The 68,949-nt window shown below is 44.5% G+C and overlaps 5 protein-coding genes across 8 annotated transcripts; 1 reads left to right on the top strand and 4 right to left on the bottom strand.

The window, feature by feature from the left end:
- Positions 1–1,714: 1,714 nt before the first annotated feature.
- LOC114080228 (transmembrane 4 L6 family member 5-like) lies at positions 1,715–8,622 on the bottom strand. The gene is made up of 5 exons (XM_027921807.2): positions 8,452–8,622; positions 2,879–2,959; positions 2,223–2,359; positions 1,809–1,989; positions 1,715–1,729 (listed from the first exon to the last, which is right to left on the bottom strand). The coding sequence occupies exons 1-5, from the start codon at positions 8,620–8,622 to the stop codon at positions 1,715–1,717; spliced, it is 585 nt and encodes a 194-aa protein (XP_027777608.1).
- A 27,290-nt stretch (positions 8,623–35,912) lies between these two features.
- Zmynd15 (zinc finger MYND-type containing 15) lies at positions 35,913–41,625 on the bottom strand. The gene is made up of 13 exons (XM_027921812.2): positions 40,637–41,625; positions 39,740–39,974; positions 39,495–39,650; positions 39,052–39,212; positions 38,364–38,516; positions 37,987–38,067; positions 37,725–37,841; positions 37,548–37,636; positions 37,363–37,461; positions 37,076–37,229; positions 36,926–36,984; positions 36,505–36,665; positions 35,913–36,161 (listed from the first exon to the last, which is right to left on the bottom strand). Exons 1-13 carry the CDS (start codon positions 41,217–41,219, stop codon positions 35,990–35,992), a joined length of 2,220 nt encoding a protein of 739 aa, XP_027777613.1. The 5' UTR covers positions 41,220–41,625; the 3' UTR covers positions 35,913–35,989.
- Positions 41,626–41,965: 340 nt separating this feature from the next.
- On the top strand, positions 41,966–47,265 carry Cxcl16 (C-X-C motif chemokine ligand 16). The gene is made up of 5 exons (XM_027921814.2): positions 41,966–42,533; positions 42,901–43,039; positions 43,317–43,399; positions 46,222–46,641; positions 47,093–47,265. Exons 1-5 carry the CDS (start codon positions 42,467–42,469, stop codon positions 47,131–47,133), a joined length of 750 nt encoding a protein of 249 aa, XP_027777615.1. The 5' UTR covers positions 41,966–42,466; the 3' UTR covers positions 47,134–47,265.
- Positions 47,266–48,980: 1,715 nt separating this feature from the next.
- On the bottom strand, positions 48,981–50,459 carry Med11 (mediator complex subunit 11). Its single transcript, XM_027921805.3, has 3 exons — positions 50,293–50,459; positions 49,950–50,080; positions 48,981–49,514 (listed from the first exon to the last, which is right to left on the bottom strand). Exons 1-3 carry the CDS (start codon positions 50,375–50,377, stop codon positions 49,377–49,379), a joined length of 354 nt encoding a protein of 117 aa, XP_027777606.1. The 5' UTR covers positions 50,378–50,459; the 3' UTR covers positions 48,981–49,376.
- A 7,362-nt stretch (positions 50,460–57,821) lies between these two features.
- Positions 57,822–66,054, bottom strand: Arrb2 (arrestin beta 2). Of its 4 annotated transcripts, XM_027921808.2 has the most exons (15): positions 65,957–66,054; positions 63,254–63,284; positions 62,553–62,613; positions 62,398–62,442; positions 61,995–62,191; positions 61,620–61,679; positions 61,154–61,221; positions 60,887–61,022; positions 60,610–60,694; positions 60,253–60,325; positions 59,843–59,980; positions 58,986–59,069; positions 58,817–58,896; positions 58,663–58,717; positions 57,822–58,377 (listed from the first exon to the last, which is right to left on the bottom strand). In XM_027921808.2, the coding sequence occupies exons 1-15, from the start codon at positions 65,977–65,979 to the stop codon at positions 58,284–58,286; spliced, it is 1,230 nt and encodes a 409-aa protein (XP_027777609.1). In that variant the 5' UTR covers positions 65,980–66,054; the 3' UTR covers positions 57,822–58,283. The 4 variants fall into 4 exon arrangements, with proteins under 4 accessions (XP_027777609.1, XP_027777610.1, XP_027777612.2 ...); XM_027921809.2 differs by lacking the exons at positions 62,553–62,613; positions 63,254–63,284 and having other exon boundaries at positions 65,957–66,042; XM_027921811.2 differs by lacking the exons at positions 61,154–61,221; positions 62,398–62,442; positions 62,553–62,613; positions 63,254–63,284; positions 65,957–66,054 and having other exon boundaries at positions 61,995–62,102.
- Positions 66,055–68,949: the final 2,895 nt, after the last annotated feature.

Below are 68,949 nucleotides of genomic sequence, written 5' to 3'. Positions count from 1 at the left end.
GAAGTAACTGTCTGCATGATCACTCAGCAATTAACTGGATCTTCATTCATGGGAAATATGTCTGTGAGGCAACCTGAGAGAGACATTAGAGAAGGAGTCCCCAAACTAACAAATGTATGAAGGAAGGCAGTGAGTAAATGCCACAAGGCAGTGGAATCGCAAATGATCAGAAAGTGCAACAGGAGAATTGAATAGAGAGGTGCCATTCAGGAAGAGCGCAGGAGGAAGGAGCATGTGGACTGGGAGGCAGAGATGGAGAATCTGGGTCCTGGGGTGTGTGGGTGGGAGGTGAAAATGATGAGAGATAGAGCAGGGTCACCAGAACTAATATTGAACTACAAGAGCAACTGTCCTGTCCTGAATAGTGGGCCTTCCCAATGTAGAACTGAAGAGGGGTCCTGATGGACTAAGAGTGGGCCCTGAGCAGGTCACACATTTGTCTTCAAGTTGATCACTAGTGACTGTAAAAGATGAGACTTCTCTTTTTTTGGATTTGAGGCTTGAACCTAGGGCCACTTAACCACTGAGCCATATTCCCAGACCTTTTTAACTGATACGGGACCTTGTTAAGTTGCTTAGGACCTCATTAAGTTGCTGAGTTTGGACTCAATCTTGCAATCTTCTGTTTCAGCCTCTCTCTGAAGTTTCTGGCATTACAGGCATATGTCACTGCACCTGGCAAGATGGTACTTTGTCTGAGGACAAGGGTCCTCCAAGCCAGGTCTCACTCATACTAGGCAAACACTCTACCACTGAGTCACATCCCCAGCCCAAGATGGTACCCCTTTTGAGGACAAGTAAAGAGAAAAAAAGTTATTCGTGTGTGGGGATGGTGGTCCACAGGTACTCATAATATTATTTTTATGCAACTCAGTGTGAATGAAATGTTAACAATGTTTCAAAACATTATAGGAGTTCTGAAATTTTTTTTCAAAAGAAGGGGAAAACACATCATCCCAAAGACTAAAAGAAAGAGACAGATCTCTGAAGAAATATTTACTGTGGGATTTGGAAGAATTTTTCAGGAAGGTTTTCAGCGACATCACTAGGATTCTGCAAATAAGAGCCAGAAAGAATGGCTGAGATGAAAAGGTGCTGGTAAAGTAGGTCTGGTGATTGATGCATACTGTGTCCCAGCAACTTGGAGGCTGAGGTAGGAGGATCGCCAGTTTGAGCCAGCCTGGCAATTTAGTGAGTCCTTGTCTCAAAATTAAACAAAAAGGGATGGGGGTGTATGTAGCTCAATAGTGTGGTAAAGCACTTGCACGGCATGTGTGAGGCCCTGGGTTCAATTATCTCCAGTAGTGAAAATAAATCAATAATAAAATTAGCAAATAAAATGTAGTAACCATGCAATGGAAATAATCCTTTTCTTTTAAAAATTTCATTTTCCACCCCTGGAATGTCAAGTTTTTTGAGAGCGCAGAAATCATCCGTCTCCTTTACCACTGTATTTCCTGCACAACTTAATAGCTCAGTAACTGTGAAAAAAAAAATAACAGGTTTGTGTGTGGGTGGGGGGTGGGGCTGCAAACAGGGTCAGGAGAACACCATCCTCGGGAGACTCTCACACACTCCTGCTGGCTTAGGGCATTATCTGAGCAGGGAGGATTGGGGTTGGACTCAAAACCATTTATTCTAGGCAAGCCAGGGACTGTGGGGGCCAGGCAGGGGTCCAGGAGCATGTAAGTACAACCAGGCGATCAGTGGAGTCTCAGTGAGCTGAGCTCTGCGGAAAAGAGAAAGTGAGTGAGGACGTAGCCAAGAGCAAGCCGGTCCCTCCACAACTCCACCTCACGCTGTCTCACCTTTTTCCTGCAATCGCCACAAATGACACCAACAGTAGCGTTCACCAGCTGTATGCCACACAGCACGATCTCCAGACACGAGACAACCACCAGCAACGAGAAAAGCGACAAATTCCAGAGAACCACGTTGGGTGGCTCCTCGCACAAATACCATTGAGTACGGTTGAACAAGTAAGCGCCTCTGTGGACAGGTGGGGTCAAGCGAGTAAAGAAGATAACGTGGCGCCCCCTCCTTCCCCCTCCCCCACCCCCATCCCCGTACACGCGCCCATTGGGATTTGCAAAGGGTTAATTAGACCCATGTGGAGGGAAATCAGAAGCTCGGTGGCACCCAGGTTTCCCTGCCCACCTGGGGAGGGCATGGGAAAGGCGAAATGCAGAGACTGGGGGTCACGAACACAAGCTAAGCCTTACCCGGTTTCTTGGAAATGGTAGTCCCACTTGTCATCCACTAAGCATTTGGGTCCAGTTTGGAGGCCAGCTCCTGAAACGCCAAGGCAGTAGATGGCACCAAGCATTCCAATGGCCGAGGAGAAGATAGAACGCAGCATCTGGACCGGGTGTGGAAGGTGGGCTGAATAGGGCCACCCCGTCCCCACTCGTGGCCCCACCGTGCCTAGCTCTGTCACCCCTCTCCCATGGCCAAATTCCTCTGGAGCCAGGTTAAAAAGAGATTCCCAGAGCTGGGGATGCAGTCCTATAAAAGAATGCTTGAAAATACATTTTCCTAAAAACCCAGGACTTGGAGTTAGGCAAAACTAAGGGCTAGCAGAAATTCATGAGGGTAAGGAATTCTACAGAGGATGCTGTGGCCCTGTGAGAGAGAACTAATCCTAAATCCTTCATTTTTCTTGCAAGGAGAAGGGGTACTGGGGATTGAAATCAGGAGTACTCTACCACTGAGCTACATCCCCAGCCCTTCTTATTTCTTATTGAAGAGACAGAATCCAGCTAAATTGCTGAGGCTGTCCTCAAACTTGAGATCCTCCTGCCTCATTCTCCAGAGTCACTGGGATTACAGATGTGCACCACCACACATGGCCCAATTCTCTTTTTAATTTAGATCTCACCCTGCAGCGATTTCCGCAGCAGCCTGTTCCACAACAGCCCTTGCCCCCTGCCCGAACCGCAGCGATTCCTGGACACAGCACCTGTGGGACAAGGATCAGTGTGATAGTGTGAAACCTCCACCCCAGCCCAGATCCTCAAGATCTTCACCTCCTATGGAAGCTGCCTATGGTGTCCTCAACCCTTTGGACTATAGGAAGATCTTATCTCTACCTGTCCTGGAGCGTGCCTATCTTAACAAAACCTTATTTATATGCCTATCTTACTCTGTCCATATTGTAGCTTCCTTGAGGGTTGGGTTCAATATTAAACAGTTCCCATAAATCTTGGCACATAGTAGTTGCCTTTCTTAATGGGAATCAGGAGGCCCTGGGTTGAGGGCCAGGCACACATTATCTCACACTCGTGAACTGATTAGTTTCTTTGGATCTCACTTTTGTCCAATGTAAAATGAATTTGTAAACCTACCTCACTCACAGTGTTGTGCTTAGGATTGAATGAGATAACTGGTGGGCCTGGTGTCAAGACTGCTTTAGAGTAAATGCTCCTTAGCTATAAATGCCTTCAGTAGTGGGAAGAGGTAGTAGTGTTGGAGGGTCTGGTGAGCTAGGATATGGTAGAGTGTGTTCACAAATGCTGTGATGTGGGTTGTGGGATTTCTTAAGATCCAGCCCCTGATCTTTTTCCTTCCTGTGACTTTTCTCACAAAGTCCATCCCCTCCCAGGGAATCAGCTACTCCATCTGCCAATAGTCACCTCCACATGCCTGGAGATCCAAACCCAACTGCCTGAGTTCACTCAAATGTCTTGGTTTTAGCTCAGATTCAGTCTCACAGGTGACCTCAAAGTATTTTCCAAATAAATCTTCCTTTGATTTCCTCATCCTCATGATTGAAAAATATCATCCATCAGGTCACCTATGAAGGAAAACTTTAATCCTTCTGCATCCAGCCAGACCTCAAGTCTTCTTGAGTTTTCCTTCAATGGCTCCTGAATCTATCAGTCCTTTGTCCTTCTTCCCCATTCAGTTCCTAATCAGGTTCCATGAGGAAGATGTTCTCGGCCTCCCTACTAAATTCCCATAGCTCTTGCCCCATGCTGTTGCACACTTCATCTTTCATGCACCACCAGATTAAACTTGATTTTGCTAGGGTGGGGTGGTGCACACTTGTAAACCAGTAGGTCAGGAGGCTGAGGCAGGTGGGTGCAAGTTCAAGGCCAGCCATGGCAACTTATGGAGACCCTATCTCAAAATAGAAAATAAAAGGCTGGAGTTGTAGCTCAGTGGGAAAGGGCTCCTGGGTTTGATCGCCAGGAGCAGGGACTTCTTCAGTTGGTTTTCTTTCTGCTCAAGTCCTTCACAGAGGATCCTATCAATACTGAATCCCAGCAAGTCCTTTGAGGCTCCTCACTCTGCCTTTAGCCTTGTCATTGTCTTCATAGCCCAGGTCAGGTACTTTGTTCATCTCCCATCCCTGGAATTCATTGGCTGTTTTGATCCTTCCTTCCTGTTGGTTTTGTCTGGCATACACCATACAAGGCAGCGTTTTGTCCTTTTGCAGGGAAGGGGCTGAGAATTTTAGTTCTGTTTTATCATTCACAGCAACCACAGAGAAGCACCAATGCATTGATTATTTGCAATGATGAGTAGAACCAAATTTCCACCAGCACTCTCACTGCCCTCCTCCTATGTCCTGGCAGATCCAGGGCCAGTGCTAACCCCCATTTCTTACCCTCTCTGGTGATATCAATTACTGGGAGTTTCCAGGATCCAAAGATACCTAGAATTGTCTCTAGTTTTACTAATGTGTGTGTGTGTGTGTTTTCTGGAAATCGAATCCAGGGCATTGTCATGCTAGGCAAGTGCTCTACCACTGAGTTACAGCCCCAACCCAGATTTACCCATTTCAAATGACCCACCTGTTTGAGAATATTACTTTTGGTTAAAGTATTTGCTTCCTTTGGTGGTCTAAACTTCCCTCTCTTGTTCTCTGCCGTCTAATTGTCTTCATAAAAAGAGAACTATCATCATAAATTCAGGAGGCAACACTGTTTATAGCTCAAATCTGCTCACTTTTCTCTATTACCATGGCCACTGGCCTATTTCAAGATACTGTCATCCCTCCATGACATTAGTCTCATCTTTCTGCATCTATGGCTAAGCTCCCGCTGTCCATTCTCCACACTAATGCCAGAGGGATCTACTTCAATCCAGTGGGGTGTGGAGCAACTAGAACTCTCACACTGTGCTGATAGGAATGAATTGATACAAAAACTCCAGCAAACTATTTGCCAGTTTTAGCACTGGCTATTTGCAAACCTTAAGAGTCAGCAGTGTTACTTCTAAGAGTAACAATGGAAATAAACACATATGTTCACCTAAGGCACTTACAGGACAGATGATATCAACATTATTTGCAAAAAACCCAAACTGGGAACTGTCCAAATGTCCACCAACAGTAGAGTGTAATTTAAATTGAAGTATGTTCACATGACAGAATGCATAAGAAATTAAAAACTAGAGCTACACAAAGTAACATAGATGGCTCTCACAAATATTATGCTAAAGAAGCCAGACACAAAAGAACACATAGTGTATGATTTCATTTCAAATATATTACTGAAGAGGTCAAAGTAGTTTCTGGGGTTAGAAGACAGAATAATGGTTACCCTTGTTGGTGGGGGTAGTACCTGGTGAGAGGCATGTGAAGGATTCTGGTAATAATGACCTGTATTTTTTTAATCACTTGTTTTATGAAATGGGGTTTTGCCATTTTATCCAAGTTGACCTGGAACTCCTAGTCTCAGCCTCAAGATCCTCCTGCTTTAGCCTCCTGGGTAGCTGGGACTATAGGTGCGTGAATTAACAGTTTTTTGATCTGGGTGCTGGGTATGTGGATATGTCCGCTTAGTAAAAATTCACTGAGCTGGGGTTGGGGATGTAGGGCATGTACTTAGCATTCACAACCCCTGAGTTCAATCCCCAGTGATTGTGGGTCCCCCACAAATAACCGCCCCCCCCCCCACAAAAATCACCCAAAACAAAAATCCCCAACTTCTTCCCTAGGAGCTCTTAATGATAACTTGCTTTTCCTTCCTTCCTTCCTTCCTTCCTTCCTTCCTTCCTTCCTTCCTTCCTTCCATCCTTCCTTCCTTCCTTCCTTCCTTCCTTCCTTCCTTCCTTCCTTCCTTCCTTCTTTTCCTTCCTTCCTTCCAACAACCCAGGGCACTGTGCCACTGAGCTACATCCACAGCACGGCATGCACTGTGCACTCTCTCTTTCTTTCTCCGTGTGTGTGTGTGTGTGTGTGTAGAGAGAAAATTTCGAATATATATATGATTATATATATATATATATATGATTATATATATATGATTATATATATATGAATATATATATATATATATATATATATATATATATATATATTCGACCATATATATCAGGGCAGGGTAATAATAGGTATGAGGGGTACATACCTCATACCTTTTCCAGGATGGACTCAAACTTATGATTTCTTCTTCTTCTCCTCCTCCTCCTCCTCCTCCTCCTCCTCCTCCTCCTCCTCCTCCTCCTCCTTCTTCTTCTTCTCTCTCTCTCTCTCTCTCTCTCTCTCTCTCTCTCTCTTCTTGTGGTACTGGCAATTGTACCCAATGATACTCTCCACTGAGGTTTATCCCAGTCCTTTTTAAATTTTTTTATTGCCCAGGTTGGTCTCAAACTTGTGATCCTCCTGCCTCAGCCTCCTGAGTATCTGGGATTACAGGCATGTGTCACTGCACCTGGCATTACCTTCCTTCTGAGTAAGTGGTATTATAGGCATGTCTTCCATGCCTGTTAGCTTGTGGTCTCCTCTCTGTTTCTCTCTCTGTGTGTATGTGTGTATTTTCTCTCCCTCTCTGACTCCCTCCCTCTGTCTTGCTCTCTCTTCTTTGCAGTAGTGCTGGGGATCAAACCCAGTGACTCACACATGCTAAGTAAGTGCTCTACCTCTGAGCTACACCTCCAGCCCTATGTATTTTTATTTTTGATGGCACCCACTCCTGTCTGAAATCATCTTGCAGACTACTTCCTTCATTCAGTGACTATTAACACAGTTCCTGTTAGGTGAAGGCACTGGTCTAGGCACCAGGCACACAGCAACCAACAGAACAGGCAGCCCTTGCTCTCATGGGGCTTCTGGTCTTGCTTCCTTCATACCATCTGACCCACAAAGGAACAGAAGCTTCAAGGGGAGTAGGGATCTTGTCTGTGTCCCTGTGGCATCATGTGGTACTTCCTGGGAGAAACTTATTCCCAGTGCATGCTCCCCCACCCCCCCAAAAAAAGAAAAGCAAAACACAGAAATCCCCAACTTCTTCCCTAGGAACTCTTTATGATAGCTTGCTTTTCCTCCCTCCCTCCCTCCCTCCCTTCCTTCCTTCCTTCCTTCCTTCCTTCCTTCCAACAACCCAGGGCAGCTGTGAATGAGACTATTGGAAGCACATCCTTGGAGATCACCCCTGAAGAAGAGTAGTTAGGCTGGGTGGAAAAGTGGGGGGTAGTTTAGGTGGAGAAGGGACATGATGTGACACTGAGCAAGTATGTAGACCTGGGGGAGTGTGACATCTCAGAGAAAGTTCAGATCAGAGAGCTGGAGTAGAGTCCATCAGCCATAAATCCATGCAACAGATGGGGAGTAGAAGAGACCTCAGAAAGTAAGAGGGAGTTGCTAGGTAAAGGAGAGGTATCCCACTTAGCTAATAGAGGTGTGACCTGGAAAAGGGATGAGGTGAGACCCCTTCTAGAGAAAGTTGTCAGTCAGCTGTCCTGAAAAGAGGGAACCTATGCTGGGTAGATGTCTCATCTTTACCCCACAAAAATATGACACTAGTTGACCATCTAAAACTTCCTCTAAATGAGGAAAGAGAGGAGTAGATCCAGGAAATCTGTGTCCCCTCTTCCTCCACTTCTCCCTGCGGGTCCTCATCTCCAGGAAGCCTTGGGGGCAACTTCTCTGCCCTACTGACCTGCTTCTGAGTTTACCCTTAGTACCCAGCACAGAGTGGGCATCCAGAATGTGGGCTGAGAGAGAGTGGATGTGGAGGAGGGAAGGGCAACACTGAGCTGATAGGTATTGTGACTGATGGGTGACATCACTGCCTGACTCCAGACCTTTTTGCTGTACCCCTCATACCTATTATTACCCTGTCCTGATAACCTCCCACACAACTAGCTGCTCCTTCTTGTTCTACCCTTGTGGTGAGAGGTCCCCAACATCTGCTCAGCCGCAGAGGCTGGGAGGGTCAGGTGGGACATGTTTGACCCAGAAGGGAAGCTCTTTAGAGACTTGAGTCTCCCCTCCCTGCCTTCCCATTCCCTTCAGGCATTTAGCTCAGGTCTTTGGGGGCTCCTCTAGGGCTATCTACAGAGTGCTGAGTGTGTAGGGGAAGGACTGGGCACATTCCTTGTCCCCACCAAGCACTTGCCATCCCCTCTGAAGCACCATCCTTTTTCCTCTCCCCTTGATTCCCACTCAGAACCCCTTACAGTGGTGCCCAGGCCCCTGGCCACTGGCTTATGCTTTATTCTCACCATCAATCCCCCGCCGATGAAGCCGGCCATGAGCAAGACTTGCAAGCTGAGTTGGTTAGTGCTCCAGGTCTTCCCATCAGGCACCAATAGGAGAGCATTGGCCACAATACAGACTAGGGAAAGAGATATTAGAGAGAGCCCCACACAGCGGGAACACTTCCCCGTGCACATGGCGGGCAGTGAGTGAAAGTGAGCCGGAGGTTCCTGGGTCCAAAGGAAAACAGGCTGGAGTGTGAGCAAAGGTCAGAGAAGAGGTGTGGTAGAAACTGGCAGGATTAGGATGATAAGGGAGAGAGGCCCCGAGGTGGTGGAGGCTTTGGGGCTGCAGCTGGTGAGATGACGGGGAGAAGGCAGTGATGGAGCAGTTGGGGGAAGTAGTCACACCTTTGGAAGTTGCCTGGCATCAGTTTCTTCTATTTCTGAGCACACCTCTCCATAGTCCTTTCTTTGATTCCTTAACCTGTTTGAAGACTTGACCAAGCCATCTCATGTCTTTAAGTCACAATTGCCTCATCTCTATAAAGGGTAGAGTGATATACCACTTTTCTCCTGAGCAGGCTGTAAGGATTCCTTAGGACAAGGGAGGTATTTTGTAAACTAGGCAGCACAAGAAGGTGTACAGTGGCCTCATCATTTCCATCTGTCACACGGTCAGTGTTCCTCCTAGAAAGAAATGAAAAAGATGATAGGCTTCAGTTGTCTTTTTATTTCATATTTTTTACATTTGTTTTTTGATCCTGTCTCCTTTTGCGACTACTACCTATTTCTCAGGTGAACTTGATATTGAGGCCTGATTTGTTAGTGTTGCAGGAAACAGACTGATGGAGAAGCAGCAAGCAGCACTGGGAGTCAAGGAGAACTCCAAACTTTTTTTTTACGCCAGTGCACCCAGAGGAAAACAAATTCTGAGCCCTGGTCCAGAGGTTTTTTGTTTTTGTTTTTGTTTTTGTTTTGATCCACAGTTTTGTTTTTTTTTTTTTTTAAACAACATTATTATTCTGGTTATTCGGCATCATTTTAGACCCCTCCTATCTTTGGGACTTTTTTCCTCTTTTAAAAAACATTCCTTGGGGCTGGGGATGTGGCTCAAGCGGTAGTGCGCTCGCCTGGCACACACGGGGTACTGGGTTCGATCCTCAGCACCACATAAAAATAAAATAAAGATGTTGTGTCCACCGAAAACTAAAAAATAAGTATTAAAAAAACTCTCTCTCTCTCTCTCTCTCTCTCTCTCTCTCTCTCTCTCTTAAAACAAAAACAAAAACAAAAAACAAAAAATTCCTAATCTATGTGGCTGAAGGCGTGTACAGGGTCTCTAACATCAAGCATGGTTACAGAAACAGATTAGAAGAAATGGCTCTTTTCACAGGTATCTGCTATATTTCAAGAGGAAGTAGTAGGACTTCCAGGACAATTATTTACAATCCAAAAGGTTTTGGCCCCTGGTTAATTAGGCTTCCTGGAGAAATGCTGAGAGAGGGGAGAGGAACTGACCCTTTCCCCAGGCATTGGTTTCTGACCGTAATGTTTTCATAATCTCATTTCACAACCAGGTCTGGTTTTGCCATCACATTAGAATATTCCATCCTCTGGCCTCAACGTTTGACTCAATGATTGCTGTACAATCCAAGCCAGTTCTGTGAAGAATCCATCTTTAAATTTATTTGTGGTGGTGTTCAAAGAAATTGTTTTTTTTTTGTTGTTGTTGTTGTTGTGGTTTTTTTGAGGCACTAAGGTTGCTGGTGGCCTGTTTTCACCATGAGGAAGGGCCTGCCTGTTTGCACAGGAAATCAATCCAGAGGAGAGAACAATTGAGAGGTAGAGTGAGGTGTAATCACTTCATTTGAATCTGCAGACCAGCCATGTCTGAAGCCTGATCACTCCTTGAAACCATTTTTTTTTCCTTTTTTCTTTTTGTACTGGGGATTGAACTAAGGGGTGCTTAACCACTGAACCACATCTCTAGTCCTTTTTTTTTTTTAGTTATACATGAACATAATATCTTTATTTTGTTTATTTATTTTTATGTGGTGCTGAGGATAGAACCCAGGGTCTCACACTTGCAAAACGAGTGCTCTACCGCTGAGCCACAACCCCAGCCCACCCCCCCTTTTTTGTATTTTATTTAGAGATAGCATCTTCCCGAGTTGCTTATAGCCTAGCTAAGTTGCAAAGGCTGACTTTGAACTCACCATCCTCATGCCTGAGCCACTGGAATTATAGGCGTGAGCCACTGTGCCTGGCAGTCCTTGGAACCTTTTGATGATGTGAACCGGTTTGGGTTGTGTTTATGTCAGCTACAATGTAAAGAATAGTTTTTTTTTTTTAAAATATTTATTTATTTAAGTTCTCGGCAGACACAACATCTTTGTTTGTATGTGGTGCTGAGGATCGAACCCGGGCCGCACGCATGCCAGGCGAGCGTGCTACCGCTTGAGCCACATCCCCAGCCCCAAGAATAGTTTTTGATACAGAGATTTAATTCATCAAACCTTGGATTCATTCAGGCCTGTGGTAGACATATGGGGATTCTCAGTTTAGGACCGAGACCCAGCTTAGTCTCAGACACAAATAGGAATGTGCAGCCCCCACAGAATTAGCCTACACCTAAGTAGGAAATGGTAGTGCCCATGGAAAAAATGAGCATAGCATTAAGCACCACAGAACTTCATAGGGCATGCATTAAAAAGCGGTACCACAAGGAAAGTGGGAGCCAGTTGGGGACTTTTGATATAGCTTCTCCCAAAGGCCCACTCAAAACACTAGAGAGACATGAATGGTGGAGAAACTTACTGCTAACCTGTATACCAGAATCTAAGGGGAATCCTTGCTGTTTGTAAGACAGAGAAGCTGGGTGGGGGGGAAAAGCTATGAAGAATTGTCCTCTTGAATGAGAGGATGCCTGAAAAAAGAAAATACTTTGAACTTTCCCCAACAGGTTGCCTCTGACTCATAGGCAATTATTGTGGTAACTGATATTTGGATTTGCTTATGTTGGCTTGTTTAATGCTTTTAAAATATTTCCATGCTGCTTCTGATATCTTCTGTTCTATTTCTTTAAAGTTTTTACTTTCTCCTGTGTTTTAGAAGACCTATTTAAAATCTGAATAGCAGTTATTTTTATTTATTATTATTATCTCTTGTGAGTGTGTGTATGTGTATGTGTGTGTATGTGTATGTGTGTGTGTGTGTGTGTGTGTGTTGCTGAGGATTGAACCCAGCTAGGTAAGTGCTCTACTACGGAGCTATATCCCCAGCCCCAGTGGTTACTTTTAAATATTGCAAACAGTGTCCTTTAACTTGCCTCTCCCTGAGAAACTTCAGACTCTCATTCCACAGCCTCCTTTGAGGGGTTCTATACAGATGTTTCACCATGCCTAGAGCCATATGATCATGTGATCTATAGTAAAAATGGAACTGTTCATTGCAAGTCCTCCAACTTCCCTGTATCCATGTCCTTTGCTAAAAAATTTAGTTGTTCCCCTGCCCACTGTCAACTCAGAAAGAGGAAGAATATACCTCCCGCCATATGGGCAGAAAGTAGAGTAGGCATAATCAACAAGATACTGGTTTTGAGCCTAGGCCTGAAGAGGTATTATGTGTTGCCACTTGCCACTATCATGGCCATGAGAAGAACATACCTGAGTTAACCCACTGATAAAAACAAAGTGCAAGATTCAAGGAAAGGTCCAGGTTGGATCCCAGCCAAGATCAGCCCACCTCCAACCAATCCATGCACAGGTAAGTGAAATAAATGCTTATATTTGTATGCTACTAAGACCTGGGAGTTTTCTTTATACAGCAATAGCTGCCTAGCACAAACCTGATTATACAGGCCACAGCTGACTGCATCACAAACTAATAGCTGATCCACAGACAGGCAAGCATGTAGCCAGAGACTTATGAGATTGCTGAAGGTGAGAGCCCTGCTGAACAGAGGTACCCTGTCTGCATGATCACGAGTACGTGTGGACCATCCTGCCAAATGCAATTAATTTTTTCTCTCATTACTTGTCCTCAAGCAGACCCTATTATGGTCTAACTAACTAAATGGATCTTCACTCATGGGAAATATGTCTGTGAGACAACCTGAGAGAGACAGAGAAGAGGGAGTCCCCAAAACTGAAAAATGTATGAAGGAAGGCAGTGAGAAGAAGCCATGAGGCAACAGAAACCACAAATGATCAGAAGGTGCAGCAAGAGAATTGAGTAGAGAGGTGCTATTCAGGAAGAGTGCGGGAGGAAGGAGCTTGAGGACCGGGAGGCAGAGATGGAGAATCTGGGTCTGGGGCAGCGGGTGGTAGTGATGATGCTGAAGGTAGAGCAGGGTCACCAGAACTAAGGTCGAACTACTAGAGCAACTGTCCTGTCCTGAATAGTGGGCTTTCCCAATATAGACCTGAAAAGGGGATTCGGCCTTTGGACCTGATGGACTAAGAGTGGGCCATGAGCAGGCAACTTATTTGCAATCAACACACAAGTTGATCACTAATGAGTCTGAGAGAGGTACTTTTTTATGTATTTTTTTTGAGTTGATGATTGAAGTGTAGGACCAATTAACCACTGAGCTTTTTGTTTCCCCCCGCTAGAACTTTAAAAAAAATTTTTTTTGAGATCAAGGTCTTCTAAAGTTGCTTAAAGCCTCACTAAGTTGCTGAGGTCTCAAACTTGCAATCCTCCTGTCTCAGCCTCCTTCCCAAGTTGCTGGGATTTCAGATGTGCATCACCATACCTGGCAATATGGTAGGACAAGGGTCCTTAAAGTCAGGGTCTCATACATATTAGGCAAGCCCTCTACCACTGAGCCATATCCCCCAGCCCAAGTTGGTACTTCTTTTGAGGACAAGTAATGAGAGAAAAAAAATTAATTTTGTTTGGCAGGATGATCCACACGTACTCATTGTATTATTTTTATGCAACTCTGGATGGATGAAATAATGTGAATAATGTTTCAAGACATTATAGGAGGTCTGAAATTTTTTCTTCAAAACAAGGGGAGAGCACATCATCCCAAAGACTGAAAGGAAGAGACAGATCTCTGAAAAAATATTTACTGTGGCATTTGGAAAATTTTCAGGAAGGTTTTCAATGACATCATTAGGATTCTTCCAGTAAGAGCCAGAAAGAATGACTAAGATGAAAAGGTGCTACTAAACTAGGTGTGGTGGTGCACACTTGTAGTCCAGCTACTTGGGAAGCTGAGGCAGGAGGTTTACAAATTTGAGGCCAGCCTCAACAATTTAGCAAGACCCTGTCTCAATATAAAAAATAAAATGGACCAGAGGACATAGCTCAGTGTTAGAGCACTTGCCAAGCATACATGAGGCCCTGGGTTTGATCTTCAGTACCACAAAATAAGTTAATAAATAAAATTTTTAAAATAAATAAAAGGGCTAGGGATATAACTCAGTAGTAAAGTACCCCTAGTTTCAACCTTCAGTACAATAAAAACAACAACAAAAAAAGACAAAAGTTGGTCTGACCAGAGATTTCTCTGTAATGCCAAATGTCACAAGACCAAGGAGTGTTATCTATAGCTATGTCAAAAACAAAAAAGTCATGACTCAATTAGTATGTACATGTCCAAATTTATGCCTAGCATCATATGATCATGTGGCTCTTTGCGTAAAGGACAACAGAACTGCATTTCTGAGAATGTCTGGATTTGGAAATATCACTGTATCTCCTTCTCCTTTTGTGGGAAATTATTTTAACTCACCAGGAGATGAAGTAAAATCAAAACTCCCAAATGGGGAAGTCTAAATCATTTATATAAATCTGATTGCAGACTTGGATATGTTTCCCTCAAAAAGTTCTTTTAAAGACAGAATATATAATCTCAATTCTAAAAAATGATATTAAGAGTGTCCAGATGTCAATCATTTCTTGCCTGCCATGACCTGAGTCTATTTTAAGAAACTACCACTTAACAGGAAACCCATCTCTCTGTTGGGTTGGGTGGTAAAGTGCTTTCCTAGCATGTGAGAAGCCCCAGAGGGATTCAATTCAGTCCTAAAAACAAACAAACAAACAAACAACCCCACACTGAAACAAAAGGGGAACTTACTGGTTTGGATAATCAAAACATCTAAAGGTAGGTCTAACATGATTGCAGTCTGATCCAGAAATTCAAGGTGTCATCACATTACACCACCAGCAGCCAGGGAATTTCTTCTTGGCTTTCTCTAAAGACAAAGGGAGTTTTTTCTGTTGCCCAGAAAACTTCTCCTTTGCTTGGTTCAGATTCAGTGCCTGTCTCTGACCCAGCACTGTGAACAGGTAACATGCTGAAGTCAACATGCTAATTGACATAAGTCACTCAGGGACCACTCTACAGCAGGAGGAATTCTTCACCACTAAGATAGGAAATTAGGGGAACTATTAGGAAGGAAGAAGTATGGAATGGATAGTGGGGAGGCACAATAAATGTGTCTTCCCAGGGAATCTATCTAAAATTCATGATCCTATATCCCTGGTCATAGCTGAGTAGACCACATACCTGCCCCAGTATATGACAGAGGTGGTGAGTCAGCACCATTCTTATGTTTCTTTGTTTCAAGATGGGGGTCTGGCTGTGTTGCCCAGTCTGACCTTGAACTCCTGAGCTCTAGGGATGCCCCTGCCCCAGCCTCCCAGTAGTTGGGTCTACAAGTGCATGCCACCACACCCAGCTCCATTCTTTTGTTTTTATGTAGTGATATAGACTTTTTAGCTAGGCACATGATTGTTTGGCTAAAGATTATATTTGCCAGATTCCCATGCAGCTAACTGGGGCTTTGTGACCACAGTTGTGGTCTACAGGAAGGGGTAGAAATGGTGTGTTCGACTTTGGTGCTACACTCTAGGAATTAAGCAGGCCTTCACATTTTCCTTCTTCTTGGCTAGAATACAGGTGTGAAGTTGAGCCTTTTGAACCATGTGGATGAAGGGAGCCTCTGGAGATGGTGAAAGAACACTATCCGAGAAGCCTGGATACCTGAATGACCTTGAGGAACACAAGCATTGTTATAACTGTGGTCCACTTGCCTCTTTACTGTTTTGTGAGCAAGAAATAAACTCCTATCTTATTTGAGATGTTGTTAATTTGGGTATCTGTTATAAGCAGCCAAAGTTACATCCTAACTAATGTACAGAGGCAATCCATAAACTGTGTGGCAGGTTGAAAGACACAATTAGATTTGCTTTCATATAGGATGTAAACTGACAATAAAAAATGGGAAATGTGTTAGTTATTTTGGACCTACACTTGGTTACAAGGATGCCATCAGATTGAGTCAGTGCCAGTATTGATTCCTTAAATGTTAACCATATCATGCATTTTTGTACATTTTAATACCTCTGACATGAGGATATATCATACAATGGATTGTGTCTTGTAAACATTGTATATTTTGCCTACATTTGTGAGAATTTGATCATAGTTGTTTGTGTTCTTATCAATGCAACTGAATTATGCATCCTATTGATTTTGTACTTCTTGAGTTAAGATGCTGTTTGAAATGGTCTTCAAGAGGCACAATACCATTTACATTAGCTCTACTGTTAAAAAAATTAAGTGTATGTATATATTTTTGCTTTGTTTTGTTTTGAAATGTGGTCTTGATACATTGCATAAACTGGCCTGGAACTCCTGGGCTCAAGTGTTCTTCCTGCCTCAGCCTCCTGAATAGCTGGGACTATAGCCATATACCACCATGGCTCCAACTAAATGTGTATGTGTGTGGTTTTTTTTTTTTTTTGTGTGTGTGTGTGTACATTCCTAGCACATTAGACAGTGAAATACAATCACATGTCACTTAAACATGGGCTATGTTCTAATAAATGCATTGCTAAATGATTTTGTCATTAGAAGAACAGCATAGGATGTATTTTTTGCACAAACTAAAATGACTGTGACATCACTAGGCAATAAAATCTTATGGGACCACCATCATAGATGCTATCTATCATTGACTGAAACATTGTTATGTGGTATTTGACTGTAATTAGATATAAATATGATCTAACAAAATATGTATAATATCTATAAGAAGAAGCCTCCAGAACTCCAAAGAAAGAAATCGAAGAACTTTTCTTTTTTTCTTTTGGTACCAGGGATTGAACCCAGGGGTGCTTAACCATTGAGCCACATCCCCAGTCCTTTTTTATTTTCTTATTTTGAGACAGGGTCTCATTAAATTGTTTAGAGCCTCACTATGTTGCTGAAGCTGGCTTTGAATTTGCAATCCTCCTGCCTCAGTCTTCTGAGCTGCTGGGATAACAGGTGTGTGCCACTGTGCCCAGCAGAAATCGAAGATCTAAGTAAACAGAAATATTTCAGGTTCATGGATAGGAGGGCTCAATCTTATTGAAATAACAGTTCTTTTAACTTAATCTATGTATTCAATACAATCCCAATCAAAACTCAACAAGTTTTTTGAGGGTACTGACAAACTGATTCTAGTTTATGGAGAGGCAAAAGACCTAGAATAAACAACACAAGACTGAAAAAGAAGAACAAACTGACTTCAAAACTTACTGTAGAGGGTTGGGGATGTAGCTAAGTGGTAGAGTGCTTGCCTAGCATGTGTGAGGACCTGGGTTCAATTCCCAGTACTGGGGGGAAGAAAAGAAATGAACCATAAAGCCATAAAAAGACATGGAGGGACCTTCAATACTGAGTGAAAGAAGCCAATCTGAAAAGGCTGCATACTGTATGGCTCTAACTATATGATCTTTCAGAAGATACAAAACTATGGAGGAAGTGAAAAGGTGAGTATTGCCAGGGATTATGGGGGGATGGGATGGAAGAATAGACGGAACACAGAGGATTATTTTAGGGAACTGAAATTACTCTATATGACATATATAATGGTGGATTCGTCATATATTTGTCCAAGTCATAGAATGTACAACTCCCAGGAATGAACTCTAATGCAAACTATGGACTTTGGCTGATAATGATGTTATTATAGGTCCACTGATTGTAACAAATGTTCCACTGTGGTATAGTATGTTGATCATGGAGAAGGTTGTGCATGAGTGAGGGCATAATATATGTGGGAACTCTGTACTTTCTGCAATTTTTCCTTTGAACTTAAAACTGCTCTAAAAAGGGAAGTATATGCATATTTTTTTTTGTTTTTTGAGTTGGAGTCTCACTATATTGCATAGGTTGACCTTGAACTCATGGTCTCAAGTATAGCCTCCTGAGTAGCTGGGATTACATGCATATACCACTGTGTCTCTTACTGAAGTGTGTGTGTGTGTGTGTGTGTGTGTGTGTGTGTAATTACAGGCATGCACCACAGTGCTCAGAATATTATGTTTTAAAATAGGAACAAAAAGCTAATGATGTATTTAGAAAAGAATGGAAACAAAGTAGAGATAAAAATCTGATATTAATAGCCAGACCTGGCAATGTATGCCTGTAATACCAGCAACTCAGAAGTGGAGATAGAAGAACTGTAAGTTTGCTGTCAGCCTTGACAATTTAGGGATACCTTGTCTCAAAACAAAACAAAAAAGGATGAAAGAGAGTGTATGTAGTTTAGTGGTAAAGTGTCCCTGGGTTCAAACCCTAGTACACACACACACACACAAAAAGATATTAGTGAAGTTGTCAAAAATTTTATTTTCAGTATTGGGGATTGAACCCTGGGGCATTTTACCACCGAGTTACATCCCCAGCCCTTTTTATTTTTGAAACAGGGTCTCCCAGTTGTCGTGACTAGACTCAAACTTGCAACTCTCCTGCCTCAGCCTCCTGAGTTACTAAGATTACCAGATATGCTACCACACCTGGCTTGAAGGTTTCAATTTTTCAATTCTGTGCACACTATTGGTAAGACAAGAACATGCCAGCAACTTGGAAGAACATTCTTGAGAAATGCTGGAGCTGGGTGGGATGGCACACACTTGTAATTCTAGTGAGTCAGTAGGTTTACAAGTGTGAGGCCAACTTCGGCAAGTTGAGTTCAATCCTCAGTATTAAAAAAAAAAATGGAGGAAGGAAAAAAGGAAGTAAAAAAAAACAAAACGGTAAAGAATCACTGGGCTGGAGGTATAGCACAGGTAGAATACTCTGGTTCAATCCCAGCATCAAACAAACAAAAATGCTGTTTGGCCTTTTCTTTCCTTCTTTTACTTTTTTTTTTTTTTTTTTTTTTTTTTTTGAGATACTGGGGATTGAACCCAGGGCTTCATGCATGCTAGGCCAGTGCTCTACCACTGAGCCACATCCACAGCCCCTGGCCAATGTTTTTTTTTTTTTTTTCAGGAGTAAGCAGGTTCTGGGGATTTAATTCAGGGGCATTTTACCACTAAGCTACATCCCCCAGCCCTTTTTTATTCTTTATTTTGAGAAAGGGTCTCACTAAGTTGCTTAGAGCCTTGCTATGTGGCTGAGGCTGGCTTTGAACTTGTGATCCTCCTGAGTCACTGGGACTATAGGCGTGCACCTCTGCACCCAGCCCTGGTCAATGTTCTTGCAGGCACAGAGAACAATATTTGTGTGGAAAAAATTGTATGCACCAGATGTTTTTTTAATGGCCTGAAAGAGTTTTAATTGGCATTAAGATTTAAAAATTTAAATATTAAGAAATAGGGCTGGGGTTGTGACTCAGTGGTAGAGTGCTCACCTAGCATGCACAAGGCATTGGATTCGATCCTCAGCAACATATAAATGTAAAATAAAGATAATGTGTCCACCTAAAACTAAAAAATAAATATATATAAAAAAGAAATAATTGTGTTGTAGTTTAACTGGCAGCATTTTTTTTCCCCCAGGGGTACATAGAATAATGGTGTGTTACAATTGAAGGTATCTTAGATACAGTAAAATTCAGTATCAAGCACATTCTCTGTACAGGCCAAATTCAGATACAGCACTTGTTTTGACATACTATAATTTGGGGAGACAGACAATAAACTAGAAATGAGAGACTATGCTAAATTATATGAAGGAAGTAAACAGGATGTTAAGATAAAGGGTGACTGGGGTATGGCTACTCTATTTGGTGGTCAGAGAATCAGAACTACACTTGGACTTGAGCGAGAAGGGCCCCTACCTAACTGCTTAGTTCAAACTTTAACTTGATATACATCTCTGGGGGATTTTGTTGAAATGCAGATGATGCTGATTCAGTAGATTTTGGGTGGAACTAGACAGCCTGCATTGCTAACACGTTCCCAGATGATGCTGATGCTGCTGTTCCAAGGACCACATTGTGGGTAGTAAGAATGTAGAAGGCTCTGCATATCACAAATACTAAAACACAAAGACCCACCTCCTCCAGTCCTGTTTTTGGCCCTGGGACAAAGGTTTTGAAAGTTCAGAAACCAAATGAATCCATGAAATTATGGGAAAGAAATATATGCATTGAAGTAGACCTGAAGCTTAGTCTGTAGGTGTGTGTAGTGGTTGGTGGGTTCCTAGAGCCAGCTTCTGCCTACTCTGTGCCTGCAATTCTGGATTACTCTTGGACTTCTACTGGTATAGAAAAGAGTGTGGCTCCTTCAGCCTCTGAATTGTGAGGACAATTCCACATAAGCAGTGTGGAAATAGTTTGATGTATATTTTCTTGATATGTGGGCCTCTATTTGTGCTGCTGTCCTGGGCTTTATAAACATTTTCAATGGGGCTGGGGATGTGGCTCAAGCGGTAGCGCGCTCGCCTGGCATGCGTGCGGCCCGGGTTCAATCCTCAGCACCACATACAAAGATGTTGTGTCTGCCAAATACTAAAAAATAAATATTAAAATTCTTTCTCTCTCTCACTCTCTCTTTAAAAAAATTTTTTTTCAATGGACTTGCAGGATATAATAATAACTAACATAATAATGGTTGACCAGTAAGCCAGGCAGAGTCTGTCCTAATTATCTTACATGTATTAATTCCCATAATTCTCATAAGAAACCTATGAGAGAAATTGGAGTTATTATCATTGTTCTCATTTTGTCAATAAAGAAATTGGGAAGGTCTGGAGTCTGAGCCAGGCAGCTTGGCTCCAGGGTTGATACCCTTCACCACAATGCTGTCACCTCCACTCAGGGAAGGGAACTTAGTGGGAAAGAACTCGCCATGCGGAACCAAAAGTGACTGAACTTTGAAAACATTAGAATCTTGTGATTCTAATCAAAAGAAGGAAGAAGGATCCAAGATGAAATCAGAGAGACAGGCAGGGGCTGATTCCCATATAGAGCCTTGTGAGAAGGTTAGAAGTCTTTGGAGGGTTTTAAATAGGTTTAAATAGTGTCAACCTGCCCTACCAGAATGTGGCAAGTGCCTGGGCTGCTTTGGCCTTGAGAATCATTCACACACCATCCAGATCTGCAAAGTCTTTGGTGGGCAGAAAGCCCAAGTTGTGGATGCAGAGCTGGCCTGTCGGGAGCCCCATGTCTTCATCTTAGACAAGCCAACCAATAACTTGAACATAGAGTCTTTTGGTGCTCTAAGGGAGGCCATCAATGAGTACAAGGGTGCTGTGATTGTCATCAGCCATGATACCTGACTCATCACAGAAACCAACTGCCAACTTTGGGTGGTGGAGGTGCAAATTGTTAGCCAAATTGATGGGGGACTTTGAGGACTCTAAGTGAGAGGTATTGGAGGCCCTGGGTAAAGTCATGTTCAACTGACCCCAAGAATGAGCTTTCCCTCCTGGAAGTCTCCTGAGAGGCTTACATGGCCTACAAGTACCCATTGTTTCCTGTCCTTGGAAGCCTCCACCAACCACTGACTCAGCAACCACTTGGGCACATAAAGGTGGAGCTGTAACCCTGATATGCTTTGATTGCTTCCTTTGAAAGACTTGTGTGTTCCACTTTTGTTCAGACAACTGAGCTGACTTACTCTCAACAGCCCTCTATACAAACAGAGGTGGCCATCATTATTGTGGAGCTCCATCCAGCCAAGCTTAGGTGGCCTCTTGTCTTGAGACTCATTACTCAGAAGCCTGCCTCTGGTCTACCCAAAAGCTTCAGGTCTAGCTGCCCCCCACCCCCGGTCTTGAGTGGTGCTTTTCTTTTTAATGCTGACTTACTGATATAAATATCCATTTGGACCTCAGAACTGGAGGCAAGTGTCTGAGGTCTGTGCTGTTAAGCCTTAGATTTGGTGTCTGTGGTCACTTGTTTGGTTGGAGACTTGAGGGCAGAAAAGGATAGCTGCAGAACTTGAATTTCCTTTCATAAGGGGAAGAAATAAAGGAAAAAAGTTGTTGCGCCTAAAATAAATAAATAGAGCTGTGAAATGATTTTATTTATTTACTCGCTTATTTGTTTATTGAAGCTGGGGGTTGTACCCAGGGCCTGTGTAAGCTAGGTATCCACTCTACCACTGAGTTACATTCTAGGCCTTATTTATTTATTTTTGGTACCAGAGATTGAACCCAGGGGCACTCAATCACTGAACCGCATCCCCAGCCCTTTTTTTATATTTTATTTATGGGTCTTGCTAAGTTGTTTAGTGCCTCACTAAGTTGCTGAGTCTGGCTTTTAATTTGTGATCCTCCTGCCTTAGCCTCCCCAGCTGCTTGGATTATAAGCATATGCCACTACACTTGGTCCTTGTTTTTTTTTTTTTTTTTTGTTTTTTTAAGACTATTTTGGTGGTATCTAGAGAACAGATTGTGAAAAGGAAGAGCAGGAGTTGGGAGACCAGGTGTGATAGGAGGCTATTACATGGGTCTGGGATTGTAGCTCAGTGGTGGAGTGTTTGCCTAGCATGTGTGAGGCACTGGGTTTGATCTGCAGCACCATATAAAAATAAATAAATAAATAAAGGTATTATGTCCATCTACAACTAAAAAAAAAAAAAGCTATTATAGCAGTGTAGGTGAGAAGGATGTAGATGTGGACCAGAAAGATGCATAGGGAGAGCATGGATCACTGATGGGTTAAAGCTGGAGGTGGGAAGAGAAAAGGATGTCAAAGATGTCTCTAAACTTGGGATTTGAACAACCCATAGTTGTTTAGTGTTTTTGTTTCCTGAAGTGGGGGAGTTAAAACCATGAAAGCGAAGAAAATGAAGGTAGACTCAAGAATGAAAGTGATACTATTCAGAGGACCCAAGGATTCCCATCTAGAATGTTTTGTAATGTGATTTGGCTGGGGATGGGAACTGAATGTTCTCTGAGCATGGCAAGACCTGGGTCACCAGTTCCTGAGAACTAATATCCACGTGAGGATCAGATGGAGTCTTTAGAAGGGAGATAATTTATATTACAATGTTCAAAATGGTAAAGCCTTCAAATTCAGATTTTCAGTGGAAACCCAGCACACAGCCCCTCAGTGTTTCTTTCTTCTTCCCTCCCACAACTGAGACTTTCAGAGACCAGGGAATCAGAGCTCACCATCCACTCTCTTCCTTCACTATTATTTCTAGTGAGTAGACTCTGAGATACCAGGAAAAAAAAAAAACACCACATATTTGACTGTAATATTTGCAAGACCAAAGAGGGTATGGGGAATAGATTCTAAAGGAAGGATGGCATTTTGAGAAAAGTCCTCAACTCAGCAGGGATTAGGAACAGTGGACAGAGATGGAGCATTAGGGATCTGCTAGCTATGACTCATCTGCAAGTGGATCTTCATCTTAGCGGATCCCCATCTTGGGTGCAGTTCCAGGAACAAAGTCACTAAAGTAGAACTCCATGCAGTGTCTTCTCCTTACTGGCAAGAGAAATCGTGGAAATGATGCAGTCAAGTCTGCTTAAATCCTTAGACATAGTATATATTCACTTCAGGGAAGGCAATATTTACTTACAGGCATTGCAACATCTTCATTAGGAACCACTGAGCGACAAGGAAGAGCTGCTAGCAGATGGCAGCACAGATGGGAACACATTATGCTCTGTCCCCTCCCCCCTCTTTAGATTCCTCCCTAGAGGGTCATTGGGGGTATTCCCTGTGAGAAGACCACATAGGTCCCCCTTGTCTTTGAGTTATTTTGGAAAGTATATTAGTTTGAGAGGGCTGCTGTTACAAAGTACCATGGCCTGAGTGATGTAACAGAAATTTATTTTCTCACAGTTCTGGAGGCTGGAAGTCTGGGATCAAGGAGTCAGCAGGCTTCCTTTGAGGCTCCCCACCTTGATTTGTAGGTGGCTGGTTTCCTTGTCCCTTCACATGGTCTTCCCTAGTATATATTTGTATCCAGATATCTTCTTTTTATAAGGATGACAGCCATATTGGATTAGGGTCAATAAAGTAGAAGATAAAACATCAAGGAAAAATAAAAAGCAGAAAGCATAAAATAAGATGATAAATTATAGCAAGGATATGGGCCAAATACTTTAAGTTCCTATATGAAAAAGTAAAAATTTTAAATTGATTGACATATGATATATTATTTGTACTAAGAAATAACTTGACCCCAAATACCTTTTGTTTGCTTAGGGATTTTTTTTGTTTGAAAATTGAAGGTATTTTTGTCATAATTGTAAACAGAATTATCATGTTAAAACATATTCTTGAGTATTCTATTTGAATATCTTTTACATCCTTAAAATTTGAAGGTTAATCCAAAACTGGCATGTTTTAGAATATTCAAGAAAAGAAATAACTACTTTTAATATCAATGCTTTAAATTTCATTAAGATTTTGGTAGGAATAATAGTATATACTAAAAGCACTGACAATACTTTGAAAATTTCTTTCTGTAAAGTATAAAATGCTCAGTATCAAAATCCAAGTGTCGGATATCAGTGTTAATTTTGGATGTTTCGTGTTTTATATTTATATTACAATGTTTAAAATGCAAATATAACATCCAATACTGGTCATGCTTTAACAAAAGAAAATCCTAAATTACTAAAAAAAAAATTAAATGTTTTTAAATTGAGCTAATCAGCAAAATTCTATTGCAGTGTTGTCTCACGGGAAGGGGAATTAGGTGATCGGAGAAGAGAGAAGAGGGAAGATTACTTTTCACTTTTGTACCTTTTGAATTTTATTATTATATATTGCTTATTCAAAATAATAAATGCATAATAATATTAAACTATATCTTTTTAAAATTTATATTTAGTTTTAGTTGTAGATGGACACAATACCTTTATTTTATACATTTATTTATTTATATGTGGTGCTGAAGATCGAACCCAGTGCCTCACGTATGCTAGGCAAATGCTTTACCACTGAGCTACACCTCCAGCCCTAAACCATATCTTATAGATAGTGTTTTGTTAAGTAGACATTTTATACTGATATGGGATATATTTATTATCTGAGTGATTATATAATGATCATAAACCTTCAGAAACTAAATCATATTGTATCAAACTATTTAAAGCCAAAATAAAAATAGACTGGAAACTGTTAGAAATATAATGGTAGCAGGAAACTAACCTATGTCACCAGTCTTTGGCATGCAAAGTAAGAAAAATATACTATGGTACAAAGGTTTAGAGAATCCAAATGATAATAAAGTTGATTAGTTAACCACACATTCAACAAATATTTATTGAATACCTATGATGGACGTCAGGCCCTTTGCTTGATATCAGTAATACATCAGCAGTAAATACATTAGCAGTGAACATAAAGTTTGCATCCTCTCAGAGTTTTCACTCAAGCAATATTTATTGAACTTTTAATCTCATAAATGGAGAACGTATCTTTTTCAATGCCAATAAAACATTTATAAATATTGGTCAAACATTAGGCTCTGATGGAAGTACAAAAGTCCCCAAACCCAAACTTGTACTAGCTGCATTCTCCAACCACAAAGTTAGAAGGCAGGGATTAATTAATTAATTTAGCTACTGGGGATTGAACCCAGGGCTTCAGCTATTCTAGGCAAGTAGTCTACCACTGAGTTATCCCCAGCTTCTGTGTGTGTGTGTGGTTGTAGATGGACATAATGCTTTATTTTGTTTTATTTTTATGTGGTACTAAGGATCAAATTCAGTGCCTCACATGTGCTGGGCAAGTGCTCTGCCACTCAGCTACAGTCCCAGTCCCATTCCCAGCTCCTTTAAAAAAAAAAAGTATATCTATATCTATATCTATATCTCCCTAAGATTTGGATCCAGTGATAAGTGGTACCACTTTAAACACAAGAAAGCAGGAGGTAGACAGACAGGCAGGGCACAGTAGGGGAATGAACACACTCAGAGAGAAGAGCTTAGGGGACAGACACACTGGCAGGAGAAGCCAGCAAGAGGACCCACTGGCCAGGTAGGAGGAAAACCGAGAGCATGTGAGGTCTTGGAAGATTTCAAGGAAGGACACAATTCTGTGAAGTGGTCCTAAGTACTGACCACCGGATTTGGCAAGATTGTTAACAAGGGGGTTTTCATTGAAGTGGTCAAGATGTGAATGGACTTAGCAAGGCCCTAAGCAACTTAGTGAGACCCTGTCTCAAAATTTAAAAAAAAAAAATTTAATGGACTTGGGATGTGACTCAGTGGTTAAGTGCCACTGGGTTCAATCCCTAGTACCAAAACAAAACAAAAAGATGTGAATGAAGAAGAAAGCATTATCTAACATTTGAAGATTGCATTCAACAGAGACTGAAAAAGAAAAAGAAAATCTACAGAGAAAAAAACAGGAACATGCAGGCAAGAGACACAATAGAAAGCACTGGTGGAAAGAGGAGGAAGTTCTGGTTGCTTCTCTTTTCTGTGTGCATTAAAAATTAAGTTCACCCGCTGAGGATGGGGAGGTGTGGTCATTTGTGGAGAGATGGGGTATTCAGTCATTATTTCAGAGGGTAGAAGAGAGAACTGAAAAGGGAAACCAAGTACAATTGTTGGGCAGTGCTGAGAGCCTACCTATGATTTGTGATTATAAACTCAAAGTGAAATCAGTCACCACAGTTATTTCTCTCCAGTCATGTAGTTTAGAAAAAGTCTCATCATTGATGGAATGTGGTTTAACCAAACTTGCAATTTTGCAAGCAAGTGAGATGGAGCGAGAAGGACACGGGAATTAAGAGTGTATGTAGAATCAGGTGCGGTGGCACTCACCTGTAATCCCAGCAGCTCAGAGGCTATGGCAGAAAGATTGTGAGTTTAAAGCCAGCCTCAACAGCTTAGCGAGCCCCTAAGTAATTCAGTGAGTCCCTGTCTCTAAGTAAAATACACACAAAAAAAGGACTGGGGATGTAGCTCAGTGGTTGAACACCCCTGGGTTCAGTCCCAGAACCAAAACAGGAAAAAATAAATACATAAAGAAGAAGAAAAATGTATGCAGAGCCTGGTAAAGCAGTACATGCCTGTAACCACAGTGCCTTGGGAGGCTGAGGCAGGAGGATCACATGTTTGAGGTCAATCTCAGCAACTTAGTGAGATCTTATCTCAAAATAAAGTAAAAAGGGCTGGGAATGTAGCTCAATGGTAATTCTTGGTTAGCATGCATGAGATCATGGGTTCAATATCCAGCAGCAATTTTTTTTTTCAAAACAAAGAGTGCATGAAAAGGAATGATTGTAGCAATGGACAGTTGGATCTAAACTTGGTGAAGTGAGATGCAAAGACGTGAAGAAAGTGATAGTGAAAACATGGCATGATTAATGGACTAAGGACTCTGAAGGACTGAGGGATTGCTGGTGTGAGGGTACCAGAGAAGGGGCTAGAAAGATGGATACTGGTAGAATACTTGTAATAGGGAGACTGGAAATGCTGCAGTTACTGATAATGACAGGGTTGGGGGTTTGACCAAGGGAGGTGTGGCTGAGGTGGCAGGGAGGAAAAGTTGGTAATAGAATGCAAAGGGAAAGGAACCGCAAATTTAAAGTGTCAGATTACCTAGGTGGATTTGAAGCCCCATCAACGAGGACATGATTAATGGTGGAAAAGTTATTGTAAGCTAACTATCTTTGGAGAAGTTGGTAGATGTGGGCAGATGACCACAACAGGGACGGATCATGAGTGGTATAGTCTGTTTCCATGTGCTTCAAAGATGCTTTGGTTTTGGAAGGAGTAGAAAGGTTTTGGAGGCAAGAAGAAGAGGAAGCAAGAAAGATACCTGCCTCACCTCCAGGTATGTGGAGCATGACAGAAAAACAAAAGAGCTACTACTACTTTGGAGTGTTGCAAGGGAGTAGCATCTCTGAGGGAGCGTCAAATGTCTATGAGAGCAAGATGGCAAAGGGAAAATGGGGATGATGACTTGGGGAATTTTGTTGATGATTTAGCTTAAGATCCAGATAGAGTCCAATGAAGGATTTAAGGGTGGGGAGAAGGTAGAAAATTGTATTGAAGAGAGGATGAAGAGTTGTTTGGAGATCAATCTAAGTGATAGTGGATGCCCTGGCAAGTGTGGACTTCTGTACCTATAGTTAATAGGGATTTAAAGAAAGGTGTTTTCTTTGCCAAATGTGGGAAATTAGTTCTAGTTGTAGGCTCTGTCTTAGAGTTGGTCTCTTAGTTTGCAATAAAAACAAATGCAACAAAATATCATATGAGGGCTGGGGTTGTGGCTCAGTGGTAAAGCGCTTGCCTAGTATGTGTGAAGCACTGGGTTCGATTCTCAACACCACATAAAAATAAAGGTATTGTGTGTTCGTCTACAACTAAAAAAAAAGGTATAAAAAAAAATCATATGACACTTATTGTTTGGATACCTACTATCTTGAGGGCTCTTCTAAGCACTTACATTTATTAATTTCCTTGGAAATTAATAAATGTTAATTCATTTATTAACTCTATAGAGTAGGTACTGTTGCTAGCCCTATATTATGGTGAAGAGGTAAACACAGAGGAGCTGGTAATTTGCCCAAGGTCGTTGTGATAATCAGTTTTCTGTCGCTATCACAAAACACTAAGATAATTAACTTAAAAAAGAAAAGTTTTATATTGGTTCAGAGTTTGGATGTTTCAGACCAAGATCAGGCAGACCCATTGTTTTTCAGGCTGAGGACAAGGTGACACATTATGGCAGAAGCATATAGGGAGCAAAACTGCTCACCTCATGGCCCGGAAAATAAAAGAAAATGTAGAGGGGATTGGGACTCACAAACTCCTTTGTGGGTATGTTTCATTGATCTCAAGACCTCTTACTAGCCCCTGCTTTCTAAGGGTTCCACCACCTTGCAATAGCACCACCTGGAGACCAAACCTTCAATACCCTGGATTTGGGGAGATATTCAAGATCCAAACTGTAGCAAATTGTGTCATTCTCCATGAAGCGGTATGACGGAGACGTTAAAGCTCATATCTGGAGCCATATTGCCTAAGTTTGTTCCCAGGCTACCCTATTTGACTTGATTAAGTTACCAAACCTCCTTGTGCTTCAATTTCCTCATCTCTAAAATGAAGACAATACCATCTGATGTAGCTTTTTTTGTGAAGATTAAATTGATGTATGAAAGTGCTTAGCACAGCCAGGTGTGGCAGCATATGCCTGTAATCCCAGTAACTAGAGAGGCTTAGGATCCCAAGTTTGAGGCCAGCCTCAGCAATTTAAAGAGACCTTGTTTTAAAATAAAAAAATAAAAAGGGCTGGGCATGTGGCTCAGTGGTCAAGCATCCCTGGGGGAGGAAAGAATGCTTAGAACATAGTGTGGCACAGACTAGAATATTTGCTATTTGTATTTTCCAGGCTAGGCCAGCAGAGTTCAGATCTCAGAAGAATTTCCCTTGGGAATCTAATTCTGAATCTCTCCATACCTACCCAGCTAGTAACTACTGAAACCTGGGATCAAACAAGTTTTGCTTAAATTCATAATCCGTGGCATACCTGTCAGCCACGGATTGAGCAATGAGACCCAAACTGACAAGGAAACAGAGGAATTCAACAACGCCCTCAAACAACAGGATGCAATCAGTACTGAAAGATCACCCCACCCAATAATAGAAGAATACACATTCTTTTCACGTACTCATGGAACATGTACAAAGATAGACCATCTATCGTGGGCCATAAACTCAACATTAACCAGTTTTAAAAAATGGAAATCATACAGAGAATGTTCTCTGATCAAAATGGACTCACACTACAAATCAACATAATATCAGGAAAAACCTCCAAACATTTAGAAACTAAACAAAGTGCTCCCCCACCCCAGCATGTGGGTACCAACTGGGGCTATTCATGATAACCATCTATATAGCTTGCTGTTTCTTGTCTCACCAATGCTTCCAGTGAGAAGGCCAATGTTTCCAAATTTGTCAGTTGTCTGTGTGCCCGAGCCACTCTTTTGGATTCCTTAGGCTTGTCAGTGCCTGTTGAAACCACACTGTGTTCCCCAAGAAGGAGAAGGACATTCCTGTCTTTACAGGAGTTTTTAAAAATACCTCCTCCAGCCTCTGCCCATGGTTCCTCCCTTGTAGGGCTCAGATCTAACTAAACCCAAGAGGCTGAGTTGGGACGAGCATCCCCCTCTGACCCATGATGCCCTCCCCATCTCCGTCCCACACTTTTAACCTACAAACTTCCTTCTTTCATCCTTGACCAGAAACTCCATGTAGAGCATCTCAGGCAAATCAACTCTTCACCCATCAAGCAGGCCACACCATATATGGTCCCTGTTAAGTTGCAAACTGGGCCACTTTCTACTTCCTTTTTCATTTAATATTAAGCCAAATTAGGAACTGTCTGAATCTCCAAAAGTAGGGCTGGTTAGCGAGTATACAACTATCCATGAGAATAGACTGCCTAATGACATAAAAAATTGTTCATAACATATTGTTATGTCATAAAAGCAAGTTAGCATCCAGGTGTGGTGGCACACTCTTTTAATTCCAGTGACTCAGAAGGCTAAGGCAGGAGGATATTAAGTTTGAGACCAGCCTCTACAATTTAGTGAGGCCACAATTTAGCAAAACCCTGTCCCTCAAAATAAAAAGTTAAAAGGGCTGGGAATTTTGTTGAGAGGTAAAGTACACCTGGGTTCAATAATCCCCAGGACAAAAAAAAATTAGCAATTTAGCATTATGTATATCACTATTAAAATTTTGTAGAAATTTCTGCATTCTGATTAAGAGTATGTAAATACACCAAGTTGACAACAGTGATTATCTTTGGGTGTTAGAATTAAGTGTCATTTAAATGTTCTTTGGGGATGGTTAATGGGCACAGGAGTACACTGGATAAGAGGAATAATTTCTAACGTTCTGTAGCATACATAGTACAGTAACTGTAACTGACAACAACTGTATATTTTAAAATATCTGAGCTGGTTTCGGTGGCTCATGACTGTAATCCCAGCAACTCAGGAGGCTGAGGCAGAAGGATGGCAAGTTCAAAATCAGACTCAATAACTCAGCAAGGCCCTAAGCAACTTAGTGGGACCCTGTCTCCAAATAAAAAATAAAAAGGGATAAGAATATGGTTGAGTGGTTAAGCATCCCTCAGTTCAATTCCTGGCACAAAAAAGGAGTGTGTGTGTGTGTGTGGGGGGGGGGGGTTAGGTATGTAGCTCAGTGGTAGAACACCCCTGGGTTCAATCCCCAGTACCTCAAAACAAAACAAAACAAACAAATCAGACTTCCAGAATCTTACCAGGATATCCTACAAGCATTTCAAACTTTAAAAGTTCCACCCAAATTCATTATGTTTCTTTCTAAACTCCTTCCAATTACTCCAACTCTGTACCTCTTGTGTCCCTACTGTGAACAGATGGCACTTTCTTCTATCCAGTTCCCCTAGCTAGGAACCAGTGAGCTATCATTTATTACTTCCCCCTTCTCCCTGCCCTTTCCTTCTCTCTAATGTCTATCCATTGATGATGACCTGTTGTTTCTATCTCCTCATTAGCTTTAGGGTCTCTCTTCTTCTCTCCAACATCAAAACACCATCATCTCTTGCCTGTGAAGGGCCTGTTAGTAGATATTTTAGACTTTTTGAGCCATAGGATTTCTGTTCCAATATTAGCACCATTTGTATCCTAAAAGTGGTTACAGACAAAATGTAAAGACACCGTTGCAGTTGTTTTAATATATATTTGTTAACACTACAACTTGAATTTCATATAATTTTCACATCATGAAATATTATTCTTTTGATCTCTTCTCAAAGTCATACAAAAACATCTGGGTGAGGTGGCACACGCCAATAATCCCAGCACCTTGGGAGTCTGAGGCAGGAAAATTTTGCGTTCAAAGCCAGCACTCAGGGAGACCTTAGGGAGGCCCTAAGAAACTCAGTGAGACCCTGTCTCTAAAATCAGAAAAGGGTTGGGGATATGGAACAATGGTTAAGTGCCCCTGGGTTTAATCTCCAGTACCAAAAAAAAAAAAAAAAAAAAAAGTCATACAAAAACAGACGGTTGGCTGATTTTGGCTAGAGGCCACGATTTACTAACACAGATTATAATCTTCTTGGAAGCAGGGATCATTATCTGTCTTTTTTCCCCATTAGATATCTAAGGACCAACACAAAGCCTTCTGTGCACTCAATCAATATTTGGTAAATTTGGGGTGCAATGGTGCATGCATCCTAAATCATAATCCCAGTGATTTAGGAGGCTGAGGCAGAAGAATCACAAGTTTGAGGTCAGTTTGGACAATTTAGTGAGACTCTGTCTTAATGGCTAGGGATGTAGCTCAGTTCCTGAGTTCTATCCCCAGTAGGGGAGTGCGGGTGTGTGTGTGTATGTGTGTGCCTGTGTGTGTGTGGAATAAAGTTGGTAAATGAATTATTAAAGGAGTAATTTGTACATAAACATTTTTTATTACAAAAGGACTTTGTGTTAATAGATAAAAAAATGAGCATATCCACACAAAAATGAATACGCAAATCTTTAGCAATCCCACCACTCAGAGATAGCCATCTTTTTATACTTTTGTGCAGTAGATGGTAAAAATTTAGAAAAAGTTTTTTTTTTTTTCCATGAATACAGAGTCTCACTAAATTGCTGAGGCTGGGCTTGAATTTGCAATCTTCCTGCCTCAGTCTCCTGGGTACTTGGAATTACAGGTGTATACCACCACGCCTGTCTGGCTAGGAAAAGATTGTTTTCTGGCCAAGGGAGTGGTGAAAAGTTGTTTCCCTTCAAACCGCAAGGGAGCTAGGCTTCCCCTTTCTGGCTGTAGGGGCTGAAGCTGGAGAAGAAAGATAAGGAGGAAGGATGGAAATGGTGCATGCATCCTAAATCATAATCCCAGTGATTATGGGGGGAAAGTAATTAGACAAGCAATTAACGATCTCCTACCACATGCAAAGCCAGACCCTGAAGGATAGATGTAGCACTCATGCTTTCTGTGTTTACAATTGAAAAGGTAGATAAGGAATTATAAGAGTGAGAACGATGAAATACGAGGGGGGGAAATTCACGGTGCTGTGAGAGTTTGAGGTAGGGGGTTTGTCTAATCTCAAGTGTGGGTTAGGCAATGCCTCCTTTCCTAAGGAAAGAAGACTGTCTAGTAATTAGTTGGACAAGACAATGGGAAGTTCCATAATGAGAGAGCGGGGCATCTTTATTTAGAGGTGTTTGGCTGGAGGGCAGAGAGGAGCAAGAATTAGCACGAGATCAGGTTGGCAAGGACCACATCAAAAGAAGCTTGTCATCTAGATCTAACTACCACTTTGTGGAAACTAAAGAAGACTAGTGAACAAATTAAAAAACACCTGGAGGAGAAAGTAATCAGTTAGCTCCAGAATGAAGAACAATTTATGGGACAAATGATCTGGGTTCCCAGTGGCATGAAAATGGGAAAGAAAGAAAAAGGAGGGTGATCTGTTACAGAATAAGAGGTTCTGCTGGCTCCATGGTGCATGTTCTATAATCCCAGTAACTAGAGGGGCTGAAGCAAGAGGATTCTAAATTCAAGATCAGACTCAGCAATTTAACAAGCCTTTCAGCAACTTAGGGAGACCCATCTCAAAATAAAAAATAAATAAATAAATAAATAAAAAGGACTGGGGATATGGATGTGACTCAGAAGTAAAGTGCTTCTGGGTTCAATCCCCAGTACTAAAATACAAAATAAAACAAACAAAAACCAAAACAACAGCAACCAAAACAAACAACAACAACCTCAAAAACAAAAGGAAGAAGACCTAAGAAACATAACTACCAGAAGTCATGTGTGGCTCTGATTTATTTCATTATTGGAACAAACCAACTATGAAAGGCACCTTTGAGATAACTGAAGAAATTTTAATATGAACTGGGCATTATAAGATACTAAGGAATCACTGTATATGGTGGTTACATTTTTTAAAAAGCCATTATTAGTTATGCATATAAATGAGACGACTAGTGTCTGGTGTATGCTCTAAAATATTCTGGAAAAAAGCTGGAGGTAGGAATAATAAAATGGGGAAAATGTTGATAATTCTTAAAGCTAGGTAATGGTTATACAGATATTTATTATTATCAGACTCTGGGCTTTGTGTATATTAGGAAACTTAGAGAATACTTAATAGGAAGAGAGCATCTTATATGCAATATTAAAGAACTTCACTTTTTAACTTTCTATTTTTGAAATGATTTTAGGTAAATAGATGGATCGCAAAGAGAATGTTTCCATAAGCCCTTCACCACCTTCCTCTAATATTTTATCTTACACAACTATGGCATGTTAATCGAGATTAAGAAATCAGAATTGATACAACACTGTTAGCTGAACTACAGACTTTATTCAGTTTCTATGATTTTTCCACCAAGGTCCTTTTTTTCTGCTTCAGGATCCAATCCAATGTCACATCTTTTTAGTCTCTTCTAATCTCGGTAACAGTGTTTTGGCCTTCCTTGCCTTTCATGGCTTTAACACTTTTGAAGAACGGTGTCAAGTATTTTGTAGACTGTTCACAATTTGGATTTGTTGGATGTGTGCCATGATTAGCCTGAAATTGTGGATTTGAGGAAGAATACTGCAGAGGTGAGGTGGCTTTCACATCACATCATGTCAGGAGGCACATAGTGTCAACAGGACTTACTAAAAATTTTTTCTTTCTTTTTTTATATTTATTTCTTACATACATGACAACAGTGGGGTGCATTACATTATCCATTCACAGCACAATTTTTGTAACTCTGTAAAAAAAAATCTTAGTCATTTGGTTAAGGTGGTGTCTGCCAGGTTCGTTATCTTTTCTTTTCTATATTCAGTAGCTTGAAAATCATTACTGCCTACAGTCAAGGAACTCCTTGGCCACAGGGTATTAAACTCAGGAGCACTCAACCACTGAGCCACATCCCCAGCCCTTTTTTGTATTTTATTTAGAGACAGGGTTTCACTGAGTTGCTTAGGGCCTTGGTAAATTACTGAGGCTGTCTTTGAATTTAAGTTCCTCCTGCCTCAGCCTCCCTGTCTGGGATTACAGGCATGCACTACCATGCTGGGCCTCCATCTTGATTTTAAGAATGAGGGAAGTCACTGAAGGGACTTAGGAGAGGACTAAATTCAAATGTGTTTTATTTTTGTGGTGCTGGGAATTGAACCCAGGGCCTTACATATGCTTGGCAAGTGCTCTGTCATTATCATTTTTTTACACCTCCAGGCCCTCAAATATGTGTGTGTGGTTTTCCTTTTTTTTTGGTACCAGGGCTTGAACCCAGGGGCACTTAACCATTGAGCCACATCCCTAGCCCTTTTTATTTTGAGACAGAGTACGGCTAAATTGCTTAGGGCCTCACTAAATTGCTGAGGTTGAACTAAATTGCTGGCTTTGAACTTGCGATCCACCTGCTTCTGCCTCCCAGGCAGAGGGGATTATAGGCATGCACCAGCCTCAAATGAGTTTTTCTTTTTTAATATATATATATTTAGTTGTAGATGGACACAATACTTTAATTTCATTTATTTATGTTTATATGATGCTGAGGACTGAACCCGGCGCTTTACATATGCTAGGCAAAAGCTTTACCACTAAGCCACAACGGCAGCCCCTCAATTTTTAATTTTTTTTTTTTTGTAGTTGTAAACAGACTGAATGCCTTTGTTTATTTTTATGTGGTGCTGAGGATCAAACCCAGTGCCTCACACACGCTAGGCAAGCGCTCTGCCACTGAGCTACAGCCCCAACCCTCAAATGTGTTTTAAAAAGAATACTTTGGCAGTAATGTGGAAATGACATATGATGAAGCTTGCAGTGGAACTGGTTGTAAGTAGATGGATTTGAGTGATTTTAGGAGATCAACAGAGCAAAAATTGATATTATTAGATGTACAGGAAATGAAGGATGAGAGAAGGTGGAGCTGGGTGGCTAGGGTCTTTCACTAAATCCAAACCAAAGGGTCTGTGTGTCCCTAAAATGTTGTCTGCTTCCCTATCCACCAAAGAGAACCCAATTTCTGCTTCTTGGTCTTTCCTTGCTTTCAGGGCAGGTCCCTGAAGGTTATCCCGGCTGGAAAACGATTTACCTACATAAAAATTGGGAGAGGTTTGGGATTGTCAAGGAAGATCAGCATTCCCAAAGCTGAATTTGAGATCAGACAAGTGAAAAGGTTTGGGACAAAATCAGTCATTTCCAAATCCTTCTCTCCTTTCCTAGTTTAATGGCCCAATTAAAAACATGTAATCAAAGGGTCTGTGACTCAGTGATTTCAAACAAGTAATTTTATTTACCTTTTCAGGTTCGGCCAACCAATCCTCCCCTTTGTATTTTTGTTTTCTTCTAGGATGTGTGTTTGGGAAGGGGGGAGTTGACTGCTACCATCTTTGCACTCATCTCCGCCGGCGGACTCCGCGTCCAGCCTTCTTTTCTCTTCGACGCCTACGGGCGGGGGCAGGAGGAGCTACCGGAGTTGGGGCTGGGGGCGCGGGGTAGGGCGCCGAGCAGGCCCCGCCGCCTTGGGGTGGCTTGTAGATCAGGTGGAAGATGAAGGCGTTGCAGTACCTGCGGGAGGCGCGTGGGCGCTGTCAGGGGCGGGGCCTGGGCTCTTAGGGGCGGGACTTATGGGCCCGGCGTTCAGGGAGCTGGGCTAAATAGGGCTCAGCTCGCTAAAGGGCGAGCAGGGCCTTTTGCATCGTAGGAAAAGGAGTTGGGGAGAGTTCGTGAACTGGATCCAAAGGGGTGTATTGGAGATTATCTGGAACAGCGGGGATGGGGTGGTGGTGACTAGTGGGGACAGAAAAGGGGGGCTATAGGGCTGAGGAGAGTAAGGTTCCAGGAGAACCGAGACCTTTTAGGTGCAGAGAGTAAGAGAGGTTATGGGTCCAGAGGGAAAGTGGGCCCTTACCAAGGCATGCAGTTGTCGGCGGCTCTGAGGCGAAAGGGGGAGCGGAAGGGGTTGGGCTGTGGAGGACTGGTGCCCCCTCCCGTGGCCACTGCCATGGTCTGGTCGTCCATCACACAGCCATACTCGCTGCTCTCAGTGAAGAAAGCAGGCACTCGGAGAGACTGAGGTGGGGGCAGAGCCTTAGAGACTCCCTGAGAGGCTCCTCCCTCCAGATACATCCCAAGCCCCCAGGATGACAGTTGAAAACTGAGACCCTATGACACACCAGGATGCAACAGAGGCAGGAGGCAGTCACAGAGCTCAGAGGGTCCAGGACCCGTGGGTGCTCTCCACGTTTGGGGAGCAGTTGATGTGGGAGAAGAGAGTACAGAGGCTTTCAGAAAAGGAAGGAGGGGTTTGGGAAGAAAGTGAGATACCCCACCTGTAACCTGGGCAGAGAGCTCAGCCACGTGTCCTTGAGACCAAAGCCGGAATTAAATCCTGCCCAGGGAGAGCAGAGAGATGCTGGCTTCCATGGTCTCCTTCTCTCCTCCCTTCCCCATACTTCTCTCCCTTAGCCCCAGGCTCTTACCAATAACAAGGTCAGGCTTGGGCCCCTGGAGTAGATGATAGGGTCTGGCTGACACCTTGATCTGCAGGTCCCTGCGACCCCCTTTCTCTTTAGTCCCAGAGTTGAGCCGTGCTGATACTCCAGAATTAGGACGGACAGATACCTCAGGGCCATCCTGTGGAGCCAAGGGTAGGGCAGAGAAGCCACCAGAATTCAGGTGGATGCACCAGTTAAGACAGAAGAATGGGGAGAGGAAGACAAACATCGGGAGGCCAATAGAAGGATCAGGGCCTCCTTCAAGCCCTCACCCTTTGCAGGGTAAAATGTTGCTGGTCATTCTCAGGTGGCAAGGCATCACCCACAAACTGCAGCTCCAGGGCCACATGGGGAAGTAAGACCAAAAGCTCCTGAAGAACAAAGATAAGACAGGTCTAGCTCCCATCCTGTGTCCACCCCACAGCCAATGCCAGTCTCCAGGCCAGGAAAGACTTACCCAAAACACCATTACAAGGTCAAACTCTTTCCCTGCCTCTACCACATGGATCTTCAGCGACTGCTTGTTCTGTATATTGAGCTCAGGGACTAAGGAGAGGCCAGTTTTTAAGGATATGGTCTTTCTCAATGACCCCTCCTGCCCCTACATCCCCCCATCCTACCCTGTACTCCTTACAGGACTGGGGCACTAGGTGGGTGATGACATAGTACACGGTCAGCGGGTAGGTGAGAAGCACAGCCATGGGGGAGTCGAGGCTGAGGCCCCGCCATGTGTAGTAATCCTGCCACGAGCCTGGGGGAGAGTGGATTACTGGAGGACCCAGCTCCAAGCCTGAACCCCAACCTTTCTGGTCTAATAGCTCCCTTTTTCTCAGACACCCAGGCCTTTAGCCTTCCGTGTCCCCACCTCTGGATCCTTCAGGGCCCTTCCTGCTCACCAAAGAGGGCCTTGGGTGGATCTGAGGGCACTGGAGGCATCAGGGCAGGACCATCCCCCTGGAGAAGCTGGTAGGGATCTCCTGAGAGGATGAAAAGAAGAGGGAACCTTCACCTGACCCAACTTCTATTGCTTCCAGAAGAGCTGCATCCTCTGAAAGAGGGCCTAGAACTGTACTAGGAGGGATGAGAGCCTTTTTTAGGGTCAAGGCTACTGAATGGGATAGGCAGGGAGACCCCTTTGAAGGCTTCAGAGAGGGTTGAAATGGCACTGTTGGTGTTGGTAGGGGTTTGGTGTGTATATGAAGGAATTATCTGGGACCTGGTCAACTTTTTCTTCCCAATCCTTCCCTCTAGGCTGAGGACAGTCCCCACGCACCACTGAGAAGAAGGCCAAGGGATGGTGTGCTGCCCCGGGGGTGCCTCGGGGTGCCAGGTCCTGGAATCAGCATGCTGAGGTGAGTCCAGTAGCCGCGAGTGAGTCCCCGGGAGGCCAGGAAGGCTTCCTTGTTAAAGGTTTCGCTGGTCACCTCTGGAGAAGGAGGGGAAGTATTGAGGGCCTGGAGTTGAGGCCCCAAGACTTTAGCTCTGCTCAACTTCCCCCAAGGAATCAGGGTCTGAGTCTGCTTCTAGTCAAGGAGGGAACTATCATTTCTGAGAGTCTACAGTATACCAGGCACAGAGCCTACACCATCCTTGTAACAATTCTGTGGGATTTTACATTTGTTAGTATTCCTCTTTTACAGATAAGGAAACTAAGCTTCCAAGAAGTAACATGATATGTTTAAGGTTGCATTGACAGTTGGTGGTGGAGCTGAGAAGCAAGCATTTGAAACCTACCCGAAAGTCCCCTGAGCTCTCACTGGGACCCAGGCACCTGGTTTTCCATTTCAGAGATCCTTTCTCTAGCCCCAAATACCCAGTACCCAAACTTTATTCCAGGGATCTAGACTTTAATCAAAGGCACTTAGTTTTCTGTTCCAGAACCTTGTTTCCAGGTACTCAGGCCCTATCTCAAAGACCTGGTCCCAGTGTTCACCCAGCCCACTCTGAACTCCTTATGGTACCTGCAGTGTAGGTGAAAGGCAGAGTTGCCAGTTCCCCTGCCCGCTCCATGAAAGCTGCAAGCCTTGGGCACCAAAATCGGTGGCTCACATCATCTGGACATCGCCGCCAATCAGCCCGGAGACAAATCTCTCCACAGTACAATACGGCACTGCACTGGGGACTGGTGGACATGGGGTGGTAGGCACCTAGTGTTAATCTCTCTAAGTCCTGTCTGCTGGCCGTCTGCCCCGCAGCTGCCCATATGTCATTTGGCCTTTTTGTCTTATACCCTCTAATTTACCTGTAATTCCTGTTTGTTTTTTCCATCTCTGTCTTTGTAATTCCCTGACCCTCCCTGTCTGTCGGCTGTCTCCAACTGACCTGGCTTGCGGGGGGGTGGGGGGGGGGTGGGGGTTCCCTGTTAAGAGTCTTTTTTCAGACTCCATCTTTGTGGGCTACTCACCAGGGTGACAACTTCACTTCAAAGCTGTGCCTGTGACAAACATGGCAGGTTCGAGCCCGAAGGGAGGCAAAGGTGAAGCCTGGCCGAGGACCCCATGTCCGCATTGGGGTCTTTGCTAACTTCACACCCAGCCTTGGGACCAGGTTCTCCAGTTCTCTGAAGTGGAGATGGCATCAGGATGGGGTAAGGGGCCTCCAGTGTCCAGGCCCTAGACCTCCCCATCCTCTAATACCAGATTTCTGTACCTATGCAGCTGAGCATCTCCCACTGTAAGCTGTCGGGGCTTTCGGGGGTCCCCAGAGCCCATGGGGCAGGCCATGCTGTGGCAGAGAAGAACATAGGCCCGAGGAGCTAGGTTCTCAGTTCCTGAACCCCTGCCTGCATTCCCTTGGACTCCATCCACTAGCAGATCAATGCCCAAGATGGTGCCATGCTCATCCGTCACCAGTAAGAGGCAGGAAAGGTGCAGAGGGGCAGTCTCTGGGGAAAGAGAGAAAATTTGGGAGAGACAATAGGGAACAAAGATGTACAGGGACAGGAGTATCAAACTCAAATGCTGTGGGGGTTAGGCAAGTAACTTCAGTGAGTAAAGGAGCCTAGGTAGAGAGGCCCTGCCTCATTTAAGGCAACTGTTACTACACAGTACCAGAATTTGCCACATGCAGAAATGTAGGCACACTGTCAGAATTTTAGATTTTTCTTAAGGAAGTATAAATCTAGACTTCTGGGGATTTGGGGTTTTCTTCTTTTTTGGTAATGGGGATCAAACATAGGGTGCTTTACTACTGAGATACATATTCAGCCCTTTTTATTTTTTATTTTGAGACAGGACCTCATTAAGATGCTGACACCCTCAAACTTGCAGTCCTCCTGCCTCAGCCTCCCGAGTTGCTGGAATTATAGGCATGCACCCTGGTGCCCAGGTCATACTTTTGGATTTTCATCACTTTCAATGTTTAAATGTTGATTTGAAAAACAAAACAAAACAAAAAACACTGTGGTTGATGAAAACACTTTTTTGGGCCAGATGATCCAAAGGCCACCAGTTTGTGACCCCTAGCTGAGTCTGAGTGAGAGGGGATGGCCTCATAAGGGGAGGATGGCTGGGCAGGACATAGGGCAGGCTGGCCCTGGGTTCTTACCACTCCTGCGTTCCTTTCTCTTCTCAGGTCCCATTTCATCCTCCACTTTATAATCTCGGCAGCCATCCTCACCACATGCCTCCTGTTCAGCCTCCTCTGGCTCCCCTGGAGGCTTGGCTTCCTGAGGGGATTCCCTACTGGTAGTGGCCGGTTCCCCATCCTCCTGTGGTTCCACCTTCTCTGTGCCTGCACCCTCCTCCTCCTCTCCATTCTCTTCATCTTCTTCCCCCTCCTCTTCCCCTTCCTCCCCATCCTCTAGGCTGACAAAGCTGACATAGGGGCTCAGGTCTTGAAGGTGGAGTGGAAGCTCATCTCCCAGGAGCCGGGCAGCCCCCAGGCCTGGTCCAGGGCCTGGCTCTGCCCCTTGCCCCAGGCTGATGCCCACACTACGGTTGGGCAAGACATGGAGCACCCAAAGGGCGGGGTCCTGGGGCAGCCTTCTGATTTGAGCCTCCAGCTGTCGCCAGCGGCCCTCAAGGCTGGCCCCTACAGCCCCCCGTTCTGCCACAAACTTGCGGAACCAGCCAAAGAGGAGAGCAGCGAAATCAAGGAACTCATCGCGGTATCCAGACACAAACTCCATGTCTTCAGGGGCACAGGGCCTGGTCCCAGACTAAGCATAGGAAGTAATAGGGTAGTATTGAGAAAGTTTGGGGCAGGGTCACTAAATGGGCGAGAATGGGGTTTTGAAGGTCACTTAGGGTGGATCTATGGATGAATATTAGGAGCTGAGAGTAGGGTTTTGGGGAATGAGGATGGGAGATTGGGGTGAGAATGGTGGAGGAGGAGCGGGATTGGAAAGTGAGCTATTAGCGTTGAAGATGAGTACTCAGGGATGAGATGGTATTTTGAGCTCAAAATTTGGGTACTCAAATTCTCTAAAGTAAGGTTTTAATTAGAGGTAGAGATGAGGTAGAGTTAATCCTATAGGGAAGGGCTTGTGAGGAAGGAAGACCCACTGATCTATGGGGTATGGGAAGAGGGAATAGGAGCTGAGGCATCCCTTGGACTTTGGCGTGAGCCCCAGTAGACCTAGCCCTACCCGGTCGCCCTACTCCTCCGGTACCTGCAGCCGCCACTACTTTTCGAAGGTAAATACCTCGGGTGGGGGGCGGTCGTGACGTCAGGGCTGCCCGAGCCCACGGCCAGTCCCTCGGGTGGCCACGCCCCCCCACGAACTGGGTGTCTTGGCGGGTGGCTGCCCTAGCCAGTGCGTGCGCTGCTGAGCCTGAGTCCTCTGACCGCTTCACCTCTGCGCACCGCAGAGTGGATCCCGCCGCGACGGAGCTGAGGAGCCGGGGAAGTGAAAGCATGCTGGAGCAGGTGGGAGTCTAGCCGTTCATCCATTTCACAGGTCCGCGGACTGGCCTGTGGCGGCCAGAGGGGCTGGCATCCCTGAACCGAACTCGATCATCCCGTATAGTAACTGCCCGCCTACCCAGACTCGTCTCACCCCGAAGTCTGAGTTTTCTTTCGGTTTCGTCGGACATTCCTGACCGCCCCCTCACTCCACTCTGGGTTAGGCACGAGGCTAAGGAGCTCCGCTTTGGGGATTTCCTTGTCGCGGGTAGCAGACGCGGCACGGGCTCGGAAATACTGACCAAAGGTCGGTTAGGGACGGCGCGAGCGCTGGGCGGAAGGCCGCCTCCGCCTCGCGCCCTCTCCCCAGCCGAGACTTGGCACCTACGGCCCCCCGCAGTCTTCTCCAGAACCTGAGGCGGGCGGGGGAAGGAAGCGAAAGCCATCGAGCAATTAGCTGGACGTCACACTCTCCGATCCGGAGTCAGGGAGAGGCAGCCCTATGAGCTAAACTCCCCCCCGAACCCGGAGATGAGACCGAGCTCGGGACTCCTGCTCCCCGAGCTCCTATTTCTGCTAGTGCTGCTGATTCTGCCAGGTTAGTCTGGAGCGGGTTCGTAGTCCGGAGCCTGGAGTCCCGGGAAGAGAATGCGCTAGGGAAGGGGACATTAGGGCCGCGGTGTTGAGTGCAGAACTGGGGCGCTGCAGGGTTCCCAAGGCAATTGGGACATGGGGAAGTTGCTTGGGATTGGGAACGGAGGCTGGAGACAATGGGGTCCTGGTGGGATTATGGACGTTTTGGACGGGTGCGGTGTGTGATGTGTGGGTTGAGGCTGCGGGTCAGACCCCCGAGGCCTAGGGGGAGAGGCTGCATGGGACAATGAGTTGGAGACTAAGTAGATTAAGTACCAGCGGTGGGAGATTCTTGGCCTGAGAACAGGTACGATCGCCTCTATCCCGTTCAGGAGATGGCAACGAAGGCAGCGTCGCTGGAAGCTGTCCCTGTGATGAAAGAATTTCTTTTAATAACCCAATACCCTTGCAAACCATGAATCGTTACCGAAGAAACCTGAGAGCCTACCGTGACTGTCGAACCCACATCTGGTAATCTCCCTCACCCAGCTGGCAGCGCCTAACTGTCCGTCCCTGCCAGTTGTCTCCAGGAATCCTCTCAGGTCAAACGCGAACCCCCTCGGGGTGAATCCTGCCCCATCTCCGAGTTCTGTTCCTTCTAACTCTCTGCACCATCTTTTTTTCTGTTTCACTTCACTGGGGATTTCCAGTCTCCGCAGAAACAACTTTCTTTGGGTGACGTTATGTCTTTGGAATGAGGGAAGGTGGGGAAGGTGCTGCTGCTGAGACCAGGTTCTGTTTCTTGCAGGTTTGAGCTAATTAGACAGAACGTATGTGGGAGCATCAAAGACCCAAGGGTTCGTGAATTAATGAGCTGCTTTGATCGCGGAGGTGAGAACTTTGCCTTTCCTCCTCAACTTTGGGCATGGCAGCTTTCCACCTTATAAATTCCTTCGCCTCTGCCCTTAAGCCGAGACACTACATCCTTGAAGCTTCTGATTCTGGCCAAAGTACTTTCGCTTAAGTCCACACCTACCAAACATCATTTATCAGCTCCTTCATGATTTTTTTTTTGCCAATTCTACCTCATGTGATATTTTGTACTTAATATTTTTCTTGAAATCACTATCATATAAAACGTTTTTATATTTAAAATAATCACTGTTGTATTTTCCTTGAAATCACTTGAAGGCACTATTTTCATTTTCCAATATTTAATTATGAAAATTTAGACATATATAAAAATTTAAAGAATTGTACAATGAACAATGATATGTTCACCTAGACTGCAATATTTGATTTATATATACTATATCTCACATATAAAGCAAATATTTACCATATGTGATATTCACAATATTGAGATTACATCATTTTACTGTATTAGCTTATTGCATATCCTTCTCTATCATTAACCCATCTTATTTTTTAAAAATTTTGTTCTACATTTTTATTGGTGCATTATAGTTGTACATAATGGTGGGGGATTTGTTGTTACATATTCATACATGTACATAATATAATAATATAATTTGGCCAGTTTCACTGCCCAGTGTTTCCCCTTGCCCTTCCCTTCTCCATCCCCCTGGTCCCTTTCTTCTGTTGTACTGATCTTCCTTTGATTTTTATGAGACCCCCCCCCCTTCATTCCCTTTTTCCTCTTCCACTTATGACAGAAAACATGGCCCTTGACCTTTTTAGTTTTGCTTAACATAATGTTCTCAAGTCTTCCATCCATTTTCCTACAATTTCATTTTTCTTTAGATCCATCTTATTTTTTGATGCCTGCCTGCCTGCCTTTCTCTCTGTATTTCTTTCTTGAACCCAGGGGCACTTCCTCATTTTTCTTTAGATCCATCTTATTTTTTGATGGATTTCTTTTCTCTGTCTCTCTCTTTTTTTGGTACTGGGGATTGAACCCAGGGCACTACCACTGAGCTACATCCCTAGTCCTTTTTATTTTTTATTTTGGGACAGGGTCTCCCTAAGTTGCTGAGAGTCTTGCTAAATTGCTGAGTTTGATCTTGAACTTGTGATCCTGCCTCAATTTGTGTCTCACAGCGGCTGACTTTGTGATGCACTTCAACCTAAGTTGTAGGCATGGTTATATTTCATCCCAAAATGTTTAAGCTTGTATATTATTAAGTAGAGTTCAAAATTTCACTGCTGTTTTTTGGGGGTATATTTTGCATATAGAAGTGAATAAATCATAAATGTACACAAGTTGGTTTTGCAAAAAAAAGTTATTTAACAATTTATCCTAAAAAATGTCACCTGTGAAGTCACTATATATTTTTATTTATTTATTTTGGTACCACAGATTGAACCTAGGGGTGCTTAACCACTGAGCCACATCCCCAGCCCTTTTAAAAATATTTTATTTAGAGACAGGGTCTCAATGAGTTGCTAAATGCCTCCTAAATTGCTGAGGCTGGCTTTGAAATCATGATCCTCCTGCCTAAGCCTCCTGAATTGCTGGGATTATAGGTGTGCACCACTGCACCTGACTGAAGTCACATATTTGATGTGCTGATTGTATTTTGCTCTTGAAATAAATACACAACTATTTAAATATGAAATGTTCTTTGATGTCCTACCTAAAATTGTGAAGTATAATCCTTCAGGCTACATAGACCTGTTATTTCTTTAATCCTCCCAGCTACCCTGGCCCTTGGTACTACAATTATACTCATTTGACAGATGAAAGAAGTTAGTCCCAGAGAGTTTAGAGATGAGGGGCAAGGTCAAACAGCTGTTTTGTGGCACAGCTCAGTGTACAACCCAAGCCTCCTGATTCTCCAGTTCAGAACATTCACTTGTCTCAGTTGTTCTATCTTGGGGTTTGCGAACTTCCTTGTCCCCTGCCTTTCCCAGCTGTTGCTGTCTCCCTCCCTCTCTTGGCCTTCAGTTGTCCCCTTGATGTTGTCCTTGACCTACTATCCTTCCCTTTGTTGAGGCTTGGGACACCATACCCCAAACCATGGCCCCTTAACAATTGAGAAACTGCCAAAGCAAGCTCACTCTGACCTTCCACCATCTTTCTGTGTTCCCTAAAGGAATTCTATGACCTACCTCATCTGAAAATAAGTCATAATATTCTCCTTCCATAGCGGTCCTGCCCTATACTGGGAGGCCAAGAAGAATTGGAATAGGCAAGCTTTGCTAGTCTCCTCCAACCCCATTTATCACCACTAGATCATACCCTTTTTGTACATACTTCTACATAACTGTCCATTCTTCATTCAATCTAAGGACAAAAATATTTTTTCCTGAATCTGGGTCTTCTTTCTGAAGGCTCCCATGCCCTGTAAAACTGATTAAATACATTTGTTATGCTTTTCTCTTGTTAATATCTAATTTCTTTGGGGGATACATTGGGGTTAAACTCAGGAGTGCTCTCTCATTGAGATACATCCCCAGTTCTTTTAATTTTTTATGTTAAGACATGGTCTCCCTAAGTCTCTGAGGGTTGCTAAATTGCTGATGCTGGTCTCAAATTTGTAATCCTCCTTCCTCAGCCTCCTGTGTTGCTGGGATGGCAGGTGTATGCCATCACACCCAGCTTTAATCTTTTTTTTTTGTTTGTTTTTATAGGGGTGTCAGCCATGATTTGGGGGATGAATGAGGAAATTTACCACTTTTTCTTTCCTGTACCTCTGTCTGCTTTTCACCTATTCCCTGATATCCCTGCTCCTCACTTCTTTCCTCTTCAGAGTGTGGATATGAACATTGGAAGAGTCGGGTCAACCAGGAGCACTTACTTTTTCCCAGCATTCCAATTCCTGAGCCCACAGAGTTGGCACCTCCAGATACAAGCACTCCTACCCAGATGTACCTGCCACCTACTCAGCAGTCTACCCAGCAATTCAAGTTTCCATCAGGAGTGCTGCCTTTGGACAAAGAGTTCACTCACCTAAAGGAAACCACCACTTTCACTGTGGGTTATAATCTGGGAATTGGGTTTAAGGATGGAGAGAAACAGAGGCAGAAGGAAGAAATGGAAGGCACTGCAATTAACAAATCAGTCATGGTGGCAGTGCCGTCCCTCCTGGCCATTGTCTTCGTTCTCACTGGAGTCCTCCTTTATGTGTTGTGCAAGAGGAGGAGGGAACAGTCTCTGCAGTGCTCTCCAGGTAAACTGGGCTTGTGAATCCCTCCCCCAGGGATCCAGGATTCCTTCCTGGCAGGACTCTTGCCCCTGGTAGTTCTCAGGTAGCTAGAAACCTGACCCTGGCACACAAATATTAACATTTCCTGTGCTACAGAACACAGGAAGAGTCAGCCAGAGACTATGGAGTAGAGAGGGAGGGAAGTCACCATGGGCCCAGGGACCAATACTTGGACTTTAAAGTCAGGCAATGCTTGGAGCAACATCAAGGAGATGGCAGCTGGACTAGGCTAGTGGGAAATGAACTTGTGGAAAAGGGTGAGGACCATTCAATAATTTCACAAATCCTCTATTGAGTACTTACTATATACCAGGCCCTAGATGTCTTAGAGTCTGACTCCCCAGTTCAAATTATTATCCACTTCTCCAACTCCCTTTGATCTCAGAGCTCATCTCTATTTCTTTATCCTTTTCAGGTTTGCATTATACACCTGTGGCAACAGTCTTCAATGCCTAAGCCAAGAAATGAAGCTCGTGTGGTCTGGGGTTGTAGCTCAGTGGTAAAGTACCTCCCTAGCCTGTGTGAGGCTCTAGGTTTAATCCTCAGCACATAAAAATAAATAAAATGAAAGTATGTGTCCATCTACAACTTGTGAGCCTAAAGTTGGTTTGTTTTTATATTTTATTAATTAATACAACTTCTGACACATATAAGGTACTATATTCAATGTTTAATATGACTAACCAATCAATGAACTTTCTTAGCCTCCTACCCTCATACTGGGGACTGAACCCAGGGCTTCAAAATGCTAGGCAAGTGCTCTACCACTGAGCTACATCCCCAGCATTTTTTTATTTTTGAGTCAGGGACTCTGTAAATTGGCTGGCCTCGAACTTGGATCCTCCTGCCTCAGCCTCTGAGCAACTTGGACTAGAGGCATGTTGTTCCCTACCCCCCCTTTTTTTGGGGGGGATTGAACCTAGGGGTGCTTAACCAATGAGCCACATTCCCTGCCCTTTTAAACTTTACATACAGACAGGGTCTCACTAAGTTGCTTAGGGCCTTGCTAAATTGCTGACACTGGCTTTGAACTTGTGATCCTCCTGTCTCAGCCTTCTAAACTGCTGGGATTACAGGTGTGCGCCATTGTACCAGGCAAAATTTGTCCCCCTTAAAAAAAATCAATATTATAAAATCTGGGTGCTGAGGATGTACCTCAGTGGTAGAGTGCTTGCTTAGCATGTGTGAGTCCTTGGTTTAAATCCCTATCTATGCCAAAAAAATCTAAAAGAAAATAAAATCTGCCTTTTATCCTACATAATGATAGCTTAGACAAAATCTATATGTGCTTCTTAACTATTAAAAATTATTTTTAGCATATTATAATGATGTGCCACATCAATGTTTATAGTAGCTCAATTCACAGTAGCTAAGCTCTGGAACCAACCTAGGTACCCTTCAACAGATAAATGGACAAAAAATAAAAGTATTGTGATACACACACACACACACACACACACACACACAAGAATATTATTCAGCCATAAAGACTGAAATGTTTGCTGGCAAATGGATGAATCTAGAAATGATCATGCTAAATGAAATAAGCCAATTCCGAAAAACCAAAAGCTGAATGTTGTCTCTTATATATGGATGCTAATACACAATAAGGGGCATGGGGAGGGAAGAATAGAAGTAATTTGGATTAGACAAAGACAGTAGAATGAATCAGATATTACTTCCCTATGTTTTATATGAATACATGACCAGTGTAACTCCATATCATGTACAACTGAAAGAATGCACGTATAATATGTCAAAATAAATTCTATTGTCATATATAACTAAAAAGAACAAATTTAAAAAGAAATATAAAAAAAATAAATAAATAAAAATTATTTTTAGGATCTGGGTGGTGGTGCACACCTATAATCCCAGTGATTTGGGAAGGTGAGACAGGAGGATCTTAAATTTGATGGCAGTCTGGACAACTAAACAAGACCCCGTCTCTAAATAAAATAAAAAGGACTGGGGAGATAGCTCAGTGGTAGAATATTCCTGGGTCAATCCCTAGCACTGAAATTTTTTTTTTTTTTTTTTAGAATTGTTGACTCTTTTCTCTATAGACATTTGCTTTAGGCCCTTGCCCCTTACCGTGACACCTGTCTTCAGTTTTGCTGCTGATGGTTCCTCCTAGTCACAAGTATCCTGCACACTATACCAGTGGTTCCTCTCCAACCCCTCACCAAAGGTCTGGGCTCTCCCACTTTCCATCCTCAGTGGCTTTGTGCTGATGCAGTTCAGGCCAGGTTTACTTCTTCAATCCCTCACATCACTCAAATATACCCCAATTAAGAATCTGATTTCCTTTAAAAAATTGTTATTGCTTTTATTAATAAAATCCTTAGTTCTTGTTTAGTATCTTCCAATGAGGAAGAACATATCTTCATTAGGCTGTTTTTGGGAGCCTGGGGCAGGGGCATGATGGACATGAGGAAATGGATTGGGCAACTGAATGTCCATCTCCTGAACTTGCTAAATCCAAAGCAGGAACACCCTGCTGGAGGAGTCAAGCCACAGCTGTGGGTAAGATGGGGTTTTAGTTTTCTCCATTTCCAACTTCTGGTCCTTGTCTTAAGTCTTCTTTGACCAGCAGGGCATGTATGTTTCAGTTCCTGCTTCCCATCCTGCATGCTTCTAAGTTCTGACCCAAAGTGCAGGTCATAATCTCCCTCCACACTCTGGATCCACTCCTTGGCTTAGTTCTCCAGCATCTGCTCACAGGTTCGGGCCACATCACTGAGCTTGAGACGGGCATAGTCTACTCGCTTCAGAGCCATTTGACAGTCTTTCCTTGAAGAGTAGCTGGAGCCCTCATGGGGCTGCCCAGTGGCCACCTACAGGACAGATAAGACTGATCAGTGTAGCCCTACCTCCCTTACCTAACCCCCAACCAAGTATCAGGTTTCTTGTCTCATTTCTTTCCTGAGTTTGGTCTGCTAAGCAGCCTGGTAGGTGGGTGACAAATCACTTAACTTCTGTTAAGTTCATCCGTGAAATGGTGGTGAAAATAACTACTTTTTAGAGTTGTCGTATTATAAGATAATAATGAATGCCTGACACACATAAACGTTAGGAAATGGTGATAGCGGTCATAAGGAACCCCCTTAATTCTTTTCTCTTAGAGGAGGAAACAAGTCCTGGAAAGAAGGTGTCAACTCGCCAGTTTGGGAGGCCTGATTTTGCCCAGCTAATGCTCTACTAGAGGATCCCTACGGCTAAGGCTAAGGCGGAGAAGGGGTAGGTGCACAACACATCCCAGACATACTTACCTGGGTGAGGTAGCGGATCTGAGCCGACAGCTCCGCCTCCACGTGCTGCACCGAAGCGGTGAAGGCTGCCGCCTGCCGGTCTAGAAGCCGCTCATTGGTTTTTTCCTTGGACAGTTCCAGGATCACCGTCCCTGTCGGGGCGGGGAGAGGGCGGGGCTCACTGGAATGGGTTCGGCTAATCGGAGACTGGCACTATAGCCCCGCCCTAAGGACGTTCCCACCCTATTTACCGCGCAGGCGCTTAGAATCCCACCCCACCACGCGCCGATGCTCCGGTCCGCGCATGTGTGCGCAGCTCCGGTTCGCTTTAGGCTCTCTGCCTTTTGCTCGTCGCGTTCCGAACCTGCATTCTGGAGGATGGCGCCGATTTCCCGTTCGATGTCTTCCAGGGCGCGTAATCGCTCGTTCGCCAGGCTGTAGGTAGCCATCGTGCCTCTGGGAAACCTCCACGGGATTCCGTCCTTCTGCTTAGTGCAACGCTTAGGGCTCGGAAGTGGCTGTCGGCTTGCGCCTGCGTAGAGAGAACTCTGTAGCGAACACTACAATTCCCAGGATTCCCAGCGCGCACTCGGTCCATCTGGGAACTAGTGTCACTCTCAGGGCGTCCAGCGTCTGGCCGCGTCTGCGCCTTCACCGCGGACCACCTGTGTAAGGGGTAATGTCGAAATAGGTCCTGGTCTGAGAACATTCAGACCTGTCCACCTTCATGCCACTGTTTTGCTGAGCATACTTAATTGTAAAATAAGAATTTATTAACCGTCTCCTGGGTGCTAGGTGATTGGATTTCTAGGGTATTCCTTCAGACTGGATGGCCATGGGCCCTTTGTCTGCCAACCACGCCCGAGGAAAACTTGACTTGGTGAGTGTTACATTATTCTCCCCAGGGCTTTTCTCTGACTGTGAGTCCAGCCGCAATACAGACTATTGAAGTATTTATTCTCTGTTGCGGGCACCTTCCAGCTTTTTTCTTTTTGCTTTTCTGGTTACCTATGTTGTAGGATCAGGGGAGTTAAAGAAGAATGAGGCGGACTGTCATGTGACAGTTGGATAGATGTTTTGTTAGAGATATGCCCAGGGTGTATCACAAGGAGTCCAAGAGGAAATGCTGCTTGAACTGAATCCCGAAGGGCTAACTAGATGAGAAGTGGGAGTGGAAAAGGGAAACACCGTAGGCAAAAGCATGTGAAAAGGCCTAGCACATTTGAAATCCGGCAAGGGGTTTGAGTGGAGTGTGGTGGTGGTTAGGTGTGACATTGGGGAGACAGGATCCGGGAGCCAGGTTAGGAAAAGACTTGTAAGCTAAGTAATTTGGACTTTATTCTGAAAACATATGGGGACCTTTGAAGGAATTTTAGTAAGTGTTTTATGACCAGATTTACCTTTTTTGGAAAGATCATTCTCTACAGCTTGCAGAAGATCATCAAGAATGAAACTAAGGTGGTAATTACCGGTAATTTCAGGGACTATGGAGGCTGAGGCAGGAGGATTGCAAGTTTGAGGCTAGCCTGAGTAACTTAGACTCTTGTCTCAAGATAAAAAATTTTTAAAAAGGCTGGAGATGTAGTTCAATGGTAGATCACCCTTGGGTTCTATCTCCTGTACTGGGGAAGGGGGAGGGATCCAGTGACTGCATTTTTTCCCATGACTCAGCACACTTAATTTTTTTCCTCATAAAATAGTTGGGTATGGATAATTCAGTGCTCCACAAATCATACAGGACCAAGGCTTTCAGTGTACCTGGGCCATCTTTAGGGTCTTATCCTCAAAAGTGTGGTCTTCAGTCCAGCCTCATTGGCATAACCTAGAAACTTGTTAGAAATACAGAATCTCAATCCCCAACCCAGACCTGCTGAATCAACTTTGTGGGGTTTTTTTTGGGTGTGTGTGCGCGCATGCGCGCATTTGGTGCCAGGGATTGAACCCAGGGGCACCTAACCACTGAGCCACATCCTCAGCCCTTTTTTATATTTTATTTAGATACAGGGTCTTGCTGAGTTGCATAGGGCCTTGCTGAGTTGCTGAGGGCAGCTTTGAACTTATGATCCTCCTGCCTCAGCCTCCTGAGCTGCTGGTATTGCAGGCCTGTTTCACTGCACCTAGCCAGTGTTTCTTTTATGATCCCCTGGTGATTTGTACGCGTAGAAAATTTGAGAAATACACTCTAGAGCATGTGTTGTTTGCATTGTCAAAATAGTTGTTTCCATTCCTGGGTTGCAGCTGGCAGAAGCCGGGAGAGAAAATGCAGAGGAGGCTCACCTGTCTCAGGGAAGTAACTCATATCACTGCTACTCACATCCATTGAAGAAAACTTAGTCAGATGGTCTCTGAGGTTCAGGGAAATCAGTTCTTACCTAGGTGGCCAGCAATTGTTCCATTGATATGAAATAATAGATTTTTAGAGAATAGACTCACAAAGTCAAATTCTCAATTACACAGGCAGAATAAAGGCATTTTGATATGCACAAGCTCTCAAAATTTTTCTCCTATATGCATCCTTTCTCAGGAAATTATTATTTTTTAAAAAATTATTTTTTAGTTGTAGTTGGACACAACACCTTTATTTATTTTTATAGGGTGCTGAGGATTGAACCCAGGGCCCTGCACGTGCTATGTGAGTGCTCTACCACTGAGCCACAACCCCAATCCCTCTCAGGAAGTTATTAGAGTTAAACCAGAAGGGGAAGATCTAGGATCCAGGAAGTAAGCCTTAATTTTTGAGAGGTAAATGGGAACCCCTGGGCTCAGGAAGGCAGCTATGCTCACCACTATACCACCAACACAAGGGCTACAGCCCAGGCAATTCCAGGACAGCAGGTGGAAAGAACAGCTAGTTCATCAGAAGGATCCTGGAGAGATTGCTTCAAGGAGATGAAAGAGATGAATTTTGGAATTGTTCAAAATGTAGACTTTTTTTGGAAGTGTATACTGCTGAATTAGTGATAAATTCTGATAATAAGCAAATTTCAAAATGTCAGTTATTTAGGGGAAATAGTTGCATAAGAACAGAAAGGTAATCATAATATACCACATTACTCAACCATAAATAACCTTTGCATAGCCATAATTAAATATAGAATATTGGTCTGATCCAAACTGAGGATATAATTCCCTTGAGAGAATTGGAGTTGGGGCAAGATGAAAGTTGTTCCCTGGTGATTGGGTTCAGTCTTTATCTTCTATGGTTGGAAGCCATAAATGCTTAAAAAAAAAAAATCAAGAAGTCAAAAGTATTTGGAGATGTGGAGATAAATGTCAACAGAAACATCTAAAGATAGTGAAAGTAGTTGTCTCTGAGGACAACTCAGAGACAAGCTGGGCATGGTAGTGCATACCTGTAATCCCAGGGACTAGGTAGGTTGAGGTAGGAGAATTACAAGTTCAAAGCTGCCCTCAGCAACTTAGTGAGTCCCCAAGCAACTTAGCAAGACCCTGTCTCTAAAATATTAAAAAAGGACTGGGGATGTGGCTCAGTGGTTAAGCACCCCTGGATTCAATCCCAGGTACAAAAAAAAAAAATAAGTTTAAAAAAAAATGAGAGAGAAAATAGAGATGTACTTTACTGTGAAAAAGAGCTAAGCGTGGAGGAGTTTGTTTTCTTCCCTCCCTCCTTTCTCTTTCTCCTTTCTTCTTCCCTTCAGTGGAAAGAATTGTGTGGGTTTATTTACTGTGAAGGAAGAGCTAGTAAAGGGGGTTGAAGAGAAGGGTTGGTTCAATGAATTAAGGTCTCTGAGGAGGAGGGAAGTGAGAGCTGTGAGCACAGGTGGAATGATTAGCTTTGAACCAAAAAAGCATCTTAACCTTGGTGGTGTAGGAGAGTTGGTGTAGATGTCAGTGTTTGTAGAGTGGGAAGTTGAAGTCATTCATCCTCACTGCCTAATGTCTGTGAAAAGCAGAAATCCTTATAAGGAAGGTAGAGAATAGTTGGATGGGAGCAGGAGAGGGAGGTGACCAGGGACAAGGAGAAGGGACAAAGGGTATCAGGTATCAAGATCTCAGCTTAGATTAGAGACCATAAATTTATAGTGGCCCTAAATTTATACCTGGGGCCTAGCATAGTGTTGGCACCTAGGAGGTATTCAAAAATATTTGTTGAATGATAAGTGTGGTTATATGATTTCTCTCCATTTAGTGCCTATCAGCTCCCTGTTAGTGCAAAGAGGCAGGAGATAGTGGGACAGATTCAAGGGTGGGGTTTGAAAGCAGAATTGTGAAAGGAGAAGAAATTGAGTATGCTGATAAGATAGTGGTTGATCTAATGATCTTGAATGTAGGCTGGAAAGAAGAGGAAGTGTCGTTGTGAGAAAGCAGAAGGAACCATGAGCTTTCGTAATAAAAAACTAAAAGAGCCAATAAATTTGTCAAAGTAAGTACATTCTACTGTCATAACTAACAAGAAGAAAAAAAATTTAAAAAGCCATTAAAAAGTGATTATAGCTGACTGTCTTAAAAATTTGTGTATTAAAAATACTAGAAGCAGGGCTGGGAATATAGTTCATTTGGTAGCGTGCTTGCCTTGCAAAGCCCTGGGTTCAATCCCCAGCACCACCAAAAACAACAACAAAATACTAGAAGCAGTGGCACACATCTGTAATCTCAGTGACTTGGAAGGCTGAGGCAAGAGAATGGAAGATTCAAAACCAGCCTCAGCTGCTTAGCAAGGCCCTAAGCAATTTAGTGAGACCCTGCCTCAAAATACACAATAAAAAGGGCTGAGGATGTGGCTCAGTGGTTAAGCACCCCTGGGTTCAATTTCTGGAATGAATGAATGAGTAAAACTAGAAGCAAAATGTTTGGAATTAGATAATGGTGAAGAATGCACAACATAGTGAATGTATTAACTATCATTGAATTCTGCATTTTAAGATAAAAAACTAGATACAAATGCAAAAGATATAAAAAACTGGGGAAAATATTTGCAAAGTATACTACAAATAGCTGATTTCTTCATGAAAAGCTTTTGTCATTAAGAAGAAAAATCAGTGCAGTAAGTTGGGTTCATCCTCACTCATAATCAAAGAAATGTAAGTGAAAACTCCAGTAATATTATATTTTACTTGCTAGATTGACAGTAATAAAAAAAAAGCTCACCCTCTGTGACTTGGCAATTCTACTTTTAAGAATTTGTCCTATAGGCACTCTTAGCATAGGCAAAATAACATATCTATAAGCTGGCTGTAGTGATGCACACCTGTAATCCCTGCTACTGAGACCGGATGATCATAAGTTTGAGGCCAGCCTGGGGAACTTAGAAACTTGAGACCTTGTCTCAAAATAAAATAAAGGACTGGGGATGTAACTCAGTGGGAAGTGCTTGCCTACCATGACTGAGGCCATGAGTTCAATCCCCAGTACCATAAGCAAAACAAAAACCACAAATCAACAAGGGCAGTTATTTTAATACTGTTTGAGTTGGCAAAATAGTGGTCATTCAGCATGTCCACTAATAGGTAACTGGTAAAAATAAATGATATCTAAACAATGAGGAAATCATTCTTTAAAAGAATGAGGTGGATCTATATGTATTGTGGAAGGAATGCTATTTTAGATACACTATTAAGTAAAAAGGTATAGAAGAGTTCATAATATGCTAGTCTTTGTGTATTATATAAGCTAATGAATACATAAACCCACATGTGTGACTGAATATGAAGTATATCTTTGGAAGGATAATCAAGGACTAGCAATAGTGGTTGTCTCTAGGAAAAAGAAACGGAAGGATGGGAAATGGACAGGAGGGAGCCTTCTTTTCATTGTTTACTGTTAAATAATGTTTGACTTTTTAAAAACCATACTGCATGTATTACTTCCTAAAAAGCATTAAAAACATAAAAAGCTTTAAAAAACCTCATGTTCTCAAAGTGTGTTAACTATACATCTGGATTCATGGATTCTTCTTGGGGGCTCCTGGCTCTGAATCCAAGGTGGTAGAGCCAGATTCTGAATTGTTATTGTGCCTCCAAAGGGTTCTTATTCACTCGAAGCTTTTGGAGATCCATGGACTTGGAGGTCAAGGAGCAGGGTCATGGCAGTCAGAGGGAAGCTTGATCCTGTGGTGGGGTAAGCAAGGTCATTGACATTTTAGCAGCACTTAAAGCCTGTGGATAAATAATGATTTAACTCTACACGTATAAACTTTGACATAGACTAAGAGCCCATAGACTTGTCCCCATGTTGCTGAAAGCTCCATCCTTGTCCCCATTGCCAATGAGGACACCGTTTTTTTTTTTTTTTTTTTTAAAGAGAGAGTGAGAGAGAATTTTTTTTTTTAATATCTATTTTTTAGTTTTCGGCGGACACAACATCTTTGTTTGTATGTGGTGCTGAGAATCAAACCCAGGCCGCACGCATGCCAGGCGAGCGTGCTACCACTTGAGCCTCATCCCCAGCCCCAGAGGACACGGTTTTGAGAAAAAGGAAAAAGATGGTTTATTGCTTTGCTAGTAAAGGAGAAACACAAGGGACTCCTGTCCCAAAGATTCTGCCCATCTGCAGGAACTGGGGGTTTTATAGAAGTAATTCAGAGAAAATGAGATTAGGGAAGAGAGATCAGGGAAGAAAAGTTTAAGGAAAAGAATATCAGAGAAAAGAAGATCAGGGAGGAGTTTAGGGAAAACTGAGGAAAAAGAAAAGAAAAAAAAAAACCACTTGTTTCAAAGCCACAAGGGATATAGTTAAAGCATCAAGTGAACCTGTTATACCCATTGCCTTTGACTGGTTGTTCCAGTCCAGGGTCTCTTTAAGTCCCCAAAAGGCACTCTGTTTCTTTCAGTCTTCACTTGGTGTTGCCATCTCTGTGTGGTCTCCTTACCTTTGCTTAAAAGTCACTTCCTCCAGGGAAATCATCCCCAAACTCCAGCTATATCAGACTCCCTGTCATGTGTTTCACAGTTCCTGTACTTATCCTTAGGACACAGATACTGTAATAGATGGGGAATGACTTAATATTTGTTTTGGCTACTGCTATGTCCCTATATCATGCCTGGCACATACAAATTAAATCAAGATGAGTTTATGAGCTGGGCGTGGTGGCACACGCCTGTAATCCCAATAGTTCAGGAGGCTGAGGCAGGAAGATCATGGGTTCAAAGCCAGCCTGAGCAATTTCGCAAGGCCCTAAACAATTTAGTGAGACCCTCAAGGGCACCCCTGGGTTCAATCTCCAGTACTCCCCCGCCAAAACTAAAGAGTTTATGGAATGAATGAAGGAGCTATAGGAGATAAAGGTCAATTACAGGTGTGGCAGTGGGTGATGGAGGTGAGAAATGTTCTGGAGTGTTGCTTATTTCCTCAGCCTAGCCTGGAGCTTAGGCCAAGCCTCAGGGAATCTCTAATGCATATCCCAGGCATCACAGGAACAGCACTAGGATGTAATCTTTAGGCCCACAGCTGCATGACTTTCTTGGTTGATCAAAGCTTCAGCTTCTGTGTTAGAAAGACGTCACTCATGTGGCTTCTGTCTGGTGAAGTGTGCAGATGTGGTCCCACTGAGCCCCAGGAGCGGACTACTTGAGTAACCATAAGGAGAAGTGGGAATGAAACCAGCTGGGTCACAACAGGTCACAATGCTGTCCTATGTCATCAGGCATAACAGGGAAGAGCCCACCCTGCTCAGCTCCTGGGAGGGAGCATCTAGTCTGTGGGGAAGTTAATTATTATTTCCCCTGTAAATGACAGTTTACTTTGTGGCCTTATTAAACTTGAGTGTGGAGTGACCAAATCAAGTTTCAGTGTTTACTTTGGAACACAGGAACACACAATCATTCAATAAACATTTATTGATAGCCTGGTGTCAGGTGCCCTGAGGGTACAGAAAGGAATTGTGGATACGCACACTATGCACTGAACACTACAGGGAAAACACACACACACTCATGCCTATTAAAAGGTTTATTTTCTTGTTTATGCTCAGAAACAAAGAAACAGCTTTGCCTCTGCAGGGTCTTATCTTGGAGGAATGGGAGGCAGAGAGTGACTGGAGGGGGCAGGTGTGTTGGTGTGAAGTTGAATATGGGAGTTCTTCCCCTTTCCCTACTCTCACTCCTTGTTTTCATTGTCCCCCTCCAAAAAATTCATGTATGAACACAGCTTGCCACCCACTGGGCAACTGGGGAAGCAGAGCTGTAGTCAAAAGATTAATGCCCACTTTAAACAAGTGATGGGTCCAGTGCATATCTGGGGTAAAGGGGGAGTGAGAAAAGGGGTTGGTTGAGGAAACTGCTGGATGGAGGGGAAGGAAAAGAAGCAGGGACACCCCCCCCCGCCTCCATAGCGGAGATCTTGGTCTTGTCCCTACCTCTCCCAGCACCATCCACTCCCTTCTTCCAGCCCCCCTTCCTAGCAGAATTGGTCATCATAATCGTCGTCCTTCATCCCCTTCAGCCGAAGTCGGGCAAAGTCCTCAAACACAATGTCGTCATCTGTGGCATAGCTTGGTGGTAGAAAGGAGAGGGATGAGGTGAAGGCTTGTGACCCTTCTTTGTTTCCCCCTCTGCTCCCTACCCCCTCCCAGGGGCAGAGGTGTTTAAACAACAATGGAACCAGAAGGGATGGAAAAGGACAGAAATATGGAGTCTTACAAGGCTGAGTCATCCAATATTCAACCACCCTCTTAACCCCCAAGGAAAACAAATAACCCCAGGAGGTATAAGGGTAGATTTGGATATTATGGGAATCTGCAAAGGTCAAAGTAAAGGTATAGCTCTAGGTTTCTTACTTGGTATCAAATTCAATGAGGTTAGTATCCACAGGGACATCTGTTTCGGGAGCAGCTGAGGGGAGAAGAGAGAGTGGGTGGGTGGGCAGGTGCTGGAAGGATCAAGGTTTCTCCACTGGCCTTGCTGGGGGTGCAGGGTGGGCAGAGTGCTCACCTGACTGAGGTCTGGGCAGGGTGATGTGGTCATGGGGCTTGGGGTGCATAAGAACAAAAGGCAGCTCCACAGAGACATCCCTGGGAGAAAGAGGATGTATGAAGAGGACAACAATGATGTGGAACCAGAGAGAACCACTGTGACCCCTACCAGGTTCTGCCATACTCACCCGCCTCGAGATACTACCAGCTTCACCTTGACCCTGTAGGACACCAGGATTCCCAGCACCTCCTTGTTGGCACCCTCCTTCACTCTGTAATTGTGGGGAGATATTGGATCAGGTGGCCCATTCATTGCCTTGTCACCTCACACAACCCTGTGGCTTCCATCAGGATTCTGAGCTGGACTACAAAGTCACACTACACCCCGGGACTCCAGCAGCACTGGCAAAGGACATCGCGGCATTCCCCTGCTCAGAACCCTCCTGGGCCCTCATCCCTGGCAACAAAAGCTCAGTCTTTCTAACCCGAGAACCTTACAGATTCTGTTCGCCTCAACCTACTCCTCTCCTTTTGGTTCTTTCTCACTATGCTGGCCTCCAGGCCTCCTGTGTGCAGTGTGCACTGTGTGCCCAGTTGGGGTTTGATCCAGCCCTTTGTGAAGCTCTGGACCAATGGGGCTGCTCCTGCCCAAGGGCACAGGGCACTTAACAATTCCTTAGATACACTGGGCCTGTCCCATCTCTGAGTCTTAGGGCTTATAGCTCTCTCTGCCTGGAGCACACTTGGTCTGCATATTCACAACACCTCCTTCCTTAAAATGCACCTCTGGCTACCCTATTTAAAATCAATGCAGACCTGCCCCTCTCTAGATTTCCAGTCTGTGCTTGCTTTTTCTCCTTAACTCTTGTCCCTTAACATGCCATGTATATTTTACCCTTTATCTGATCATCTGTTCTCTCCTAGGGGAAAAAAAAAAAAATTGTTTTTGGTCTCCTGTTCACTGATACCTTCCTGGTACCTAGGACAGAGCCTGACACACAACCAGCCCTGTCTCTTGCCCCATAGGCACTCAGCCCCGCCTCACATGGTGCTGGAAGCCAGGTTGGTGTCCTCATGCTTGAGCTTCCCATCCAGGGCAAGACCACGCTTCTCTCGGTTGTCACTGAGCAGTGGGGTTATGGTGTACACCTTACAGAACGTGGAACTGGGAGATACCTGGTCACTTGGGGTAGAAACAAAGGGACAAGAATCTTGGAGAGGCTAGGCTGGGTGATGGGGCAGCCTACCTCTTTTTGTCCCTTTAGGCACACGTTACATAGGGTAGGTTTTGGCTCAGTCTGTTCAAGAAAATGAACAGCTCAGAGCCACCTTACTGTGTAGAGAACAACCTTAGGAGTGAGATGGTTCAGGAAATAAATTCTGCCCTTCACCTCATATTCCCCTGGGCCTACTCCTCTCTAAGATTGGGACCCGCAGGCCTGTTGTGATACTTACTCTTGTTCAAGTTGAGCCACGGGGCACTTGTACTGGGCAGTGCTGAAGAGGCAGATGTCGGCATATTGTCTCACTGTGGGGTGGGGGTGGAACAGCTCTGGATGGAGCTTAGACGTACCACTGCGCCACCATTCCAGACCATGTGGGGTGGGCCCCAAACCCCAGCACACCCCTACCTACTATCCCTAACACAGGGCCCTCCCTGCAGCAAATACCGAGGTCTAGATAACATTCTCTAAATTCATTGTGCCCTGGCAGGTCTCCCACACTGGGATATGACCTGGACTGAAATCTTAACAGAAGTCACTTATGCAGGGACTCCCTCCCCCAAGATACCCTTCCAACCCTGTCTCCTACCAGAGACTCTGATCTTCTTGACGGTCTTGGTGGAGTTGTTGGTGACGTGGACATTGACACTGAGGGGCTCCCCGTGGTAGTATAGCTTTTGAAGGGGGGGGGGCGGGCGTTACATGAATTGCACCTGTTTTTCACTGGTCCCGTTCTCCGTGTGCCCCCTCCCCTGAGCCCTAGCCCATAGCAACTCCACACCCAGCAGAGGCAACTGCTTGTGGCTTCATCCCTGCCCCCAGGGTCAGTTTTGCCTTGGCACTTGCATCACTCTCTAGCATCCCACCTCCTTGTCCAAAGAAGCCTCAAGGTGCAGGGACCGATCAGACATGAGGAAGTGGCGTGTGGTTTCAGCTGAAGGCTGTGGGCCTGGTTTCTCTGGGGCAAACTGTACCTTTCGGATCACCAGTCGCACAGAGTTCCTTGGGTTGGGGGGGGAGGAAAAGGGATCAATCTCTAGACTCCCAAATCTCCCTCCCACCTCCCACAGGGCCTGGGGCTACAGGAAGTGGGGAAGGAATAGTTAAACCACAGAGGAGGTTGCTTCCCTCACCTTTTGTGGCTTTTCTCTTCTAGTGATTTGGCACAGAAGGCGCGAATCTCAAAGTCTACCCCGCAGGCCTTGGGAGGGGGGAGGAAAGGCCACATCTTACCCAAGACTCCTGCACTCATCTCCACCACTCCCCTTCCTTCCTCCGTGTTTCTTGTCTTGGGCAGGGACTCTTGCCCCATTGCCGTGAGGAGTGCAGGGATTATCTCCCCCGCTGCCTCCAAGCCTGCAGAGGCTCATTTATGGTAGTATACGGGCAACCCCTGTACCCATGTGCATGCAGGTCAAGAGCAGGAGGCAGTGTCACATGTGCAGTGAACACACACACACACTCTCACACACACACACGTCTATGGTGTGGGGGACATCTCCCTATCCACCCCTGCAGTTTCACTTTCTGCTCAGTTATGCTCTGGGTCTTGCTCAACTTTGTTTTGCCCACGTGTCCTCAGAGCCATTCCTTCCATACCTTCCCTGTGTCCTCTGGTCCTGGCTGCAGTGTGACTGAGCAGGGTAGATTCTGGGGTATCTGTAGCAGAGGAAAGGGGAAACTTCAGTGCCTCCAGAAAGCCTCATGTCTTCACCCCAATCTCAATTTAAGAGGCTGGACAAAGGGCACCTGGGGATAAGAAAGAGGCCCCAGGGAGGAGGCCTATACTAAGGTTTCCTGGGCTCCAGGAAGTGGGGAATGGTTAAACCATAGAAGTTGCTTCCTTAAAGGGCGGTGAATCTAGGGCACCTGCCTCACTTGTTTCTTCTAGATCTGCTTAAAATAGATGCCTCACCCCTTTTGCCCCACCATGATCCCAGACCCCTTGCCCAGCAGAGTTGAGGGCATTCTCACTGTGAAAAAAAAGGGGTGGGCATGCTGGCCCAGCTTCCTCAGCAGCCGGTCCTGCAGGCGGGTGGGGGGCCGGGGAGGGTTGGGCATTGGGGGGAAGGCCTGGTAGGTGGCGATGAACAGGTCTTTGCGGAAGGACAAGCCCAGCACATCCAGGTCTTCGCGGCCATAGCGGAAGGCGCAGGTGAGGGTCACAAACACTGGTAAGGGAGGGCAAGGTGGGGTGGTCAGGAGAACCCCTTTCCCCAACGCCTCCCAGTACCTAAGCAGCCATAGCTTCTTTTTTGGTAGCATAAGAATTCCTTCTGCCTCAGCCCTCTATCTCTCTGTGGCACCTTCCAATGCCAGTCCATCTCATTCTCTCCTCCCCACCTCCCCTCAGGCCCCTTGGATTTGGGGCTGGTACCTTTGCGGTCTTTCAAGTAGTCAGGATCCACAAGCACCACACCGTCTAGGAAAAGGACACAGGTTTATTTCTTGAAGGGACTTCTTCCCCATTCCCGGGCTTAGGAATCTCCTCCCCTTTGGGGGAGTAAGCTGTCCCCTTCTGGACAAACTTACCTACAGGGTCCACTTTGTCCAAGTGATCTACAAAGTCCCGCTTGCCCAAGTACACGGTGAGCTGAGGATGTCAAGGAGTCACAGGGAGGATTGGGGAGGATGGTGACAAGGCATCAAAGCCCTCAAAAGTGGCTGCCCTGCCCCAGGCCCAGGCTGGGCTATCAAGGAGTTTCTCCCAGTAGTTTAGGAAGGTGAGGGTGGTGGGTTTCCCAAACTATCGAACCAAACTTCTTAGGCTTTTTAGCTGCTCTTTTATCTCTCTTCTCATTTCTGTTCACCAGTCAGGTGTATGTGTTTGGGAGAGGATAGCCCAATCAGCGGGTCAGAGAACAGTGCTAGTGATTTGGCACAGAAGGCTCACCTCTCAAGGTGCTCTGGGATAAACAGGCCATAGCCTGGGGGGTTGTTAACTTTTCCCAGCCCCAGGCTCAATGAGTTGGCTCCTAAAGGGTTACAGGAACTGGGCTTGCTTCTGGCTCTTTTTCTTTAGTGTTGCTATAAGGCCTTGGGCCTGTCCCCACCCAGCCCTGTGGCTGGCTTAGGCTGAGCAGCCTCTGAAGCAAGGGGCTTCAAGAGGCAAAGGAAGTCAGCTCTTAGCTGTCACAGGAAGTGGGGAGCTAGTGTTGGGGGTTGTCTAGGGGCAGGCTGGGCTTTGGTAGGGCCCAGGGAGGGTCAAAGGATAAGTACTTTGGGTGACTCACCTTGCAGTTAGGGCTCGACTTCTTGAAGACCCTAACAAAACAGAAAGGGAAACCCCACTGCCTCCCTCAGACTCAGCAGGGACCCCCATGCCAGGACTTTATCCCTCCCCAGCCTGAGAAGCAGAGCTCACCCTTAACCCTGGCTGGAGACTTTGCCCAGCTCTACCCCTCCCACTTTATGATAAGTCCCTTACATTTCTCACATGGCAGCCCCCTGAAGCTCGTTACCAGGGCAAATGCTCCTTCTCTTGTCCTTGGTCAACCCTCACTAGTCCCCTTCCATCCACAGTGATGGCCACTGGTTGCCCCAGGAACCATCCAGACTCTTCCCAGAGTACCTGCCCCAGAGGGGACCTGAATGGGCAAGCTGCAGCAGTGTCCTGAGTCAGAACTAACCATTTTTCCATTTGCCCTCTAGCTCCAATGATAGTTGGGGTACATGGAAGAGCAATGGCTCTGGACTTTGTCCCTCAAATGGTTTCTACCACAGGAGCTATTTTCTATTAACCACCAACTGTCCCCATCTCTGATCTCAGCAGCTTAAAAAGTCTATTCATCTTTCAAAGCTTAGCTCACATAACACCTCTTTTAGGATGCAGACCCAGCTTAGACCCCAGCCCACTCCTTTTTTGTGAATCCTATCACACCTTGTTCATATTTTACTTGCATGACAAGTGACAGCACACAAGGGAATTTAGCTGTGTACCATCTTTCTGTCTCCTTACACTGTGAGTTCCAAAGCCTTGTTCATTTAGGCATCCCTAGTTTAGTAACAGCCATATGATGAAATTCATGATGCTAGCTAACATTTACTGGGTGAATACTCCATGCCTAGCACTGTTCCAAATGTGTTATTTAATGCTCTTAATCCAATGATGAAAGTCCTAATATTTTTATTTTACAGGTGAAGAAATTGGGGTACGGAGAGATCAAGAATTTTGTCTAAGGTCACAGAATGTAAATGGTGAGCCTCCACAAACTGAGGCAACTTGGCTCCAAGTCCCTGCTTTTAATCACCAAACTGTTTCACTATGCTTTGTAACTAGCATCAATAATTTGTCATCAGCAGCAATCCCTAGGAAGGGTCCCCAGATAATAGAAATTGAAATTCTGCCACCACAAGTTTCTGTTACAACTTCCTTGTCCCTTTTTCCTGAAGCCAAGCTGTCCAAAGGTCATATGGCAAAGGGTATGGAGCGTCCCAGATATCCCCAATCATAAAGGAGTGTAAACATGGACACAGTGGCAGCTAGAATAAGGACCCTACCTTATTTTCCAACTTGCTATGGCATCATCCAGACTCTCCCTGCCCTCAGCTTCTGGTTTTCCTCTTTGTCCCAGTGTTTCCTCCCACTAGGAGCCCTGGCAAAGGGCTGCAACAGCCACAGTCAGTTGGCCAACTGGAATGTGGCTCTGGGTCAATAGTTCTGGAGCAACTACAGGACACTTGCCTTTTGGATCTTATCCCAGCCACCTCTTGCCATGCTAGGGAGCAGAGCATGCACATAGTAAAGCTGGTCAAGGAAGCAGAGTATGGGAATGACCAGGGAGGTGTCTGGAGTCAGGGGGAGGGTAGCTGAAGCAGATGCCCCTTTGCACTTCCTGCTATTCTCTCCATTTCCTATGGCCCAGAATTTGATGAGGGTGGAGGGAATCATGCCAAGTCAGCAGTCCACTTTGGTCCACCCGTCCCCCTCCATGAACCACACAACGGAAATCAGGGGGCCTCCCTCAAGTCTGTGACTTCCCCTTTCTGTGGGGTATTTAACCCCTAACCCAGGATGTCAGTCTTCCCTCTGATTATCTCTATCGCACACTGGTCCTCTTGATGCTCAGAAACCTGAATTCTCATACTATATGGGTGAGAGGAGTGGTGGGATTTATATGATGTTTTGCAGAACTAGTGACCAAGCTCCCATTCCTGATCCCCTCTGCTTTGAGGCATACAACCCCAACCTTTTTTTCTTTTGCTCCTACTCCCCTGGGACTAAGGCATACACCCTCTGCCCCCTTGGGGTGTTGGTCACAACAGGAAGTGGATTTTGCTAGAGACCAAAAAAAACGAGAACTCGGGGTGTCAGTGGAAGGAAGGAGCCTCAATTGCACAGAAAACATCCGGGGAGTGGATGCTGTGCCCAGGGCTGATATTCCCCCATCCCCAGAAGAGGGATTCGGCCTAATCTCATAGAGGGTCTCTAAGCACTCTGCTCCCTCAATATGAAGCTGTTGCTCCTAGCAACATGGGGAAAGGCAGAAGTTTGGAAGCAGAGCCACCGGGCCTTTGGGACAGGTGGGGGCAGCCCGACTGCCTGTGGGGTATCGGACAGGAGGCTTTCCATTGGTTAAGCCTGAGTCTAGGGAGGATCCCCTCCCAGCATCAGTCTCCTAGTACACAACCTCTTGGGGCCGGCCACCTGCTCCTTCTTCCTCCGCCCCTGCATCGCAGCCTGCACAGGAGAATCCATTGGTCGCACGACGACAGGCCTCGCTTTCTACAGGGGCCCAGACATGAGTCGCACACCGCCCCCCCCCCCACCCCATTATCCTCGAGGACCTAGGCGTGCGGCCCCGGATGGCTGCCCCCTAGGGACCCAGGGGTCCGGCCCGAGATTCTTTCCCCGTTGTCCTTGTCTGGGGACCATACCGGCACTTACGGCAAGCCGCCACCGGCTGTGCCCCGCCGCGTGGCCCCACCTCCCTTACCTGGTCCCGGGTTTCTCCCCCATGGTGCGCGCGCCCGCCGCCGGCCGGGTTCGCGGCTTGCTCGCAGCCTTCTCGCCCGCTGCCAGGTCCCAGCTCCTCCCCGCGCCACTGCGCACGCGCGCCCACGGCTCTTTCTCCTCTTCCCCCTCCCCTCAGGTCCTGGGGAACTAGGGCCAGATGCGTCAGCCAGATCGCGCGCGCCGCAGCGCTGCCTGCCCTCTCAGACAGGGCCGCCCCTGGGTCCCGCCCCACGCCTCAGCCCTCGGCCTCCCTGGGGGAGCCTTCTTGCGCGCGCTGTTTTTACTCCCGCTCTTCCCGCCCATCTCTCCGCCCCCCCTCAATCCCTTAGAAACCGATTGGGCCCCTTTAAACGAAGGCACTAGCCTTCCCTGATACTAGAGCCCACTGATTGGCTCTTGGCAGCCGGAGCCCTGCAGGGGTGCCCTCCCCTTTGTTTGCTTTCTCAGTGGCTGTGGAGGCGACGCGGGTGGCAGGGGAGGTGGGATGAGCTCAAACACAGTCTGCGAAGGAGGACTGGGTAATGCACACGTGGGTGAGCGGTTCTTAGTTGCGTGATGCTTGCTTTAGTGAGTGCCTCTTACCCCAGAGCTTAAAGCCTTTGGCCCGCCTTCCCGTTTTATTGTGGTGTCTCAGCTCCCCCTGGTGTAAGTCTTCGACATACACTGTTCCTTTTTAAAATTTCTCCGACTTTCCACCTCCTCTACCAACCCATCCCAGCTAACATTCCACCCACTCGTTCATCCATCGATACATCCATCCCTATTTTATGCTAGTTTCTATGGGGTACCCTGGCCCCTGTTTTCCTTGTATACTTGAGGACACACACAAACAGGTTTTATGATCCTATGAATGCTATAATAGAGGTATGACTCAGAAGACAAAACAACTAAAAGCGCTTGGCCAGCATGGAGGTGGAGAGAGTGAAGACTGTCCATAGGAAGGAAATTTGAAAGATGGGCAGATGTGGAGAAAGGGCATTCCAAAGAGGGAAAAAGTCAAGTCACATCCTCTTCTGAAGTGTTCACAGGGTTAGATGGCAGGAAAGAGAAAGGGGGAAGAGTGGAACACGTTGTTTGGTATAGTAGGTGGAGAAAGTGGACTGAGGTCTTTCCCTGGAAACACTTTATTTATTTATTAATTATTATTATTGTTACTATTATTATTTTAGCAAGAGGAGTGACATGAAGAGATTTCTCTTTTTGGAAGATAATTCTGGGCAATCTGGAGGGTGGAAGGAGTACATAAACTAGTCAAAAGAAAATGATGGTTGGTAGAGTGGAAGAGAGAAGAGGGCCATACTGGAGTCATTTCTTGAGTGAGATTGGACTTGAGGGAGAATAAAGGATGACTTATGGAGATAAAGTATTTCTCCTTTTATCTCTTTTCCCATAATATCCTCAAATGAACTAAAAAAATAAAAGGACAAATTGGTAGAAATGCCTTGCAATAATTTCCCATATCTACAAAGAATTTCTACAGAACGAAAATAGGTTAAGGACATGAAAGGTAATGAAGAAGAAATATAAATGTCTAGTAAACACCAAAAGTTATTCTATGAAAAGTTATTCTATTTCACTAATTAGATTTTTTCAACACCTAGATTGGCCTTTTATTTTTTTCTTTTTTTGTACTGGGGCATGAACCCAGAGGTAGTTTACCACTGAACTACACACCAGCCCTTTTTATTTTTATTTTAAGAGGGTCTCACTAAGTCACTTAGTCTGGCCTCAAACTTGGGATCCCCTGTCTCAGTGCCTCCTGAATAGCTGAGAGTTCAGGTGAGCAACATCGCTCCTGGCATTTTTTCTTTTTCTTTTTTCTTTCTTTCTTTCTTTTTTTTTTTTGAGACAGAGTCTCTCTATGTTGCCAAAGCTGGTCTCAGACTCTTGAGCTCACCAGGCATGGTGGTGCATGCCTGCAATCCCAGCTATTGGTGAGGCTGAGGTGGGAGGATCATAAATTCAAGGCCAGCCTGGGCAACTTAATGAGACTCTCTCAAAAATGAAAAATAATGAAAAAGGGATGTAGCTCAGTGGAAAAGTGCCCTGCGTTCAATCCCAGTACTGCCAACAAACAAAACAATAACAACAGCAAAACAAAAACTCCTGGGCTCAAGATATCTCCTGAGAGACGGTATTTCATTGTCATTACTTTTGTTTTTTGTTTTGTGCAGTGCTGGAGATCCAAGGACCTACCAACTAAGCTACATCTTCAGCATCTTGATTGAAAGCCACAGAAGGGCTTTAAGGTGGAAGTGACAAAAGCTTATATACATGGGCGCCTGCTGCAGTGGTGCACACCTATAATCCCATCAGTTCCAGAGGCTGAGGCAGGAGGATCTCGAGTTCAAAGTCAGCCTCAGCAACTTAGCAAGGTGCTAAGCAACTTAGTGAGACTCTGTCTCAAAATTAAAAAAAATAAAAAGGACTGGGGATGTGGCTCAGTGGTTAAGCTCCCTGGGTTCAATCCCTGGTAGCAAACACAACACCCCCCCCCCCACACACACACACAAAGAACCACTAAAACCCCCAAAATCAAAATCCTCTGGTTATTGTGTGGAGGGACTACGAAGCAAAAGGGAGGCAGAAAACAATGAATAAACCTTTGTAAGAGCTTATAAGAAGCCAGGTGAGGGAGAATGGTGAGTTAGACCAGAGTGACACCGGAGATGGAGAAATGAAAAAAATTAGCCCTCTTGAGTTAATGTATTTCAGAAGCAGAATATCAGGATTTGAAGAATTGGATAGAGGTCTAGCAGAAAAAAGGATGACTCTTGTATTTGAATCTAACCATCACTCAATACAGAATGAGGTATTGGGGTGTTCATTTATAATGTATTGGTGAAAAATTGGTGCAAAAATTCATCAATAGGAACTATTAGATCGTAGCACATGCATTTCATTCATCCTACACAGCTTAAAGACGCTCACGATATATGAATTAAAAAGCCAAGTGCACACCCTCTTGTTGTA

The sequence above is a fragment of the Marmota flaviventris genome, chromosome 17 (assembly GCF_047511675.1).
Source record: "Marmota flaviventris isolate mMarFla1 chromosome 17, mMarFla1.hap1, whole genome shotgun sequence".
Taxonomy (NCBI): domain Eukaryota; kingdom Metazoa; phylum Chordata; class Mammalia; order Rodentia; family Sciuridae; genus Marmota; species Marmota flaviventris.
The sequence above is the reverse complement of the archived record's forward strand: the minus strand, read 5'-3'. Positions and strand labels throughout refer to the sequence as shown.

What these genes read in the sequence shown, in the direction of transcription:
- Med11 (XM_027921805.3), bottom strand. Translation starts at nt 50,377, where the DNA reads ATGGCTACCTACAGCCTGGCGAACGAGCGATTACGCGCCCTGGAAGAC. An exon ending in CGCCATCCTCCAGAATGCAG is followed by an intron (nt 50,081 to 50,292) that starts GTTCGGAACGCG and finishes CCGCCCCGACAG; the next exon opens with GGACGGTGATCCTGGAACTG. An exon ending in AGATCCGCTACCTCACCCAG is followed by an intron (nt 49,515 to 49,949) that starts GTAAGTATGTCT and finishes TCTGTCCTGTAG; the next exon opens with GTGGCCACTGGGCAGCCCCA.
- Zmynd15 (XM_027921812.2), bottom strand. Translation starts at nt 41,219, where the DNA reads ATGGAGTTTGTGTCTGGATACCGCGATGAGTTCCTTGATTTCGCTGCT. An exon ending in GGAGATGCTCAGCTGCATAG is followed by an intron (nt 39,651 to 39,739) that starts GTACAGAAATCT and finishes TCTCCACTTCAG; the next exon opens with AGAACTGGAGAACCTGGTCC. An exon ending in CCACCTAGTGCCCCAGTCCT is followed by an intron (nt 37,637 to 37,724) that starts GTAAGGAGTACA and finishes GCCTCTCCTTAG; the next exon opens with TCCCTGAGCTCAATATACAG.
- Cxcl16 (XM_027921814.2), top strand. Translation starts at nt 42,467, where the DNA reads ATGAGACCGAGCTCGGGACTCCTGCTCCCCGAGCTCCTATTTCTGCTA. An exon ending in AGTGCTGCTGATTCTGCCAG is followed by an intron (nt 42,534 to 42,900) that starts GTTAGTCTGGAG and finishes TATCCCGTTCAG; the next exon opens with GAGATGGCAACGAAGGCAGC. An exon ending in GACTGTCGAACCCACATCTG is followed by an intron (nt 43,040 to 43,316) that starts GTAATCTCCCTC and finishes TGTTTCTTGCAG; the next exon opens with GTTTGAGCTAATTAGACAGA.
- Arrb2 (XM_027921808.2), bottom strand. Translation starts at nt 65,979, where the DNA reads ATGGGGGAGAAACCCGGGACCAG. An exon ending in GGGGAGAAACCCGGGACCAG is followed by an intron (nt 63,285 to 65,956) that starts GTAAGGGAGGTG and finishes CTGTTTTGTTAG; the next exon opens with GGTCTTCAAGAAGTCGAGCC. An exon ending in GGACAAAGTGGACCCTGTAG is followed by an intron (nt 62,443 to 62,552) that starts GTAAGTTTGTCC and finishes TCCTTTTCCTAG; the next exon opens with ACGGTGTGGTGCTTGTGGAT.
- LOC114080228 (XM_027921807.2), bottom strand. Translation starts at nt 8,622, where the DNA reads ATGTGCACGGGGAAGTGTTCCCGCTGTGTGGGGCTCTCTCTAATATCT. An exon ending in GCTGCGGAAATCGCTGCAGG is followed by an intron (nt 2,360 to 2,878) that starts GTGAGATCTAAA and finishes CACCCGGTCCAG; the next exon opens with ATGCTGCGTTCTATCTTCTC. An exon ending in TACCATTTCCAAGAAACCGG is followed by an intron (nt 1,990 to 2,222) that starts GTAAGGCTTAGC and finishes ACCTGTCCACAG; the next exon opens with AGGCGCTTACTTGTTCAACC.